The sequence below is a fragment of the Moschus berezovskii genome, chromosome X, assembly GCF_049115385.1.
Source record: "Moschus berezovskii isolate FMDL1 chromosome X, NW_MosBer_1.0, whole genome shotgun sequence".
Classification (NCBI taxonomy): Eukaryota; Metazoa; Chordata; class Mammalia; order Artiodactyla; family Moschidae; genus Moschus; species Moschus berezovskii.
Window position 1 is genome coordinate 137,778,453 of NC_142488.1, and position 72,089 is coordinate 137,850,541.

Genomic DNA, 72,089 nt, shown 5'->3' on the forward strand with positions numbered 1-72,089 from the left:
CGTATATATAAATATATACATATATATAAATATATACATATATATAAATATATATGTGTGTGTACAGATATGTGTGTTGGGGTTATGCTGAGTAGGTCAGTAGGGTTGACTCTGTGACCCTATGGACTATAACCCACCTGGCTCCTCTGCCCATAAAATTCTCCAGGCAAGAATACTTGAGTGGGTTGCCATTCCCTTCTCCAGGGGATCTTCCCAACCCAGGGATCAAACTCGCATGTCTTACAGCTCCTGCATTGGCAGGCAGGTTCTTTACCACTTGCACCACCTGGTAAATCTGGTAAATTGAGAAAATGTCAAATTGGAAAATAGAATGCACAAGGAAAGCTTTATTAATGGCATTTACAAGGCTTTCATTTCTAATCAGTGTCACTTTCTCAATCACAGGCAATAGAAGGTACTGTTATTTTAATCTTTTTTTTTAATTGCCTGTCATAAAGAAGTTTCAGGTCTTAAGCTTTTTAAAAATTAATGTATTTATTTTGATTGGAGGCTAATTATTTTACAATATTGTAGTAGTTTTAACTAAAGAGTATGTTCTGTGCTTAGTCCCTCAGGTTTATGGTAGTAATGTATTTTTTCTCTATCAATTTCCTTGATACATTATTTTTATAAAATACAGTACACCCATTTAAAGTATACACAGTGATGAAACTTGTCAAATACACCTGCATAATCACTACCACAATCAAGATATAGAGCATTTCTATCAGCTAAAAAGCTCCCTCCTGGGTCTTTGTGGTCAATTCCATCTCTTGACCCATGACCCAGGCAACCAATCATCTGGTGTTTTGTCACTATCAGTTCAGTTCAGTCACTCAGTCGTGTCCTACTCTTAGAGACCCCATGAATCACATCACGCCAGGCCTCCCTGTCCATCACCAACTCCCGGAGTTCACTCAAACTCATGCCCATTGAATCGGTGATGCCATCCAGCCATCTCATTCTCTGTCGTCCCTTTCTCCTCCCACCCCCAATCCTTCCCAGCATCAGAGTCTTTTCCAGTGAGTCAACTCGTTCCATGAGGTGGCCAAAGTATTGCAGTTTCAGCTTTAGCATCAGTCCTTCCAATGAACACCCAGGATTGATCTACTCTAGAATGGACTGATTGGATCTCCCTGTAGTCCAAGGGACTCTCAAGAGTTTTCTCCAGCACCACAGTTCAAAAGCATCAATTCTTTGATGCTCAGCTTTCTTCACAGTCCAACTCTCACATCCATACATGACCACTGGAGAAACCATAGCCTTGACTAGACAGACCTTTGTTGGCAAAGTAATGTCTCTGCTTTTTAATATACTATCTAGGTTGGTCAAAACTTTCCTTCCAAGGAGTAAGCATCTTTGTCACTATAGATTAACTTTTTCCTTTTAGAATTTTGTATAAATAGTCATACTGCATGTCAAGTTCTGTGACTGGCTTTCTGCATTTAGCCTAACATTTTTGAGATTCATTCGTACTGTTATATCAGTAGTTTCTTCTACTGTATTCTATGATTTGCATTCACAAGTTGTTTTTCTATTCACCTATTGATGGTTCTTGGTTTGTTTCCTTTTATTAGTTGTTATGAGTAAAACTGGCATGAACATTCATTTACAAGGCTCTGTATGGACATACATTTCATGCCTCTTTTTGGTTCACAGGGAAGTAAGTATAATCTTCTAAGAAAATGCTAGACTTATTTAAGAGTGGTTACACAATTTTATGCCCCAAGCAATAAGGTATGAGAATCCTCATCACTCTGTGTCTTCATTAATAACTAAACTTTTAATTTTAACCATTCTAGTGGGTATGTAGTGGATCCCATCATAGTTTTTAATGAATTTCTCTCATGACAAATGAACATCTTTTCATATGCTTTCCAGCCATTCCTGCATATTTTTAATGAAATATCTGCTTAAATAATTACTATTTTAATTTGACTCCTTGCCTGCTTATTATTGAATTCTGTTAGTTATATGTTCTGTATATCAACATGTTGTTAGATATGTTTTACTTTTGTTTAATATAAAATAGTCATCTACTCTAAGGTAGAGTTTTAGTTTTTGATTTTTATACTTAGGTATCTCATCCATTTGCAGTTGAGTTTTGTGTGCATTGTGAAGTATAAGGGTCAAGATACATTTTTAATAGGAATCTCAAGTTGTTCCAGCACCATTTATTGAAAAGGCTAGCATTTCCCACTGGCAGCTTGGTTGAAAGTCAATTGAAAATGTATATGTGGATTTATTTCTAAACTTTCTATTTTCTACATTTGAACTACTAATCCATTATTATACCAATAGTATACCATCTTAATGACTGGAGCTTAACAGTAATTCTTGCATTCAGGCAGAATAGTACTCCAATTTGGTCCTCCCTTTGAAATGTCATTTAGGCAATTCTGGGTCCTTCAAATTTTAATATTCATTTTAGAATCAACTTGCACATTTCTACAAAATATTCTTTTTCAGGACATTGTAACAATCCATGTAAAATAATCTACAAAGCTCTAGTCTCTTTAGGAACACCTTAGGTGATGTGAAAGGTCAATGGCTGCTGAGTATTTTTCTAACTGAGAAACACTTATGATGGCTTTAATTTCTGCCAAGTATTTTACAATGATGGCTTTAATCTCTGCTAAGTATTTTACAAGAGTCTTGAAATTATAACTAGGAGATTGGAAGTAAATGTTTTTTAAACAGTCAAGTCCGTGTGTGTGTTTATACATTGCATACATGGACAAGGAGAGAAAGTGACTCTCTTATCATTGCAGAGTATATGTGGATATATTAATGAAAGACCAATACTGTGGAATTTGCACCATAGAAAATACACTAATGATGGACATTCAAGATTAGTAACACTTAATGGTAAGGTAAACTGTTATGCCTTTTGGTCAAATCTGCATTTCTACATGAGACATCGAGTTCAATTTTTTCTGTGCTTCATCCTTCAGGAAAAATCACCTTAACTTAGTGACAAATTCTTCTTGAAGAAATCCTAAAATTAAGGGATACTATCATATTAATATTTTGTTTCACATGTTCTGACTTTATTCAATTTAGGATCAAGAGGATTTCTTAGATTTTAGGTTTAAGTATCCACAGTTACACGTCTTTATTCTCTCTCGTATAGGCCCCTTCCACTGACAAATTAGTCAAGGAAATTCAAATTTATCCTTTTGATGGTTCAGTTTCTGTCTGGATGTGCCATAATATCCTATTAGATACCAGTAGTGCTGTGACAAGGAAGATGAAGAGGTTGTGCTCTGTGCTTTGAATACTGCTTCTTTTTTTTTAATTGAGAATGTGACTGTTCGATGGACTTCTGAAACCTGAAAAACTGCTTCTAAAATCCTCTGCTTGCCCATTCTGTCTGATACAGGATAGATGCACACATGTAGGATCTGAGACAAAAGACTTAGCACTGTCACAGAGGAAACTGACATTTCTGTAACAATCACCATATTGAAATGTATCCATGTAAAAATTTAAGTGATGCTTCTGTAACCCTATCCATCATGTCATTCTTCTTTGTAAATAACTGTTTCTTCCTGCTTTGAGAATTGCATCCTCCTTAATCTTAGTTCTGCAAATCTCAGAGATACATTTTATAATGACAAACACAACTTTATTTCTGCTTTTGAAAAAGCACTACATTTTCTTTTTTATGAAGAAGGATCAATTCACAATTAAACATCAAGCTGATCATTTTAACTCTCAGTTCAGTTCAGTTTAGTTGCTCAGTTGTGTCTGACTCTTTACAACCCCATGGACTGCAGCAGGCCAGGCTTCCCTGTCCATCACTGACTCCCAGAGCTTATGCAAACTCATATCCATCGAGTCAGTGATGCCATCCAACCATCTCATCCTCTGTTGTCTCCTTCTCCTCCCGCCTTCAGTCTTTCCCAGCATCAGGGTCTTTTCCAGTGAGTCAGTTCTTCTCATCAGCTGGCCAAAGTTTTGGAGTTTCAGCTTCAGCTTCAGTCCTTCCAATGAATATTCAGGACTGATTTCCTTTAGGATGGACTGGTTGGATCTCCTTGTTGTCCAACGGACTCTCAAGAGTCTTCTCTAACACCGCAGTTCAAAAGCATCAATTCTTTGGCGCTCAGCTTTCTTTAACTCTAGAAGAAGCTTTTTCCTGCATTATTTAATTTAAATCATTTAAATTTTTATTGACATATAGTCAATTTACAATATTGTGTTAGCTTTAAGTATACAGTACGTGATTTGGTATGTGTGTATATATATATATATATTATATATAGATATGTGTATATATATGTATATATATATATATGTATAGATCCTTGTTGGTTATCAATTTTATACATCAATCAGTCCTTTTAGTGAACCAGGCCCCTCCGTTGTCATTCTTTAGTGGAAGAGTTTGTTCCTATGGGATGATGTTAAGTTCTACACAGCAAATGGAGCTCAAGAACAAAGTTGCTCTTGTGAGGACCAAGGCTCAGACCCTACTATACTTTGTAAAATTGGCCATTGACTAATTAGAGTACATGTTGAGACCATCGCAATCTCAGAGGTCTGTGCCCTATTTAGTGAGGAACTATAGAGATAACTGGGGATATTCACCTGGGAGAAACCTGCAGATAACATGATGATGGTCTTTACAAACTGCATGTACACCCACGTGGGAGAATGACTTGGAAGTAAAAGGAGTTGATTTTCAGAGACAAGGAAAAGATTTTTTTTATATATATAATAATTAGAATTGCAGAAGGGGCTTCTTATGAGGTGATGAGTTAGGATGCCATTATTATGGAATTTGTAGTCAGATAAAGAACAGGTATTGTATCCAGGTCCCATCACTTGCTAACTTTGTGACTTTAGACAACTTACTTAAAATATATGAGCTTCAGACTCCTTATCTGTAAAATGGCCTGCTAGAGTTGTATTAGGAAAACTATATGAGAATGTCCATGTGAAGCACCTAGAAAAGAGCTTGGCTGGTGGGACCTTCTTCCCTCTCTGTCACTGCAGGATCTTCAACTGAGTTGAAATCTCCCATGGGGAACTGAGGCAGTAAACTGGACCAGATGATATCTAAGTTCTCTTCCAACTCTATGATCCTGCCTAATGCATTTTAATTTGTGTTTGACTAGTTTTGTTCTCAAATCAGACAGGAAGATATAATAATATGGTGTATATTTCTGTGTAAAATATTCACCTCAAAATATTTAATATTTATTAAATGGGTAACTATAGAGTGTCACACAAATATACTCACAAACTCAGATGATTAATAACACTAAAATCCGATTGCATTTCCTCTGTATATCTATTTTAATAATTTATGCTTGACTTATGAGTTTAGAATGAATGCCAGATTCCATCTGTATTCAGCACTTGCAGACAATTTCCAGCTTCAGGAAGTCATAAAGTATAAGGCATGCAGTATGAGGTCTGCTCAATTGTCCATCTGACAGTTCAGACAGCAGCAAAAAGATTTGGTCTGTGAAGAAATGCAAGTTGCCCTTATAAGGTTAGAAACCAAGTTTGACTCTTATTCAGCTATTTTACATCTTACATCAGTGAATTGATCTAAACTTTTGCTGATCCTTTTTACAGTTTTAGTCTATAAAACATTTTTCATGACCAATATCTCCAATGCAAAGTTGTACTTTCCTTTTCTATCTACAAAATGGCCGATATTAACGTGTGGATTTTGGTGGAAAAGACCCCTACATTTTTCTTTTTCATCTAAACCAATCCTTATAGATTTCTGTCTGACTTTCCAAACTGAAGATTCCAAGCCATTTCCAAAATCAGGCTATGACTTCTGCATCTACATGCAACATTATGCTGTGTGGCTAGTCCATGAGTTTTTCAAGATTTTCTCTCTTTTTTTGGCCTCTGGATTTCGTGACACTAGTGTTTTTGTGGCTTGTTTGGCTACCCCCTACTTCCAATCACTTACTGAACATCTCTGCTGGGATGCCCTATAGGAACCTCAACAATCACATTCAGCATGCCCAAGCTGAATTCAACATCTTTCTGATCTGCCTAAATTTGTTCTCTCTCTGTATTCCTTTTCCATTTCCACAGAATCCTAGGAATCATCCGTATGGCCCCTCCACAAACTTACCCACAGAGTTATCATTTCTGCTTCTCTTCATTTCTTTCTATAGATTCAAGTCACCATCCAGCATCACTTCACATTTTGTGTAAGATCTGGTAACAATGAACTTGATTATTTCTTTCCATCTCAGATCTGCTATTGATATCATATAGTGAATTTTTCTTTTCTGTTATTGTACTTCTCTTAACCATGTCTTCTTTGCACCAAGTGTTATTTTTCTTAATTTCTTTTTTATAACTTGGCTTTAATTTTATCTTTGTTGTTGGTTCATGATTTCTTATATTTTTTTAATGGCTGTTGTCCCTTTCCTTTAACTCTTTGGAAAGTATTCCAAAAATACTTAAAGATAATTCTGAGATTCTCCTATTAGTTGCACCTTATTGGCAGTGAACGTATTTGATGACTATGATGGCAATCTTTCCTAGAGTATTCTTTTTGTCCTTTGGAATTTTTATTTTCAAATACATATTCAGTAGCTTTTATTCTGCCCCTCATTCCTCTGTTTAACCATCCCTATGTAAGCAGTTTTGTGGTGGCCTCCTCCTGGCTCTGACAACCCAGGAGTCATGGTTCTCCCATCTCAGAGAGACGATATGGAATTGGCAGGTACTGTCACTAAAACAGTTAGATATTTGGCCCCATTTTAGACCCTAGGATGTCTATGTTTCCTCCAATTACATTTGTATATAAGCTTTATAAAAAGCAGGGAATTAGGCAGTGACTAATTCAGCCTCCTTTTGTACGAAGTATACTATGCCAGGGACCCTGATTTTGTTCAGTGAACTTTACTGGGAATTCTAGCAGCATATTCAGTGTTTTCCTTCCTGTTTCCCTCTACACACTTAACTCACAGCTTCCTTGATCTGCTTGAGAACCTATAGCTCAGCAGGGCCAGGATTTCAAGACTTCATATGCATTTATAGTGTTTCTGGTTTACAGATTTTTCAGTGTGCTTTTCTAAGTTCTGTGTATTTTTTTTTCAAATCTAACTTGAACTTGGACTGCAATCATAAATTGGTCATGCCACAGCAGTTTCAAATCTGACCTCTTCTCTCCACATCCATCACTACATCATATCTCACTATTGCTGCTGTGCCAGCCTCCTAACTGCTTTCCCTGTGTGTACATATCTTCTGTTCCCACATTACTGCCAATATCTACTTGGAGTATTCTTGCAAAAACACAATGTTTTGCTTCTTAAACCTAATTCTAAAAAAAATCCAAGCACGGACTACAATTCCTTCATTTTCTTGCCTCGATTCTTCACCATCTTATGTTAGTTTCACTTCTACTGAAACCTTCCTCTACATTCATAAAATGTCTGTTGCCCTCACTGAAACTTTGTTGCACAATTCTTCCAAAATTCCTTTACCCCTATGACAGTATGTTGATATGAAATACCCACCCAGTTCCCCTCAATGGGAAAGATGCCTCATCCTATGCTCAAATAGTACTGATTTTGGAAAATTTTCTCTAAACTCCTCAAGCAAAGTTCAGTATTCCTTTCTCTCCATTCATGGTATTTTTAATGGCTTTAACATGATATTTGGCACACTGATTTCTGATCGCATTTACATATTTGCCTCTTTAACATTTTTGCAAGGCAATTTTTTTTTTAATATGATGGAAAATTTTAAATGGACAACAAATTTCTTTCATCAAAACATTGATCAGGAAGTAAGTAATTATTTACCTCTGGTTTACCTAGAAACCATTATAAATCAAAACATGGTGGAAAAGGTTATTCCTAACATGTGGAATGATGTTATAATTTATGGATACATGCATGATCAAGAGCTTGGCATCCGATAGTCAGAGCAATGTTTATCATTATGTCCTGAAAGAAAAACTGTGTGTTTCAGATAGTAAAATCACACATCAAGGTTTATTAAACAGGTATCAGCATATAGCTAACTTGACTATACAAGGAGTCCCAGTTCACTTCAGCTGCTCAGTCGTGTCAGATTCTTTGCGAACCCATGAATCACAGCACGCCAGGACTCCCTGTCCATCACCAACTCCCGGAGTTCACTCAAACTCATGTCCATCGAGTCGGTGATGCCATCCAGCCATCTCATTCTCTGTCTTCCCCTTCTCCTCCTGCCCCCAATCCCTCGCAGAATCAGAGTCTTTTCCAGTGAGTCAACTTGTCGCATGAGGTGGTCAAAGTATTGGAGTTTCAGCTTTAGCATCAGTCCTTCCAATGAACACTGAGGAATGATCTCCTTTAGAATGGACTAGTTGGATACCTTTGTTGTCCAAGGGACTCTCAAGAGTCTTTTCCAACACCACAGTTCAAAAGCATCAATTCTTCAGTGATCAGCTTTCTTCACAGTCCAACTCTCACATCCATACATGACCACTGGAAAAACCATAGCCTTGACTAGACGGACCTTTGTTGGCAAAGTAATGTCTTTGCTTTTTAATATACTATCTCGGTTGGTCATAACTTTCCTTCCAAGGAGTAAGCGTCTTTTAATTTCATGGCTGGAATCAGCATTCGCAGTGATTTTGGAGCCCCCAAAACTAAAGTCTGACACTGTTTCCACTGTTTCCATCTATTTCCCATGAAGTGATGGGACCAGATGCCATGATCTTAGTTTTCTGAATGTTGAGCTTCAAGCCAACTTTTTCACTCTCCTCATTCACTTTCAGCAAGAGGCTTTTTAGTTCCTCTTCACTTTCTGCCAAAAGGGTGGTGTCATCTGCATATCTGAGGTGATTGACATTTCTCCCGGCAATCTTGATTCCAGCTTGTTCTTCTTCCAGCCCATCATTCCTCATGATGTACTCTGCATATAAGTTAAATAAGCAAGTTGACAATATACAGCCTTGACATACTCCCTTTCCTATTTGGATCCAGTGTCTGTTGTTCCATGTCCAGTTCTAACTGTTGCTTCCTGACCTGCATACAGGTTTCTCAAGAGGCAGGTCAGGTGGTCTGGGATTCCCATCTCTTCCAGAATTTTCCACAGTTTATTTTGATCCACACAGTCAAAGGCTTTGGCATAGTCAATAAAGCAGAAATAGATGTTTTTCTGGAACTCTCTTGCTTTTTCCATGATCCAGCGGATATTAGCAATTTGATCTCTGGTTCCTCTGTCCTTTCTAAATCCAGCTTGAACATCTGGAAGTTCAAGGTTCACGTATTGCTGAAGCCTGGCTTGGAGAATTTTGAGCATGACTTTATTACTGTGTGAGATGAGTGCAATTGTGTGGGAGTTTGAGCGTTCTTTGGCATTGCCTTTCTTTGGGATTGGAATGAAAACTGACATTTTCCAGTCCTGTGACCACTGCTGAGTTTTCCTAATTTGCTGGAATATTGAGTGCAGCACTTTCACAGCATCATCTTTCAGGATTTGAAATAAGTCAACTGGAAATCCATCACCTCCACTAGCTTTGTTCATAGTGATGCTTTCTAAGGCCCACTTGATTTCACATTCCAAGATATATGGCTCTAGGTCATTGATCATACCATCGTGATTCTCTTGGTCGTGAAAATCTTTTTTGTACAGTTCTTCTGTGTATTCTTGCCACCTCTTCTTAATATCTTCTGCTTCTGTTAGGTCCGTAGCATTCTGTCCTTTATCAAGCCCATCTGTGCATGAAATATTCCCTTGCTATCACTAATTTTCTTGAAGAGATCTCTTGTCTTTCCCATTCTTATGTTTTCTTCTATTTCTTTGCATTGATCGCTAAGGAAGGCTTTCTTATCTCTCCTTGGTATTCTTTGGAACTCTGCAATCAAATGCTTATATCTTTCCTTTTCTCCTTTGCTTTTCGCTTCTCTTCTTTTCACAGCTATTTCTAAGGCCACCCCAAACAGCCATTTTGCTTTTTTGCATTTCTTTTCCATGGGGATGGTCTTGGTCCCTGTCTCTTGTATAATGTTACGAACCTCCATCCAGAGTTCATTAGGCACTCTATCTATCAGATCTAATCCCTTAAATCTATTTCTCACTTCCACTGTATAATCATAAGGGATTTGATTTAGGTCATATCTGAATGGTCTAGCGCTTTTCCCTACTTTCTTCAACTTCAGTCTGAATTTGGCAATAAGGAGTTCATGATCTGTGCCACAGTCAGCTCCTGGTATTGTTTTTGCAAACCTTATAGAACTTCTCCATTTTTGCCTGCAGAGAATATAATCAATCTGATTTCGGTGTTGACCATCTGGTGATGTCCATGTGTAGAGTCTTCTCTTCTGTTGTTGAAAGAGAGTGCTTGGTATGACCAGTGCGTTCTCTTGGCAAAACTCTATTAGCCTTTGCCCTCATTCATTCCGTGCTACAAGGTCAAATTTTCCTCCTACTGCAGATAACTTTTGACATCCTACTTTTCCTTTCCAGTTGCCTTAGAAGAAAAGAACATCTTTTTTGGGATTTAGTTCTAAAAGGTCTTATAGGTCTTCATAGAACCATTCAAGTTTGCTTCTTCAGTGTTACTGGTTGGGGCATAGGTTAATATTGAATGGTTTGCCTTGGAAACAAACAGAGATCATTCTGTCGTTTTTGAGATTGCATCCAAGTACTGCATTTTGGACTCTTTTGTTGACCATGATGGCTACTCCATTTCTTCTAAGGGATTCCTGCCCATAGTAGTAGATAGAATGGTCATCTGAGCTAAATTCACCCATTCCAGTCCATTTTAGTTCACTGATTCCTAGAAAGTCGACGTTCACTCTTGCCATCTCCTGTTTGACCACTTCTAATTTTCCTTGATTCATGGACCTAACATTCCAGGTTCCTATGCAGTATTGCTCTTTACAGCATCGAACCTTGCTTCTATCATCAGTCACATCCACAACTGCGTATTGTTTTTGCTTTGACTGCATCCCTTCATTCTTTCTGGGTTTATTTCTCCACTGATCTCCAATAGCACAGCCTTGTCTAACTCAATGAAACTAAGCCATGCCATGTGGGACCACCCAAGATGGGCGGGTCATGGTAGAGAGGTCTGACAGAATGTGGTCCACTGGAGAAGGGAATGGCAAACCACTTCAGTACAATTACCTTGAGAACCCCATGAACAGTATCAAAAGGCAAAATGATAGGATACTGAATGAGGAATTCCCCAGGTCAGTAGGTGCCCAGTATGCATCTGGTCCCATCACTTCATGGGAAATAGATAAGGAAACATTGGAAACAGTGTCAGACTTTTTTGTGGGGGCTCCAAAATCACTGCAGATGCTGAATGCAGCCATGAAATCAAAATTCCACTTACTACTTGGAAGGAAAGTTATGACCAACCTCAGTTCAGTTCAGTTCAGTTCAGTCACTCAGTCATGTCCGACTCTCCGCGACCCCATGAATCACAGCACAACAGGCCTCCCTGTCCATCACCAACTCCCAGAGTTCACTCAAACTCATGTCCACAGAGTCGGTGATGCCATCCAGCCATCTCATTCTCTATCGTCCCCTTCTCCTCCCGCCCCCAACCTTTCCTAGCATCAGAGTCTTTTCCAGTGAGTCAACTCGTCTCATGAGGTGGTCAAAGTATTGCAGTTTCAGCTACAGCATCAGTCCTTCCAATGAACACCCAGGATTGTTCTCCTTTAGAATGGACTGGGTGGATCTTCTTGCAGTCCAAGGGACTCTCAAGAGTCTTCTCCAACACCACAGTTCAAAAGCATCAAATCTTTGGCGATCAGCTTTCTTCACAGTCCAACTCTCACATCCATACATGACCACAGGAAAAACCATAGCCTTGAGTAGACGGACCTTTGTTGCCAAAGTAATGTCTCTGCTTTTTAGTATACTATCAAGGTTGGTCATAACTTTCCTTCCAAGGAGTAAGCGTCTTTTAATTTCATGGCTGCAATCAGCATCTGCAGTGATTTTGGAGCCCAAAAAAATAAAGTCTGACACTGTTTCCACTGTTTTTCCATCTATTTCCCATGAAATGATGGGACCAAATGCCATGATCTTTGTTTTCTGAATGTTGAACTTCAAGCCAGCCTTTTCACTACCTCTTTCCCTTTCATCAAGAGGCTTTTGAGTTCCTCTTCACTTTCTGCCATAAGGGTAGTGTCATCTGCATATCTGAGGTTATTGATATTTCTCCCGGCAATCTTGATTCCAGCTTGTGCTTCTTCCAGCCCAGCATTCCTCACGATGTACTCTGCATATAAGTTAAATAAGCAAGGTGACAATATACAGCCTTGGCGTACTCCTTTTCCTATTTGAAACCAGTCTGTTGTTCCATGTACAGTTCTGACTGTTGCTTCCTGATCTGCTTACAGGTTTCTCAAGAGACAGGTCAGGTGGTCTGGGATTCCCTTCTCTTTCAGAATGTTCCACAGTTTGTTGTGATCCACACAGTCAAAGGCTTTGGCATAGTCAATGAAGCAGAAATAGTTGTTTTTCTGGAACTCTCTTGCTTTCTCCATGATCCAGCGGATGTTGGCAATTTGATCTCTGGTGTCTCTGCCTTTTCTAAAACCTGCTTGAACATATGGGAGTTCACGGTTCACATATTGCTGAAGCCTGGCTTGGAGAATTTTGAGCATGATTTTACTAGCGTGTGAGATGAGTGCAATTGTGCAGTAGTTTGAGCATTCTTTGGCATTCCTTTTCTTTGGGATTGGAATGAAGACTGACCTTTTCCAGTCCTGTGGCCACTGCTGAGTTTTCCAAATTTGCTGGCAAGCATATAAAAAAGCAGAGACATTACTTTGCCATGATAAGTCCGTCTTGTCAGGCGATGGTTTTTCCAATGGTCATGTATGGATGTGAGTTGGACTGTGAAGAAAGCTGATCGCCGAAGAATTGATGCTTTTGAACTGTGGTGCTGGCGAAGACTCTTGAGATTCCCTTGGACTGCAAGGAGGTCCATTCAGTCCATTCTATAGGAGATCAGTCCTGGGTGTTCTATGGAAGGACTGATGCAAAAGCTGAAACTCCAATACTTTGGCCACCTCATGCGAAGAGTTGACTCACTGGAAAAGACTCTGATGCTGGGAGGGATTGGGGGCGGGAGGAGAAGGGGACGACAGAGAATGAGATGGCTGTATGGCATCACCGACTCGATGGACATGAGTTTGAATGTATTCCGGGAGTTGGTGAGGGACAGGGTGGCCTGGCGTGCTGCGATACCTGCGGTCGCAAAGAGTCAGACACGACTGAGCGACTGAACTGAACTGAACTTAATATACTATAGTTTTCTTGTGTATCTTACTTGTCTCCTTTCCCCACTAGAATAAAAATTCATAGAGGTAGAAAATTGAATCTGGTGTTTTATTTGCTCGGCAATCCTCACTTGCATTGAATTTCCTTGAGACATATCCAAGTATTGAGCGTTTGGATCAGAATTCTATCCTGGACCACAACTCCACTGTGTTGAATGTCCTGACTAGACCCTGTTTCCTTCATCCTAATTTTTCCATCCATCTAATGATCTGTTTCTCCACCCAACCATACTTTATCTAGCAACTATTTAGTAATGTTTACTGGGGTGAACAGATCCAGAGAAGCTCAGTGTTTTTAGGACACAACATATAGACAGATGTTTACTAGTTCTTGGGGATATCAAGATAAATAAGTAATAGAAATTTGAATAAAATGGACACAATTCTCATACTCAATACACAAGTCTAGAGGAGAAAACAACATTTATAGTTCAATGTGGCAAGTGCTGATGATAAATATAGAGTGTTATGGGAGCACAAAGACAGGTCCCCTAATCCAGTCTGGAGGTACAAGACATTTCAGAAGTAGGGTATCTTGAAATTAGGGTAGGGATAGATTTTGCAAGAAAAAGAAGAAATATATAAAGACTTAAAATTAAGAGAATGTATTCAGGAAAGACTGCTGACACATTTGCTATGGGTTTCAGTTCAGCCACTCGTCGTGTTCAACTTTTCGTGACCCCATGGACTGCTGCACGCCAGGCTTCTCTGTCCATCACCAACTCCCGGAGCTTGCTCAAACTCATGTCCATCGAGTCGATGATGCCATCCAACATCTCATCCTCTGTTGTCCCCTTCTCCTCCTGACATCAGTCTTTCCCAGCATCAGGGTCTTTTCCAATGAGTCAGTTCTTCTCATCAGGTGGCCAAAATATATGGGTTCGGGGTGTGTAAAAAAAAATCAAAAATATGGACAATTAAAACTAAACCAAGCAGATACTATGAGTGGAGCTCTACTGCAATGGCTTGGAAGACAGTTGCTGTGCTCATTTATTCAGGTTTGTTTCAATAGTTTTCTATGAACTTTTCCAAATGAGTTTATATTTAGGGCTTATTTAACATCTAAGGTCATGATAACATTTTGTCCTTATCTCAAAGCAGAAAGTACCTAGAGAATAACTTACTCTTTAGATTTGAAACTTAAATTTAATTTGTGCTTTTCATATATTTACTTAGTTAAAATGTTGTTTAATAAAAGTTATTCTGTGTCTCCAGAAGATTTATTAGCTGATGGTAACATTTTTAGAAAAGACTCACTGATTTTGTAGGATCATGAATGAATGAGTCAAGGATTTTCATCTTCTCCTGATCCTACCACTGTCTCATTTCAGACCTATCCTTATTTTTTTTTCATTTTTTTAAAATTGTTATTGGAGGCTGATTATTTTACAATATTATATTGGTTGGTTTTGCCATATATTGACATGAATCCGCCCCAGGTGTACATGAGTTCCCCCTCCCGAATCCCATACCACCTCCCTCTTCCCCTTATGCTCCCTCTGGGTCATCCCCGCATACCAGCCCCAAGCATCCTGTAACATGAATCGACCCTGAACTGGGGATTTGTTTCAATATGATAATATACATGTTTCAATGCCATTCTCCCAAACCATCCCACCCTCAGCCTCTCCCGCAGATTCCCAAAGACTGTTCTATACGTCTGTGTCTCTTTTGCTGTCTCATATACACGGTTATCATTTCCATTTTTCTAAATTCCATATATATGCATTAGTAAACTGTATTGGTGGTTTTCTTTCTGGCTTACTTCACTCTGTATAATAGGCTCTACTTTCATCCACCTCATTAGAACTGGTTCAAATGCATTCTTTTTAATGTCTGAGTAATACTCCATTGTGTATATATACCAAAGATTTCTTATCCATTCGTCTGCAGATGGACATCTAGGTTGCTTCCATGTGCTGGCTATTATAAACAGTGCTGCAATGAACATTGGAGTACATGTTTCTCTTTCAATTCTGGTTTCCTCGGGGTGTATGCCCAGGACTGTGATTGCTGGATCATATGGCAGTTCTGTTTCCAGTTTCTTGAGGATCTCCACACTGTTCTCCATAGTGGCTGTACTAGTTTGCATTCCCACCAACAGTGTAAGAGGGTTCCCTTCTCTCCACACCCTCTCCAGCATTTATTGCATGTAGACTTTTGGATAGCAGCCATTCTGACTGGTGTGAAATGGTGTCTCATGGTGGTTTTGCTTTGCATTTCTCTGATTATGAGTGATGTTGAGCATTTTTTCATGTGTTTGTTAGCTATCTTTATGTCTTCATTGGAGAAATGTCTGTTTAGTTCTTTGGCCCATTTTTGATTGGGTCATATATTTTTCTGGAATTGAGCTGCAGGAGCTGCTTGTATATTTTGGAGATTAATCCATTATCAGTTGCTACATTTGTTATTTTCTCCCATTCTGAAGGCTGTCTTTACACCTTGCCTATAGTTTCCTTTGCTGTGCAGAAGCTTTTGATTTTAATTAGGTCCCATTTGTTTATTTTTGCTTTTATTTCCAATATCCTGGGAGGTGGGTCTTGGAAGATCCTGCTGTGATATATATCGGAGAGTGTTTTGCCTACGTTCTCCTATAGGTGTTTTACAGTTTCTGGTCTTACATTTATCTCTCTGATCCATTTTGAGTTTATTTTGGTGTATGGTGTTAGGAAGTGTTCTAGTTTCATTCTTTTACAAGTGGCTGACCAGTTTTCCCAGTACCACTTGTTAAAGAGACTCTTTTCTCCATTTTATATTCTTGACTCCTTTGTCAAAATAAGGTGTCCATAGGTGCATGGGTTTATCTCTGGGCTTCCTATTTTGTTCCATTAATCTATATTTTTGTCTTTATGCCAGTACCATACTGTCTTGATGACTGTGGCTTTGTAGTAGAGCCTGAAGTCCGGCAGGTTAATTCCCCCAGTTCCATTTTTCTTCCTCAAGATTGCTTTGGCTATCCGAGGTTTTTGTATTTCCATACAAATTGTGAGATTATTTGTTCTAGTTCTGTGAAAAATATCATTGGTAGCTTGATAGGGATGGCATTGAATGTATAAATTAATTTGAGTAGTATAATCATTTTTGCAATATTTATTCTTCCAATCCATGAACACGGTATATTTCTCCATCTATTAGTGTCCTCTTTGATTACTTTCACTAGTGTTTTATAGTTTTCTACGTACAAGTCTTTTGTTTCCTTAAGTAGATATATTCCTAAGTATTTGATTCTTTTCGTTGCAACAGTAAATGGAATACTTTCCTTAATTTCTCTTTCTATTTTCTCATTATTAGTGTATAGGAATACAAGGGATTTCTGTGTGTTGATTTTATATCCTGCACCTTTACTCTATTCATTGATTAGCTCTAGTAGTTTTCTGGTAGAGTCTTTAGGGTTTTCTGTGTAGAGGATCATGTCATCAGCGAACAGTGAATTTTTTACTTCTTCTTTTCCAATTTGTATTCCTTTTATGTCTTTTTCTGCTCTGATTGCTGTAGCGAAAATTTCCAGAACTATGTTTAATAGTAGTGGTGAGAGTGGGCACCCTTGTCTTGTTCCTGACTTTAGGGGAAATACGTTCTGTTTTTCACCATTGAGGATAATGTTTGCTGTGTGTTTGTCATATATAGCTTTTATTATGTTGAGATATGTCCCTTCTATTCCCACTTTCTGGAGGGTTTTTATCATAAATGGATGTTGAATTTTGTCGAAAGCTTTCTCTGTATCTATTGAAATAATCATATGATTTTTATTTTTCAGTTTGTTAATGTGGTGTATTACATTGATTGATTTGCGGATATTGAAGAATCCTTGCATTCCTGGGATAAAGCCCACTTGGTCATCATGTATGATCTTCTTTATGTGTTGTTGGATTCTGATTGCTAGAATTTTGTTAAGGAGTTTTGCATCTATGTTCATCAGTGATATAGGCCTGTAGTTTTATTTTCTGTGGGATCTTTACCAGGTTTTGGGATTAGAGTGGTGGTGGCCTCATAGAATGAGTTTGCAAGTTTCCCTTCCTCAGCAAGTTTCTGGAAGAGTTTGAGTAGAATAGGTGTTAGCTCTTCTCTAAATTTTGTTAGAATTCAGCTGTGAAGCCGTCTGGACCTAGGCTTTTGTTTGCTGGAAGACTTCTGATTACAGTCTCTAGTTCCATGCTTGTGATGGGTCTGTTCAGATTTTCTATTTCTTCCTGGTTCAGTTTTGGAAAGTTGTACTTTTATAGGGATTTGTCCATTTCTTCCAAGTTATTCATTTTATTGCCATATAATTGCTGATAGTATTCTCTAATAATCCTTTGTATTTCTGTGTTGTCGGTTGTGATCTCTCCATTTTCATTTTTAATTTTATTGATTTGGTTCTTCTCCCTTTGTTTCTTGATGATTCTGGCTAGTAGTTTGTCAATTTTATTTACCTTCTCAAAGAACCAGCTTTTGGCTTTGTTGATTTTTGCTATGGTCTCTTTTCTTTCTTTTGCATTTATCTCTGCCCTAATTTTTATGATTTCTTTCCTTCTACTAACCCTGGGATTCTTCATTTCTTCCTTTTCTAGTTTCTTCAGATGTAGAGTTAGGTTATTTAGTTGACTTTTTTCTTGTATCTTGAGGTGTGCCTGAATTGCTATGAACTTCCCCCTTAGCACTGCTTTACAGTGTCCCAGAGGTTCTCGGTTGTTGTGTTTTCATTTTCATTCATTTCAATGCATATTTTGATTTCTCTTTTGATTTCTTCTATGATTTGTTCATTATTCAGCAGGGTCTTGTTCAGCCTCCATATGTTCATATTTTTAATGATTTTTTTCCCTTAATTGAGATCTAATCTTACTGAATTTTGGTCAGAAAAGATGCTTGGAAAGATTTCAATTTTTTTGAATTTACCAAGTCTAGATTTATGGCCCAAGATGTGATCAATCCTGGAAAAGGTTCCGTGTGCACTTGAGAAAAAGGTGAAATTCGTTGTTTTGGGTTGAAATGTCCTATAGATATCTATTAGGTCTAACAGGTTTATTGTATCATTTAAAGTTTGTGTTTCCTTGTTAGTTTTCTGTTTAGTTGATCTATCCATAGATTTAAGTGGGGTATTAAATTCTCCCACTATTATTGCATTGTTGTTAATTTCCCCTTCATACTTGTTATTAATTGTCTTACATATTGCAGTGCTCCTATGTTGGGTGCATAAATATTTATAATTTTTTTTATCTTCTTCTTGGATTGATCCTTTGTTCATTATGTAGTTTCCTTCTTTGTCTCTTTTCACAGCGTTTGTTTTAAAGTCTATTTTCTCTGATATGAGTATTGCTACTCCTGCTTTCTGTTCGTCTCTATTGACATGGAATAACTTTTTCCAGCCCTTCACTTTCAGTCTGTATGTGTTCCTCATTTTGTGGTGGGTCTCTTGTAGACAGCATATATGGGTGTCTTGTTTTTGTATCCATTCAGCCAGCCTTTGTCTTTTGGTTGGGGCATTCAACCCATTTACGTTTAAGGTAATTATTGGTATGTATGATCTCGTTGCAATTTTCTTTATTGCTTTGGGTTAGAGTTTATGCACCCTTTCTGTGTTTCCTGTCTAGAGAAGATCCTTTAGCATTTGTTGGAGAGCTGGTTTGGTGATGCTGAATTCTCTCAGCTTTTGCTTGTCTGTGAAGCTTTTGATTTCTCCTACATTTTTGAATGAGATCCTTGCTGGGTACAGTAATCTGGGCTGTAGGTTATTTTCTTTCATCACTTTAAGTATGTCTTGCCATTCCCTCCTGGCCTGAAGAGTTTCTGTTGAAAGATCAGCTGTTATCCTTATGGGAATCCCCTTGTTTGTTATTTGCTGCTTTTCCCTTGCTGCTTTTAATGTTTGTTCTTTGTTAATTCGATTAATTTGTGTCTTGGAGTATTTTGCCTTGGGTTTATCCTGTTGGGGACTCTCTGGGTTTCTTGGACTTGGGTGATTATTTCTTTCCCCATTTTAGGGGTTTTCAACTGTTTTCTCCTCAAGTATTCTCTCATGGTCTTTCTTTTTGTCTTCTTTTTCTGGGACTCCTATGATTCGAATGTGGGGCATTTAACATTGTCTGAGAGGTCTCTAACATTGTTCTCATTTCTTTTAATTCGTTTTACTTTTTTCCTCTCTGTTTCATTTATTTCTACAATTCTATCTTCTAGCTCACTTATCCTGTCTTCTGCCTCTGTTATTCTACTGTTTGTTCCCTGCAGAGTGTTTCTGATCTCAACTATTGCATTATTCATTGCATATTGACTCTGTTTTATTTCCTCTAAGTCCTTATTAAACCTTTCTTCCACCTTCTCAATCCTTTTCTCCAGGTTATTTATCTGTAACTCCATTTTGCTTTCAAGATTTTGAATCATCTTCACCATCAAAATTCGAAATTTTTATCAGGTAGATTCCCTATATCTTCCTCTTTTGTTTGTGTTGGTGGGCATTTATCTTCTTCCTTTACTTGCTGGGTATTTCTCTGCCTCTTCGTCTTGCTTATATTGCTTTGCGTGGGGTGGCCTTTCCCTCTTCTGGCAGTTTTTGGAGTTCTCTTTATTATATAGTTTCCTCACTGTGTGTGGGGTTGGACGGGTGGCTTTTCAAGTTTCCCTGGTTAGGGAAGCTTGTGTCGGTGTTCTGGTGGGTGGAGCTGGAATTCTTCTCTCTGGAGTGCAATGAAGTGTCCATTAATGAGTTATGAGATTTCAGTAGGTTTGGAGTGACTTTGGGCAGACTGTATATTGAAGCTCAGGGCTGTTTTCCTGTGTTGGTGGAGAATTTGCATGGTATGTCTTGCTCTGGAACTTGTTGACCCTTGGGTGGTATTTGGTTTTAGTGTAGGTATGGAGGCGTTTGATGAGCTCCTATCGATTAATGTTCCCTGGAGTCAGGAGTTCTCTGCTGTTCTCAGGATTCGGTCAGCCCTATCTTTAAACCTTCTTATTTTGTAAGGTCAAAATCTTTTTTCTTACGAAGAGAACAAAATTTTTTAGACGTGTTTGCTCTGTTGATATAGGTATCAGTGATTTATTCAGAAAGGCGGAAATGTAGGTGGCTCATGAATAGAAGTGACTTACAGAGTATGAGCTAAGTTATAACCTATAAAACTGAGCCAGTAATAAAAAAAAATTCTCCAAAAATTCAAACAGTCCTAGTAGATTGTTATAGTCTGGCAAACAGGTAAATTAGATATTTCTGGAATTTCTGGAATTTCTAATTGTTTGGCAGTTCTCACATCTGAGATATTAAACCATAGTCAAAAGTCTCTGAGTACTGGGTTGGGGACAAAGTATAAGGCTCAGTCTTGAAATCACAACAAAGGAGTAGCAAAGACCAAACAAAATTTCAATATTAAAGGATGAGGAAAAGCTGGGAACAAAGAAATCTGATGAGAGCAGTGGTTTGGTAACAACATGGATATATACTAATATCTTCTAAAGAAACCAAATTCAAAGATGATTTATCAGGAAGGAATATTAGAGAGCAAAATAAGAAATTAGTAATGGCAACTGGACAACCAATTCCCAGGTCTGCTAATTTCTGATTCTGGTGCAGTATATTAGTCAGGATTCTCCAGAAAGGGAAACAAATAGGTTGTGTGTGTGCCCATGTTTGTATACACATATATGAGTGTTTGTGTAGAGAAAGGAGATTGAAAAAAATTGATTCGCGTGTTGGTAGAATCTTCAGTTCAGTTCAGTCGCTCAGTCGTGTCCTACACTCCACGACCCCATGAATCACAGCACGCCAAGCATCCCTTTCCATCACCAACTCCCGGAGTTCACACAAATTCAAGTCCACAGAGTCAGTGATGCCATCCAGCCATCTCATTCTTGGTCGTCCCCTTCTCCGCCCGCCCCCAAACTTTCGCAGCATCAGAGTCTTTTCCAGTGAGTCAACTCGTCACATGAGGTGGCCAAAGTATTGCAGTTTCAGCTTTAGCATCAGTCCTTCCAATGAACACCCAGGATTGATCTCCTTTAGGATGGACTGGTTGGAACTCCATCTGGTACAAGGGACTCTCAAGAGTCTTCTCCAACACCACAGTTCAAAAGCATCAATTCTTCGGCGATCAGCTTTCTTCACAGTCCAACTCTCACATCCATACATGACCACGGGAAAAACCATAGCCTTGACTAGACGGACCTTTGTTGGCAAAGTAATGTCTCTGCTTTTTAATATATTATCAAGGTTGGTCATAACTTTCCTTCCAAGGAGTAAGCGTCTTTTAATTTCATGGCTGCAATCAGCATCTGCAGTGATTTTGGAGCCCCAAAAAATAAAGCTGACACTGTTTCCACTGTTTTTCCATCTATTTCCCATGAAGTGATGGGATCAGATGCCATGATCTTTGTTTTCTGAATGTTGAGCTTCAACCCATCCTTTTCACTCTCCTCTTTCACTTTCATCAAGAGGCTTTTGAGTTCCTCTTCACTTTCTGCCATAAGGGTAGTGTCATCAGCGTATCTGAGGTTATTGATATTTCTCCCGGCAATCTTGATTCCAGCTTGTGCTTCTTCCAGCCCAGTGTTCCTCATGATATACTCTGCATATAAGTTAAATAAGCAGGGTGACAATATACAGCCTTGACACACTCCTTTTCCTATTTGGAACCAGTCTCTTGTTCCATGTACAGTTCTGACTGTTGCTTCCTGACCTGCATACAGGTTTCTCAAGAGGCAGGTCAGGTGGTCTGGGATTCCCATCTCTTTCAGAATTTTCCACAGTTTATTGTGATCCACACAGTCAAAGGCTTTGGCATCGTCAATGAAGCAGAAATAGATGTTTTTCTTGAACTCTCTTGCTTTCTCCATGATCCAGCGGATGTTGGCAATTTGATCTCTGGTGTCTCTGCCTTTTCTAAAACCTGCTTGAACATCTGGGAGTTCACGGTTCACATATTGCTGAAGTCTCGCTTGGAGGATTTTGAGCATGACTTTACTAGCGTGTGAGATGAGTGCAATTGTGAGGTAGTTTGAGCATTCTTTGGCATTGCCTTTCTTTCGGATTGGAATGAAGACTGACCTTTTCCACTTCTGTGGCCACTGCTGACTTTTCCGGCATATTGAGTGCAGCACTTTCACAGCATCATCTTTCAAGTTAAAAACTTTAGAATTCATCAAATTAATTTTAAGTAAGTACTTTACTTTTCTAGTTGATGTAGACTTATTATCAACAGGCAGAATAGGAATCATTTTGCAAAAACTATAGTATCACTTTAGTCCTAATCAACCACTAGGATACTCTCTATCTCAGTGTATTTTCTGACTGTGGGTTTCCATGTGAATTTAATCAAACACCGGGGCCATTTTATCTTCTAGTGCATTAAGTGTAATACTTGAAGAAGAGTCACAGGATTCCAGCTTCCACATTCAGGATACTCTCAAACAGAAAAGAAAATCTGACCAGCAAGTATTAGTTAATCCCTGAACTTGTCCCATTGTAGGAGACTGTAGATGATGGTGTTGTGCACAGCTGTTTTACATACAGTCCTTTATCCTGTTTCTACTGCCCAGGCATATTTTTATATTCTTTCATCTCTTTCAACCAAATGTGGTGTCATGTTGGAGCTCCCTTGCTTCCTATCTGCGTCTTTTCCTCATTTGTTTGAACTAAGGGCAAGTAAAAGTGTTACATGCTCAGTCATGTCCAACTCTTTGTGACCCTCTCGACTGTAGCCTGCCAGGCTTCTCTCTGTCCATGGAATTCTCCAGGCAAGAGTACCAGAGTGGGTTGCCATTTCCTTCTCCAGGGGATCTTCCTAACCCCGGGATTGAACCCAGGTCTCCTGCATTGCAAGCAGATTCTTTTACCATTTCAACCAACAGGGAAGCCCCCTAACAACTATTATTACCTTATTTTCACATAGGGAAATTGAGGCTTATGCAGCTTAAATCACTTCTCCAGTGTCACAGACCATCAAGTGATTAAGGAGGAATTTGAAGACAGGTCTAAATAACCTGAAAGCCTTATCCCTTTAACAAATATTAATGCTTAAACTAGTTATTCCACCCTCTCTCCTGTTCCTGCTATCAGGTCTTAAAGCTTCAACCCAGGTTGTAATCCTCTGCCTTCCCATGATCTTCCTCTCCCCACTTGTTGATGATCAACATTCAGAAGAATGCTTCTTAAAAAATTGGACTAGGAGTCAAGAATGGGAATGTGTAGTGCCCAGAGGAAGAAGAGGAATGTAGAAGGATTTTCTTCAGTTCTAATATGTTTCCAAGCTGAGGAAAGGGTACCAGGAGAGTGGGGAGAGATTGAAGATACAGGAAAGAGTAAGTTACTTCTTCCTTTGAAAATTATAAATCTGTGGTTCTGGAAATGACTGGAGAGTCCTTGTTATAGCTGTTTCAATATGAAACCAGCTGCAAGCCCACTAGCATGGCATTTTGGTGAAGCAAGTTTATAAGAAAAAAATATAGAAAGCAAGCTATTTAATGATGGCTTGTTTGAGATGATGCCAACATTAACTTAATAGCAATTTTAAACGGTAAAAAAGTGAAAGATTTTAAGGATTTTTAGAACTATTATTGTACTTACTACAATATATTGCTTTGCCAAAAATATTCTTGAAACTGAGCAATTTAGGAAGCTATTTTGGAAACTAATTGCAAGAATTTTCCACTAAAAGTTTCATTTTCTTTTTTCCATTAAAGTCTCAAGTAAATATGTAGCCATATATAGAAAATTGTCAGAGGACATATCTCACAGTATATAATAAAACTTAGATGAGACTTTGGCACACAAGGTGAATTCAATTCCATTATTGAGGATTCTTTCGTTTCCATCTTAAAAGTAAGATCTCAAAACTCATTCATTTTGTAAATAATATCCAACTGATAGGTACAAGGAGAAGGCAATGGCACCCTACTCCAGTACTCTTGCCTGGGAAATCCCATGGACGGAGGAGCCTGGTAGGCTACAGTCCATGTGGTTGCTGAGAGTCAGACACGACTGAGCGACTTCACTTTCACTTTTCACTTTCATGCATTGGAGAAGGAAATGGTAACCCACTCCAGTGTTCTTTCCTGGAGAATTCCAGGGACAGGAGCCTGGTGGGATGCTGTCTCTGGGGTCGCACAGAGTCGGACACGAGTGACGCGACTTAGCACCAGCAGCAGCAGCAGATAGATACAAAGCTGCCCATTCACTAGAATAACAGATATGATATATATCTATATATCTATATCTATCTATATATATATATTTTTTTTTTTGGTCTTTCAAATCAGTCAAATAGCTGGCTAACCTTTTAGCCTCCTTTTTCTTTATTGAATGAAGCAAATCCAACAGCCATTCATGTGATACAGAGTGTCAGAAGCTACTATCAGGAACTATTACCTTTCCATATTTTTTGCTCACTCCTCATCTTCACCTAGCTAGCAGTTCACAATTGCATTTTCTTGCAAGCTAATAGTCCTGTCACACTCAAGGACTAGATTTTCTGGGGAAAATATAAAGTAGCTTTAGATTATCTTTCAGGAAAAATAGAGAATATGTACTTAAGTACAGTATTTTGCATACAATTTCAAGGCAATAAAAATCCAACTGCAGTTTATCTATTAGTCTTCTAGAAGTCAATTAAGAATTCTTATTACAGAAGGTTCTTCTGACTCTGTAACCCCTTTTGTGTTGACAATCCAGAATGAGAAAACAGAGGAAAAAGAGGAAGGCCATTATCAATGATAAAATAATGTACCTCTCATAACTGAAGGATACAAGTGCCTAGATTAAAAGGAGGAATTAATATCAAGCAAAAGGAAGGAAAATGATTGAAACTAGAAAACATCATCAAGAAATTTCAAGATACTAAAAACAAAGGTAAAAACACAGAAGCTTACTCTAGCAGTCAGGATGCTTTGAACTGGTGGAGAAAAATTCTCACTGAAAATTACTTAAATAATAAGCCTTACTAAATTAAAGATTGTATATAAGTAGAGTAGGTTCCAATAATAGTATCAGAAGGTCAGTTGAGGTCATCAGGGACCCCAGTTCCATCTGCCCCTTCCTTATTCCTCTGGATCTCCCTAAATTTGTTTTCCTTAATGTTCACAAGATAGTTGACAGTAGCAATGAAGGCTACAAATTTTATAGTTCAAATTCAGAAGAAGAATGAGAACCCTCTCTACCAAATGTACTCTATGTTCTTTCCTTCATTTTGATGATGTAATTAATGTCACATGCCCATTTACGGGCATATACTGGCCAATAGGGAATACCATTTGCTGATTGTTTTAAACTAATCAAGATATTCTTATGAAACTGGGGATTGGATAAATACCTGAAAAAATTTTGGGTGAATAGATGTTGGATGGGCAACAACATCTAATGCAATTACAGATGAAAAAAGAAGTAACATTAGAACATGAGGAATCTTCACAGTTTTGGATTTCTCAACAGGAACCATGGAATATAAAACAGAGTAAACTTTCAAGACGGTTAAAAAATTATTTCTGGCTATTATAAACAGTGTTGCAATAAACATTGGAGTACATGTGTCTCTTTCAATTCTGGTTTCCTCAGTGTGTATGCCCAGGAGTTGGATTGCTGGGTTGTATGGCCGTTCTATTTCCAGTTTTTTAAGGAATTTCCACACTGTTATGGAAGCAACCTAGATGTCCATCAGCAGACGAATGGATAAGAAAGCTGTGGTACATATACACAATGGAGTATTACTCAGCCATTAAAAAGAATACATCTGAATCAGTTCTAATGAGGTGGATGAAACTGGAACCTATTACACTGAATGAAGTAAGCCAGAAAGAAAAACACCGATACAGTATGCTAACGCATATATATGGAATTTAGAAAGATGGTAACAATAACCCTGTACACGAGACAGCAAAAGAGACAGAGATGTATAGAACAGTCTTTTGGACTCTGTGGGAGAGTGCGAGGGTGGGATGATTTGGGAGAATGGCATTGAAACATGTATATTATCATATGTGAAGCGAATTGCAGTCCGGGTTCAATGGGCTGGTTCACTGGGATGACCCAGAGGGATGATATGGGGAGGGAGATGGGAGGGGGGTTCAAGATGGGGAACACGTGTACACCCGTTGTGGACTCATGTCAATGTATAGCAAAACCAATACAATATTGTTAAGTAATTAGCCTCAAATTAAAATAAATAAATTAAAATATAAAATTTTAAAAAATTATTTCTTATGTTAAATTCTATTCTCATTGTATCCTGGTTGGAAAAAAATACATGTTTTTAATATTTGAAATTTGAGAAGTTTATCTCCTAGGTATAATTTTCAGAAAGTGTTTGAAGAATTAACTCTACCAAATAAAGGATATATCAAGGATGAGCAAGAAATGGGATTCAAGAAACAGTGAATTCCTATCAAAACTCCAAAGGCATTTTTCTAGAACTAGAACAAAAAATTTGAAAATCTGTATGGAAACACAAAAGACTCCAAGTAGTCAAAATAATCTTGAGAAAGAAGAGCTGGAGGGATTGTGCTCCCTGACTTCAGATTACACTACAAAGCTAAGTAATCAAAATAGCATGATACTGGTACAAAAACAGACAAGTAGAGCATGGAACAGAATAGACAGCCCAGAGATAAACCCATGTACCTATGTAGTCAATTAATCTGTGACAAAGGAGCTAAGACTATACAGTGGAGAAAAGACAGTCTCTTCAGTAAGTTGTGTTGGGAAAACTGGACAGCTACATGTAAAATAATGAAATTAGAACACTCCCCAACACTGTACACAAAAGTAAACTCAAAATGCATTAAAGACCTGAATTTACGACCTAATACTATAAAACTCTTAGAGGAAAACAGGAAGAATGCTCTGACGTAAATCACAACAATATATTTTTCCATCTACTTCCTAGAGTAATGGAAATAAAAATAAATGGGTCACTGGAAAAGACTCTGATGCTTGGAAAGGTAGGGGGCGGGAGGAGAAGGGGACGGCGGAGAATGAGATGGCTGGATGGCATCACCGACTCTGTGGACATGAGTTTGAGTGTACTCCGAGAGTTGGTGATGGACAGGGAGGCCTGGCGTGCTGTGATTCATGGGATCGCGGAGAGCTGGACACGACTGAGCGACTGAACTGAACTGAACTGAACTGAATCAAACCTAAAAGTTTTGCACGACAAAGTGAAAATGAAAGTCACTCATTCATGTCCATCTCTTTGTAACCCCATTACCACACAGTCCATGGAATTTTCAAGGCCAGAGTAATGGAGTGGGTAGCCTTTCCCTTCTCCAAGGGATCTTCCCAACACAGGGATCAAACCCAGGTCCCCCGCATTCCAGGCAGATTCTTTACCAGCTGAGCCACAAGGAAAGACAAAGAATACTGGAGTGGGTAGCCTATCCCTTCTCCAGCTGATCTTCCTGAACCAGGAATTAAACTGGGGTCTCCTGCCTCTTGAGAAACCTGTATGCAGGTCAGGAAGCAACAGTTAGAACTGGACATGGAACAACAGACTGGTTCTAAACAGGAAAAGGAGTACGTCAAGGTTGTATATTGTCACCCTGCTTATTTAACTTATGTGCAGAGTACATCATGAGGAACGCTGGGCCGGAAGAACCACAAGCTGGAATCAAGATTGCTGGGAGAAATATCAATAACCTCAGATATGCAGATAACACCACCCTTATGGCAGAAAGTGAAGAGGAACTAAAAAGCCTCTTGCTGAAAGTGAATGAGGAGAGTGAAAAGGTTGGCTTGAAGCTCAACATTCAGAAAACAAAGATCATGGCATCTGTCCCATCACTTCATGGGATAGATGGGGAAACAGTGGCAACAGTGTCAGACTTTATTTTGGGGGGCTCCAAAATCACTGCGAATGCTGATTGCAGCCATGAAATTAAAAGACGCTTACTCCTTGGAAGGAAAGTTATGACCAACCTAGATAGCATATTAAAAAGCGGAGACATTACTTAGCCAACCAATGTCCGTCTAGTCAAGGCTATGGTTTTTCCCATGGTCATGTATGGATGTGAGAGTTGGACTGTGAAGAAAGCTGATCGCCGAAGAATCGATGCTTTTGAACTGTGGTGCCGATGAAGATTCTTGAGAGTCCTTTGGACTGCAAGGAGATCCAACCAGTCCATTCTAAAGGAGATCAGTCCTGGGTGTTCATTGGAAGAACTGTTGCTAAAGCTGAAACTCCAATACTTTGGCCACCTCATGTGTAGAGTTGACTCACTGGAAAAGACTCTGATGCTGGGAGGGATTGGGGGCGGGAGGATACGGGGACGACAGAGAATGACATGGCTGGATGGCATCACTGGATCGATGGACATGAGTTTGAGTGAACTCCGGGAGTTGATGATGGACAGGGAGGCCTGGTGTGCTGTTATTCATGGGGTCACAGTCAGACACGACTGAGCGACTGAACTGAACTTAACTGAACTCCTGCACTGCAGGTGGATTCTTTACCAACTGAGCTAACTGGGAAGCCTAAAGGAAACCATAAACAAAACAAAAAGGCAACCCATAGAATGGGAGAAAATTTTAGCAAGTGATGTGGCTGACAATGGATTAATTTCTAAAATTTACAAACAGCTCATCCAGCTCAACAACATCGAAAAAAAAAAAAAATGGGCAGAAGGCCTAAATAGACATATCTGCAAAGAAGACTTACAAATGTCCAAGAGGCACATGAAAATATGCTAAACACTGACAATTATTATAGAAATGCAAATCAAAGCTATGAGATATCACCTCATACCAGTTAGAATAGGCATCATCAAAACCTATAAACAATAAATGCTGGAAAGCATGTGGAGAGAAGGGAATCCTCCTACAATGTTGATGGGAATGTAAATTGGTACAGCCACTATGGAGAACAATATGAAGGTTCCTTACCGTTTGATCCAAAAATCCCACTACTGGGTATATACCTAGAGAATCAGAGGGATGGGATGGGATGGGGAGGGAGGTGGGAGGGGGGTTCAAGATGGGGGACACATGTACACAAGGGGCAGATTCATGTCAATGTATGGCAAGACCAGTACAATAATGTAAAGTAATTCAGTTCAGTTCAGTTTAGTCGCTCAGTCGTGTTCGACTCTCCGCGACCCCATGAATCACAGCACGCCAGGCCTCCCTGTCCATCACCAACTCCCAGAGTTCACTCAAGCTCATGTCCACAGAGTTGGTGATGCCATCCAGCCATCTCATTCTCTGTCGTCCCCTTCTCCTCCCTCCTCCAACCTTTCCCAGCATCAGAGTCTTTTCCAGTGAGTCAACTCGTTGCATGAGGTGGCCAAAGTATTGCAGTTTCAGCTACAGCATCAGTCCTTCCTATGAACACCCAGGATTGAGCTCCTTTAGAATGGACTGGTTGGATCTCCTTGCAGTCCAAGGGACTCTCAAGAGTCTTCTCCAACACCACAGTTCAAAAGTATCAATTCTTCGGCGATCAGCTTTCTTCACAGTCCAACTCTCACATCCATACATGACCACGGGAAAAACCATAGCCTTGACTAGACGGACCTTTGTTGGCAAAGTAATGTCTCTGCTTTTTAATATATTATCAAGGTTGGTCATAACTTTCCTTCCAAGGAGTAAGCCTCTTTTAATTTCATGGCTGCAATTAGCATCTGCAGTGATTTTGATTAGCCTCCAATTAAAATAAATAAATTAAAGAAAAAGAAAAAAAAGACACATACACCCCAATGTTCATTTCAGCACTGTTTACACTAGCCAAAACATGGAACCAGCCTAAATGCACATCGATAGATGAATGGATTAAGAAGACATGGTACATATATACACTGGAATATTCAGTTCAGTTCAGTTCATTCGCTCAGTCGTGTCCGACTGTTTGAGACCCCATGAATCACAGCACGCCAGGCCTCCCTGTCCATCACCAACTCCAGGAATTCACCCAAACTCATGTCCATAGAGTCGGTGATGCCATCCAGCCATCTCATTCTCTGTCGTCCCCTTCTCCTCCTGCCCCCAATCCCTCCCAGCATCAGAGACTTTTCCAGTGAGTCAACTCTTCCCGTGAGGTGGCCAAAGTATTGGAGTTTCAGCTTTAGAATCAGTCCTTCCAATGAACACCCAGGATTGATCTCCTTTAGAATGGACTGGTTGGATCTCCTTGCAGTCCAAGGGACTCTCAAGAGTCTTCTCCAGTATTACTCAGCCCTTAAAAAGAGTGAAATAATACCATATGCAGCAACACGGATGAACCTTGAGATAATCATACTAAGTGAAGTAGGCCAGACAAAGACCAATATCATATGATAATGTTTACATGCAGAATCTAAATGTATGATACAAATAAACTTATTTACCAAACAGAAACAGGCTCACAGACATAGAAAAAAATTTTTTGCTACCAAACGGGAAAGGCAGAGGGAAGGATAAATTAGGAGATTGGGATTAACATATTCACACTATATATGAAATAGATAACTAACGAGGACTTACTGTATATACCACAGGGAACTCTACACAATACTCCATAATAACCTAAATGGGAAAATAATTGGAAAAAGAATATATATATATATGGTTTCCCTGGTGGCACTTGTGGTAAGAAAGACACAGGTTCAATCTGTGTCTGCCAATGCAGGATATGTAAGAGATGCAGTTTTGGTCCCAGGATCAGGAAGATTCCCTGGAGCAGGAAATGGCAACCCACTCCAGTATTTTTGCCTGGAGAATCCCCTGGGCAGAGGAGAATCCCCTGGAAAGAGGAACTCTTTCCACAGGGTTGCAAAGAGTCAGACACAACTGAAGTGACTTACTACACACATGTATATGTATAACTGAATCACTTTGCTAATATTAGTTTTTATCCCAAGCTATAATAATAGTTTATACCCTAAACTAACACTCCAGTATAAAATAATTTTTTACAAAAGGAGACAGAGCAGATTGTCTAAAGGAGTTACCTGGAAGTACACAAGAATGGATTAAAGAGAAAATTCATTACCTATGACCTAACATGCAGCATGGCAGACACACAGTCAAAGACTTGGAGGCAGGAACCTATCTAATGGAGGTTTCTGGAATATCAGTATAGTTAGGAATACTTAGAGGTAACTCTAATGCATTTTTCCATTTATACAAGTTTCTAGGAGAGACCATGAATCATCACAGGGAGTCAGTCACTTTTATTAGTATGTTACAATAGCTGGTTTTCCAAAATGCCACAAGTATCTCTTCTTTATCTTATTGTGAAAGATGGGGTCCCAGTTGGTCAACATTGTATTCTTCTTAGGATTCAAATATCCCTGGACATATCTGGAAGACTGGCAAGGCCAGCCCACAGGGTCATTTTCAGGATAGACTTAGTCACTTCCTGGGAAAGAAAACTCACTTTGAAGAGGACGTCAGGCCCACAAGACTTACTTATTTAGTCCTTGGTCGTCAAAGAGAGGGATGCTTCTAAGCACTGCTACTGCTGCTGCTAGCTCGCTTCAGTTGTGTCCGACTCTGTGCGACACCATAGATTGCAGCCCACCAGGATCCCCCATCCCTGGGATTCTCCACGCAAGAACACTGGAGTGGGTTGCCATTTCATTCTCCAATTCCTTCTAACCACTGTTTAATTCTATTTCTCGTTTGTGTTTCCCAGATTTACACAGGTTTTATATAGCCAACTTTATAGTGAGAGAGGAGGGCTGCAATTAAATTTAGAAAACTTGCGTAACTTAAATCTTGGTAATGTGTTATGGTGCAAGGTGTAACTGCTATGGGATACTGTGATTCAAGATGAAGAGAAAATACTTTATCTACAGAGTGGCTATCAAACATGAGACAGAGGCATGGACAGAAATCAGTTTTGCTTTTATTGTGCTAGACAACATTATGAAGCCATCAAAAGCTAAATAATGCCCTCACATTTTAAGGCACTTTCTGAAACATGTAATATGTGTTTCTTAAGTTTACATAATTAAATCATTATTCTATGCCATAGTGTTTCAACATCCTGTGGACTCCTGGCATCCAGAGATATATATTACTGTGGATCTGCAAGTTTTCTCTAATAAATTTTTTTCTGTGGTTTTCCATTTTCATGATCTAAAACAGTATAATTACATTCTGGATCAACTAGATAAAATACTCTGGAAGCAAGCCCTGTCACACAATTTTGTTAGTTGTATCATATTTTAATTGTGGATTCATGGAAAAAGTATTAAAATAATGCACTTGAGCCAAGAATAAACCAAATCATGTGACACAGTCTAAATTAAAATTTCACAGGAGTTCAAATGGAGAAAAGTAGTAAACAATTACTTTGCCACAAGACACAAAGTGATATTGACATGTTGAATACACAGAAGAATATGTACAGTAGCAGTAATCATTACTACATTCATATTGGGGGGAATGATCTATTCGATAGAAAAAAAATCATCTTTCATATAAAATTAATATTGTACATTTGAATTTTATTAGCTACATGAATATGATTTTATTGAATTTGCTAATATGTTTCACTTTTATAGCATCTGGCCCCATCACTTCATGGGAAATAGATGGGGAAACAATGGCAGACTTTATTTTTTTGGGCTCCAAAATCACTACAGATGCTGATTTCAGCCATGAAATTAAAAGATGCTTACTCCTTGGAAGGAAAGTTATGACCAACCTAGATAGCATATTAAAAAGCAGAGACATTACTTTGCGAACCAAGGTCCGTCTAGTCAAGGCTATGGCTTTTCCAATGGTCATGTATGGATGTGAGAGTTGGACTGTGAAGAAAGCTGATCGCCAAAGAATTGATGCTTTTGAACTGTGGTGTTTGAGAAGACTCTTGAGAGTCCCTTGGACTGCAAGGAGATCCAACCAGTCCATTCTAAAGGAGATCGGTCCTGGGTGTTCATTGGAAGGACTGATACTAAAGCTGAAACTCCAATACTTTGGCCACCTCATGTGAAGAGTTGACTCACTGGAAAAGACTCTGATGCTGGGAGGGATTGGGGGCGGGAGGAGAAGGGGACGACAGAGAATGAGATGGCTGGATGGCATCACCGACTCGATGGACATGAGCTTGAGTGAACTCTGGGAGTTGGTGATGGACAGGGAGGCCTGGCGTGCTGTGATTCATGGGGTCGCAAAGAGTTGGATATGACTGAGCGACTGAACTGACTGACTCTCTCCACAGGGTCTGTCTCAAGGGATCCTCTGGGGCTTTTTTACATCTGGTGAAAATTGTGGAAAAACCTTTTTATTAAATACATGGACTCACTATTCCTGCTCTATTAGAGCCACTCCAGGTTTGTATTGGGAATCTGTGCAAAACTATTTTATTTCCAGAGTTCCCTAGGGGAAAATTTTTTTTAAAAATCATAAACTTTCACCTTTTTCCCTATCTCTTAAAAATTATTATTATACTGCTTTGTCCACTTCTATTCAGTAACCTATTCCACTTAAAGGACCACTTCAGTGACCTCTTCCTTAAAGGTCCCATAAAGGAAATGTTCCCATCTGCATTGAACACTATTTCAATGATGTATACACTATATCTAACAGAGTCCCATCCTTTTTGGCACCTTTCATGTTTTCCCCAGCATTGGAGAGTCTTTTTTTCTCATTTTTGTGCAACAGGAACTTACCTTATATCATATTATATCTTCTTAACATTAGCACAGGTAAATCTTTATGCTCAGATACAATATTTGTTCTTCACATATAGAGGAAAGTTTTCATATATTGAAAATCTCTGTCTCTCAAAAACATCATGGTTAAAAGAATATTAACTCCATTTACACTAAAGTTTTAACCTCTAGCTGAACAGTGGTTTCTTTTTTTCAAAGTAGTCTCCATTATCCACCAGAAACAATGAATTCATTGAAGTCAGTAGGTAAGGAAACTCAAGACTACGGGAATTTTAGAAATTGCAGAATTTGCAAAGTGTTTTAAAGTATTAACAAAGTTGCATTACTAAAACTTAAAAGTCTATTCACATTCTTTTCCTCAGTGTACCCAGAAAAGCATCCATGTACACATGTACAAAGTAAATATACAAGGATATTTATTGTGATAACTAAATATTAGAATAGCCAAAATATCCATGAACTGGTAACTAAGTAATGTGTTATATCCACAGAATGCACCAAACGTAGTAATATGAAAGAATAATGTTAGTATATATGTAGTTATAGGTAAGATGAGTGTTAAAAGACATTTTCATAAAATGCATAGTCTGCATGGAAATGTTTTTCTCTCAGATTTTCAGTTTCTCTAGTAAATATTTTTATAATATTTACATTTTTTATTAATTCAGAAAAATGTTTTTATATTTACAAAGGAGTATCAGAGTATATCTCAAACCAGTAGTTAGTATGACACTTACTGAGGAAATGCTAGTGGCATTCTTATTAAATCCAGGAAAAGAGTGATAAGCATATAATTACTACTATATGTATTTCAGAATAAATTAAACAAAATATGACATGCAACAGAGTTCAAAGTTGAATTCTTAGAAGGACAGAAAAGAAACTATCATCATCTATAATCGATATGTTTGCTTATAATAATAAATAGAATTCACAGATTAGCTGTTAAAACTAAAAGAGATCAATAAAGTAGTTAGTTGTAAAAGAAAAGTATAAAAATCAATGGCTTCACTGAAAAGAGCAATATGCAATTTCAAAACAGATAAACCACTCAGAATATCAATGGCATATATAAACTATTGAGTAAAATCAAGAGAAAGTGTGAAAGTTTTAGAAAATAAAATATTTTGGAGAGAAATATGAGTACATAAAGATAAAACCATAAAATATTCTATGTTACTAGATGAGAATTTGTAAGCTTGAAAAGAGGTCAGTTAACAAACTGATGTACTTTTGGATTGTCTCCAAATTAATTTAGAGATTAAATGTACCTCTAAATATAATTAGAGTGATGTATATGGACATGTGAAAAATAAACTAACCTCAAGAGCAAGTCAGTAATTCTTCGATATGGTAAACAAGGTTTTATGAACTTGGTCCTACCTAACTTAATTCACCTCCCTTCCCTCAGGCACAAAGATGTTCATTACAAACTAATAAATTCCAACTTATCCAAAGCAATGGAGTGCTTAATATATACATCAGAAACACTAATAATTAATTTTTGTGGATAGGTAGTTCTATGGTAAGCCTTGCTTTACATGCAGTATCTTATTTGATCTATACAATAAATGTAAAAAGGATACTATTACTTATCTTTCTTTTTGAGATTAGGAAATAAATTAGCAAAGTTGCACAATTGGCTCTACTAGTAAGCATAGAAGCTAGAATTTAGAGAGCATAACATTAAATATGGCTTTTAATGGTCATTGCAGAAAATTGTATACAGACATATGATTAGCTATTATTCAATCTTTAATCTTTAAGAACTAAAGAGCCTCTTGATGAAAGTGAAAGAAGAGAGTGAAAAATATGGCTTAAAGCTCAACATTCAGAAAACTAAGATCATGGCATCCAGTCCCATCACTTCATGGCAAATAGATGGGGAAACAGTGGAAAAAGCGGCTGACTTTATTTTTCTGGGCTCCAAAATCACCGCAGATGGTGATTGTAGCCATGAAATTAAAAGACACTTACTCCTTGGGAGGAAAGTTATGATCAACCTAGATAGCATGTTAAAAAGCAGAGACATTACTTTGCCAACAAGGGTCCATCTAGTCAAGGCTATGGTTTTTCCAGTGGTCATGTGTGGATGTGAGAGTTGGACTATAAAGAAAGCTGAACGCAGAAGAATTGATGTTTTTGAACTGTGGTGTTGGAGAAGACTCTTGAGAGTCCCTTGGACTGCGAGGAGATCCAACCAGTCCATCCTAAAGGAGATCAGTACTGGGTGTTCATTGCAAGGACTGATGTTGAAGCTGAAACTCCAATACTTTGGTCACCTGATGTGAAGAGCTGACTCATTGGAAAAGACCCTGATGCTGGGAAAAGTTTGAGGGCAGGAGGAGAAGGGGACGACAGAGAATGAGATGGTTGGATGGCATCACCTACTCAATGGACATGGGTTTGGGTGGACTCCGGGAGTTGGTGATGGACAGGGAGGCCTTTCATGCTGTGATTCATGGGGTCGCAAACAGTCGGACACAACTGAGCGACTGAACTGAACTGAATCTTTATGAAATATTTATATTGTGTGAAAATGCTAATAATGTTGAGTAAATATACCAAAAGTCAAAAAATTATACGTAATTCTTACCTTTACCATATATTTATCATAGCAGTAGTAAATGCTAGTGTTCACTATTTTTTTTAACATTAAGAAATTTTATTGTGTTATGCACTTAAAGTTAACAAAACCCAACAATGTAGCAAATTGACTACATTAATCTCTCCCAATTTATTTTTTTAATTAATTAATTAATTTTAATTGAAGGCTAATTACTTTACAATATTATAGTGGTTTTTGCCATACATTGACATGAATCAGCCATGGGTGTACATGTGTTCCCCATCCTGAACCCCCCTCCCACCTCCCTCCCCATCCCATCCCTCAGGGTCATCACAGCGCACCAGCCCCTGTTTCATGCATCGAACCTGGACTGGCAATCTGTTTCACATATGGTAATATACATATACATCACATTTTCCAAAAACTTTTTTGTACTGGGGTATAGCCAACTCACAAACAATGTGATAGTTTCAGGTGAACTGCAAAGGAACTCGGACTTACATATACATGTATCCATTTTCCCCTAAACTCCCTACCAGTCCAGGCTGCCACATAACATTGAGCAGAGTTCCATGTGCTATAAGGTAGATTCCTTGTTGGTTATTCATTTTCTTTTTTTTTTCTTTTTTTTATTTTTTCAAAAACAATTTTAGAAATCTTTACTTAAAAACAACCTTATCTTAAAATGGAGTAACTTTGGTTTTACGAGCAGCAAGCAAAGTACAGAAGCAAAAATGCATTACAGGAGCACTAAGTTCTAGGTCACAGCGTCTAATCTGAAATCATACCCATAATAACATTTTTCAGGATATCTGGGAAATAGTTATTTCCCAGGATGTCTGAACCATAGCTACTCTATTTTGACTTTTAATTGTAAAAAAACAAAAAAATTAAATAGCCAAAGCAGATTTCACCATTAATGACGTCAGTGTTTTTCTAGGTATGAGAAGATGCAAGAATTGGAACTCATAAAACCTTTTTCTGAAAAGATCTAACTATCTGAAAGCCTGTTCTGCCAGTTTTTTTTTTTTTTCTTAACACAGAGTGCCTCATTCCTGATTTTCACCCAGAACTTCTTTCACAGGGTGTTGAAGGTCAGCAGCTTGCAATGGTCATGATGCAATCTTTGTAGAGGCAGCTGGCAAGTACCAACTTCCAGTCAGCAGGGTCCCTTCATAGCCACATGTCTGACCATGTGACACCATTTCATGGCCATTGTGTCCTGTGGTGCTGGGAAGGCTCATTCCCAGGTCTAGGGAAGTGATGGGCCACTCAGTGTGCTAAAATTGAACCAGACCTTGCAAGAAGCAAAAGTCTCTGGACCACTGTCTTACTAGCCTCCTGGTCCAGGAAAATATTTCCTCTTGTTGCTTTTTCCCATACCCAGAGTCACCTTATTACAATTATTGATCTCATATGGAACTGTCAGTTCAGCATTATATCACAGGCTCAGTGAAACAAGTGACATAGAAAATAATATAGCCATAGCTAGCAGTTATTAGTAAAATAAGAATTATAAGTCAAGAACTTTCATTAGATAAAGCCTGGTATACCCCAAGTCACCTGACTTCATTCATTAAATGATTATAGTCTGGTGTTAATCTCCTGGTTGTACATTATGGAGCATCCGACCTTTATCTGAAGATTGGTTACTGAGATAAGCCTTAGAAACTAACCTAGAGTGTCCTTTTTAATAACTTAATTAAATCTTTTAGCAGTCTCACGTAATAAGGAACTGTCTCAGCAGTGAGTCTTAGTAAACACTAGACATTAACAAAGCTAGAAACTTAATTTAACAATTTACAAAACTTAATATTCTGTGATTTTTCATTATAGAGGCCCTGTAGCCAGGGAGGCTTTAACCCATCAAATAAAAAATGAGGTTTGTCAGGGAGCTGGGAAAAGCCAAGCAGCCATCTTGGATTTCCCATAGCCCTGACTCTGATTTCCAGCTATTGTTTTTAATTTTCCAATTTAGAAGCAGACTGTTGCCATGGTTTAAGGACATTAGGATGGCACAAGTCTAACAGAGTTTTTGTATAAGCAGAACACCCTAAGTTTGTTTCTGAAGCTTATCTCAGTGATCTATCTTTGGATGAAGATCAGATGCCTCGTGACCTGCAACCAGGAATAAAATACAAAAAAAAAAAGGACATAATTTAAAGGACTGTCTCCAACCTGGATGGAAGGACATTTTTCAGAAGAAACTACACTACACCAGGATGAGAAGACGACGACATCAGAGGTAGACAGCTTGCCCAAGATGCTGGACCTGATTCATATGATCATTTATAGTGTTCACTATTAATATGAATAACAGGGGAAAAACCCATATCCCCAAATTAGCTGTATCATGTATGAAAAAAAATTATAAAATATAAAGTCAGTTCAGTTCAGTTCCGGAGAAGGCAATGGCAAGCCACTCCAGTACTCTTGCCTAGAAAATCCCATGGATGGAGGAGCCTGGTAGGCTGCAGTCCGTGCGGTCGCTAAGGGTCAGACACGACTGAGCGACTTCACTTTCACATATTGGAGAAGGAAATGGCAACCCACTCCAGTGTTCTTGCCTGGAGAATCCCAGGGACGGGGGAGCCTGGTGGGCTTCTGTCTATGGGGTCACCCAGAGTCGGACACGACTGAAGTGACTTAGCAGCAGCAGCAGCAGTTCATTTCAGTCGCTCAGTCATGTCCGACTCTTAGTGACCCCAAGAACCACAGCACGCCAGGCCTCCCTGTCCATCACCAACTCCCGGAGTTCACATAAACTCATGTCCATTTAGTTGGTGATGCCATCCAGCCACCTCATTCTCTGTCATCCCCTTCTCCTCCTACCCCCAATCACTCCCAGCATCAGACTCTTTTCCAGTGAGTCAACTCGTCGCATGAGGTGGCCAAAGTATTGGAGTTTCAGCTTTACCATAAGTCCTTCCAATGAACACCCAGGATTGATCTCCTCTACAATGGACTGGTTAGATTTCCTTGCAGTCCAAGGGACTCTCAAGAGTCTTCTCCAGCACCACAGTTCAAAAGCATCAATTCTTCGGAGATCAGCTTTCTTCATAGTCCAACTCTCACATCCATACATGACCGCAGGAAAAACCATAGCCTTGACTAGACGGAACTTGGTTGGCAAAGTAATGTCTCTGCTTTTTAATATGCTATCTAGGCTGGTCGTAACGTTCCTTCCAAGGAGTAAGCGTCTTTTAATTTCATGGCTGCAATCAGCATCCGCAGTGATTTTGGAGCCCAAAAAAATAAAGTCAGACACTGTTTCGACGGTTTCCCCATCTATTTCACAAGAAGTGATGGGACCAGATGCCATGATCTTCGTTTTCTGAACGTTAAGCTTCAAGACAACGTTTTCACTCTCCTCTTTCACTTTCATCAATAGGCCTTTGAGTTCCTCTTCACTTTCTGCCATAAGGGTGGTGTCATCTGCATATCTGAGGTTATTGATATTTCTCCCACCAATCTTGATTCCAGCTTGTGCTTCTTCCAGCCCAGCGTTCCTCATGATGTACTCTGCATATAAGTTAAATAAGCAGGGTGACAGTATACAACCTTGACGTACTCCTTTTCCTATTTGGAACCAGTCTCTTGTTCCATGTCCAGTTCTAACTGTTGCTTCCTGACCTGCATGCAGGTTTCTCAAGAGGCAGGTCAGGGGGTCTGGGATTCCTATATCTTTCAGAATTTTCCACAGTTTATTGTGATTCACACAGTCAAAGGCCTTGGCATAGTCAATGAAGGAGAAATAGATGTTTTTTTCTGGAACTCTCTTGCTTTCTCCATGATCCAGCGGATGTTGGCAATTTGATCTCTGGTGCCTCTGCCTTTTCTAAAACCTGCTTGAACATCTGGAAGTTCACAATTCACATATTGCTGAAGCCTAGCTTGGAGAATTTTGAGCATGACTTTACTAGCGTGTGAGATGAGTGCAATTGTGCGGTAATTTGAGCATTCTTTGGCATTTCCTTTCTTTGGGGTTGGAATAAAGACTGGTCTTTTCCAGTCCTGTGGCCATTGCTGAGTTTTCCAAATTTGCTGGCATATTGAGTGCAGCACTTTCACAGAATCATCTTTCAGGATTTGAAATAGCTCAATTGGAATTCCATCACCTACACTAGCTTTGTTTGTAGTGATGCTCTCTAAGGCCCACTTGACTTCACATTCCACGATGTCTGGTTCCAGGTGAGTGATCACGCCGTCATGATTATCTTCATCGTGAAGATCTTTTTTGTACAGTTTTTCTGTGTATTCTTGCTACCTCTTCTTAATATCTTCTTCTTTTGTTAGGTCCATACCATTTCTGTCCTTTATAGAGCCCATCTATGCATGAAATGTTTCCTTGATATCTCTAATTTTCTTGAAGAGATCTCTTGTTTTTCCTAATCTGTTGTTTTCCTCTATTTCTTCGCATTAATCACTGAGGAAGGCTTTCTTATCTCTCTTTGCTATTCTTTGGAACTCTGCATTCAGATGCTTATATCTTTCCTTTTCTCCTTTGCGTTTCACTTCTCTTCTTTTCACAGCTATTTGGAAGGCCTCCTCAGATAGCCATTTTGCTTTTGTGCATTTCTTTTCCATGGGGATGGTCTTGGTCCCTGTCCCCTCTACAATGTCACGAACCTCCGTCGAGAGTTCATCAGGCACTCTATCAGACCCTTAAATCTAGACCCCTAAATATATTTCTTACTTTCACTGTATAATCATAAGGGATTTGATTTAGGTCATATCTGAATGGTCTAGTGGTTTTCCCTACTTTCAACTTCAGTCTGAATTTGGCAATAAGGAGTTCGTGATCTGAGCCACAGTCAGCTCCTGGTCTTGTTTTTGCTAACTGTATACAGCTTCTCCATCTTTGGTTGCAAAGAATATAATCAATCTGATTTCGGTGTTGACCATCTGGTGATGTCCATGTGTAGAGTCTTCTCTTGTGTTGTTGGAAGAGGGTGTTTGCTATGACCAGTGCGTTCTCTTGGCAAAACTCTATAGCATTTGCCCTGCTTCATTCCGTGCTCCAAGGCCAAATTTGCCTGTTACTCGAGGTGTTTCTTGACTTCCTATTTTTGCATTCCAGTCCCCTATGATGAAAAGGACATCTTTTTGGGGTGTTAGTTCTAAAAGGTCTTGTAGGTCTTCATAGAACCGTTCAACTTCGGCTTCTTCAGCTTTCCTGGTTGGGGCATAGACTTGGATTACTGTAATATTGAATGGTTTGCCTTGGAAACGAACAGAAATCATTCTGTCATTTTTAAGATTGCATCCAAGTACTGCATTTCGGACTCTTTTATTGACCATGATGGCTACTCCATTTCTTCTAAGGGATTCCTGCCCACAGTAGTAGATATAATGGTCATCTGAGTTAAATTCACCCATTCCAGTCCATTTTAGTTCACTGATTCCTAGAATGTCTATGTTCACTCTTGTCATCTCCTGTTTGACCACTTCCAATTTGCCTTGATTCATGGACCTAACATTCCAGGTTCCTATGCAATATTGCTCTTTACAGCATCGGACCTTGCTTCTAGCATCAGTCACATCCACAACTGGGTATTTGTTTTGCTTTGGCTCCATCCCTTCATTCTTTCTGGATTTATTTCTCCACTGATCTCCAGTAGCATACTGGGCACCTACCGACCTAGGGAATTCCTCATTCACTATCCTATCAAAAATATAAAGTAGTAATTTTAAAAAATATAGGATGCCAGAGTTCCTGATTTTATATATGAAATGCTAAGTAATGCAGGCATTGCCTTTCTGCAATAAAAACTAGAAAACCAGACAAAAATATGCTCAGGAGTACAATATTTAAGACATGGCACAATTTAAGACATAGCACAATTGCAGGACTGAGAAAGTGAAAACAAGAGGATTCCTAGAGCTGGCGCAGCTTATCTCCTAAAGGAAGCTCAAGATCATAGTGCCAAAGAGGGAAACCAACAGTCCTGGTGCTTGACTGAGTTGAGACCGCTATCCGAGATTGAGGAATCCAAGATGGCTATAATTTGTAAGTAGAATATTGTAGGTAGAGAGTAATGAGCTGAACAGAGAGAAACTTCACCAGGCTAGAGGGAGCAACACCAGAAAAGAGTCGGCCAAATAACTGACTGTATAGTGCAGTTATTACCATTATAGGAACAGCCCATCATATTACAGTGAATCAGATTCTATGCCTTGGACATAAACATTTGTCCTTTCTGCTGCTCAGATAGGTTTTATTAGTAAAGTGAGGATAAAACTGTCTCTCTTAAAGATTGGTAAAGTGTGAGCATTTTTTTCCTTCCAGTATTTTCATACAATTTTTGAAGGTTATACTCCATTTACAGTTATTGGAAAATGTTGATTATATTTCCCATGTTGCACAATACATCCTTGTAACCTGACTTACACCTAATATTTTGTACCTTACCCTCATCTTGCTTCTTCCCTCTCCCCACTTGTTACCACTAGTTCTCTACTAAACCTGTGAGTCTGCTTCTTTTTTTTTTTTTTAGTATTCACTAGTTTGTTGTATTTTTAGATTCCATATATAAGTGATATCACACAGTATTTGTCTTTCTCTAACTAATTTCACTTAGCATAATACCCTCCCAGCCTATCTATGTTGCTGCAAATGGCAAAATTTAACTTTTCTATGGCTTTATCCAGTCATCTGTTGATGGACACTAAAGTTGCTTTCGTAGCTTGGCATTTATAAATAATGCTGCTATGAACATTGGGGTGCATGTATCTTTTTTGAATTAGTGTTCTTTTTTCAGATATATACTCAGGAATGGAATTTCTGAGTTATACGATAGTTCTATTTTTAGTTTTATAAGAAAGCTCCTTATTGTTTTACACAGTGGCTGCACCAGTGTACATTTCCACCAACAGTGTACAAGGGTTCCCTTTTCTCCATAAGCTTGCCAGGATTTGTTATTTGTGTTCTTTTTGATCATAGCACTTCTGACAGGTGAGGTAGTATCTCATTATGTTTTTGATTTGCATTTCCTTGACAGTAGAGATATTGAACATCTTTTTATACACCTGTTTGCTGTCTTCATTTCCTCTTTGGAAAAATGTCAATTCAGTTCTTCCGACCATTTTTCAATCAGGTTGTTTGAGTTGTATGAGCTGTTTATATATGTTGGATTTTAATCCCTAATCAGTAATATCATTTGCAAATATTTTCTCTGACTTAGTAGGTTGTCTTTTTGTTTTGTCAATGGTTTCCTTTGCTGTACAAAAGCTTTTGAGTTTAATTACATCTCATTTGTTTATTTTTGCTTTTATTTCCTTTACTTTAGGAAACAGATCCAAAAAAATATATTACCACGATTTATGTTGAAGAGTGTTCTCCCTGTTTTTCTCTTAGAGTTTTATAGTATTCAATCTTCATTTCGTTCACTTTCCCATTTTCAGTTTATTTTTTATATGGTATTAGAAAATGTCCTAATTTCATTCTTTTACATGTAGTTGTCCAGTTTTCCTAGCACTGCTTATTGAAGAAACTGCCTTTTCTCGATTGTATATTCTTCTTCTTTTGTGGTAGATTCACTTACAGTGAATGCATGGGTTTATTTATGAGCTCTCTTCTGTTCCATTTTTCTATGTGTCTTTTTTAGCCAAACCCATGGTGCTTTCCCCTGGAGAAGGGAAAGGCTACCCACTCCAGTATTCTGGCCTGGAGAATTCCTTGAACTGTATAGTCCATAGGGTCACAAAGAGTCAGACATGACTGAGTGACTTTCACTTCACGTCACTTCATGGTGCTTAGATTACTGTAGCCTTGTAGTACCTTCCCAAAGTTAGGAAACATAATTCCTTGAGCTCTGTTCTTCCTTCTTGAGATCACTTTGTATACAGTCCTCTTCTTCTCTTCTTCTTGGGGAGAAGAAGAGGCTGCTGGACACACAAACTTAAAGTTTCAGAGTGCCTTTATGTATAGATTAATATCTGCCTATTTCCTGAAATTTCTGTGGGTGTCCACTGGAGTATCTTGTGCCATGGTGAGGGGCTGTGAGGAACTACAAGGCTGTTTTCAGGGGTGAATAAAATGAAGGCACCCCTTACTCCAGGTCCCTGAGCCCTCAATGACCTCAGAAGACCCCAGTGGCTACTGCGGCTTCAGGCAACACAGAAGGATGGAAACCTGGGACATAGGAATCCTCAGACCTCATCAGGACCCTCACATTATACTGAACCAGAAAATGCCTGGCGATATTGCCCTCCTGACTCCAAGGTAACAGAGACACAGTTTAGCCTGTTCTAGGAGAAGGGGGGATATTTGAAAAGGATATATGGTTGGAATTTTAAGTCAGACTAGATTCTGGTAGTTCTGTCAAAAGTTAAACATAGAAATGCTGCATGACATAGCATGCTACTCCTAGAAATATACCCAAGAGAAAAAAAATGACTATACAATATGTATATGAATATCCATAGCAGCATTATCCATAATAGCCAGAAAGTGGAAAGAACTCAACTCTCCAGCAGTTGGTGAACAGATCAATACCTGTGGTCCATTCTGTCATGCAATGGAATATAATCCAGCCTGAAAAAGGAATGAAGTACTGACACATGCTACAATATTGATGAACCTGGAAAAAACATCATGCTAAATTAAAGAAGCACATACTATATAATTCATTTTATATGAAATGGTCCTAAAAGACAAATGCATACAGACAGAAAATAATGTGCGTTTACCTAGGATTGAGATTATGGAGAGAGGTAGATAGATAACTGATAAAAGGTATGTAGTCTCATTTTAGGATGGTGAAATGTTTTTATGTTAACTGTAATGATTGTTGTAAAACTCTGTATTACTGTTCAGTTGCTCAGTCATAATCACCTCTTCGCAAGCCCATGGAATGCAGCACTGCAGGCTTCCCTGTCCTTCACTATCTCCCAGAGTTTACACAAACTCTTGTCCATCGAGTTGGTGATGTCATCCAACCATCTCATCCTCCGACATCCCCTTCTCCTCCTGCCTTCACTCTTTCCCAGCATCAGTGTCTGTTCCAATGACTCAGCTCTGCACGTCTGGTGGCCAAAGAATTGCAGCTTCCATTTCATTATCAAACCTTCCAATGAATATCACAGCTGACTTCCTTTAGGATTGAGTGGTTTGATCTCCTTGCAGTCCAAGGGACTCTCAAGAGTTTTTCCACACATCACAGTTCAAAAGCATCAATTCTTCAGCGCTCAGCCTTCTTTATGGTTCAGTGCTAGCATCCATACGTGAATAGTGGAAAAACCATAGCTTTGACTAGACAGACCTTTGTCAGCAGAGTCATGTCTCTGCTTTTTAATATGCTCTCTAGGTTTATCATAGCATTTCTTCCAAGGAGCAAGCATCTTTTAATTTCGTGGCTGCAGTCACTATCTGCAGTGATTTTGGAGCCCAAGAAAAGAAAGTCTGTTACTGTTTCCATTGTTTCCCCATCTATTTTTCCATGAAATGATGGGACCAGATGCCATAATCTTAGTTTTTTGAATGTCTAGTTTTAAGCCGGCTTTTTCACTCTCCTCTTTCACTTTTATCAAGAGGTTCTTTAGTTCCTCTTTGCTTTCTGTCATAAGGGTGGTGTCATCTGAATATCTGAGGTTATTGATATTTCTCCCAGCAATCTTTATTCCAGCTTGGGATTCATCCACCCAAGCATTTCACATAATGTACTATGCATATAAGTTAAACAAGCAGGGTGACAATATACAGCCTTGACATACTCCTTTCCCAATTTTGAGCCAGTTTGTTGTTCCATATCCAGTTTTTTTTCCATATCCAATTTTAACTGTTACTTCTTGATAGCATACAGGTTTCTCAGGAGGCAGGTATGGTGGTCTGGTGTTCTCATATCTTGAAATATTTTCCACAGTGTTTTGTGATCCACACCATCAAAGGTTTTAGTACAGTCAATGAAGCAGAATTATATGCTTATCTGAAATTCTCTTGCTTTTTCAATGATCCAACGGATGATGGCAGTTTGATCTCTGGTTCCTCTGCCTTTTCTAAATCCAGCTTGAACATCTGGAAGTTCTCAGATCATGTACTTTTGAAGCCTAGTTTGAAGGGTTTTGAGCATTACTTTGCTAGCATATGAAATCAGTACAATTGTGCAGTAGTTTGAACATTCTTTGGCATTGCCTATCTTTGGGATTTGAATGAAAACTGACCTTTTCCAGTCCTGTGGCCACTGCTGACTTTTCCAAATTTCCTGGAGTATTGAGTGTGGCTCTTAAAAAGAATCATCTTTCAGGATCTGAAATAGCTCAGCTACCATTCCATCACCTCCACTAGTTTTGTTCATAGTGATGCTTTCTAAGGCCTACTTGACTTCACACTCCAGGAAGTCTGTGTATATACATATGAAAAACCATCAACTGGTACACTTTACATGGATGAATTTTATGGCATATAAATTACATCTCTATAGGTTGTTAGAAAACATGAAATTGAAATGATAATCATAATAAATGATTGGCAAATTATGAGAAAAGACTAGTATATTGAGCACTGCTTTTCTTATTGGGTTATCTGATTGAATGTAAACTCCAGGAAGGTGAGGACTTTGTTTGGTTCACCTCTGTATTCACTGTGCCTGATACATAACGGGTGAACAGTAAATTCATACTGAATTACTAATAAATAAGAGAATGAGATGGCTGGATGGCATCACCGACTCTGTGGACATGAGTTTGAGTGAACTCCGGGAGTTGGTGATGGACAGGGAGGCCTGGCGTGCTGTGGTTCATGGGGTCTCAAGGAGTCGGACACGACTGAGCGACTGAACTGATCTGAACTGAACTGAAGACTATTGAAAATAAAACACTTTGATGGCTAGCATTGGATTCAGTGAATATTCTCTAACTAGCAAAAGCAAGTATCATCAAAAGTTTCTTCAATTAAATTGAATGGACAGACTGCCATAAAATCCATGAGTTTTCAGTTTGGGAATACCTTAAGAAAATCCCACGGATGGAGGAACCTGGTAGGCTACAGTCCATGTGGTCGCAAAGAGTCAAACATGACTGAGTGACTTCACTTTCACTTAGTACTGCAGGGTGAAGATGATTATGTTGCGGGGACTAAAAAAAAAAAAAATACATATCATAACAATACATATAGTATATGTGGTTTATGTTAGATGCATACATTTTACATATGTATACGGTTATATATTTATATATGTAGATATATAATATAGGAAAACTGTTTTGGCTTGCCATCTTCTGCCTTCAGGGACCAAATTATCTATAAAAGCTTGGAGAGGCCACATCACAGAAAAGAAAAAGGATTTCAGTCAATCAAGGACAGATTTCAAATGTGTAAAATAAGTGAGATAATTGTATATTTTGTTGTTTTTAAGTAAATATACCATGAAATTATGTACAGAAAAAAAAAAACAAACTTCCACTTGTTTTTAAGACCTCACTTTCTTTTTTTCTGTCACACTACTGCATGTAGTTTTCACCAAAGCTGCTTATGATTGACTTGAAGTCAAGTCCCATCTTTTTTTTTTTCTTCATCTCCATCTCCCTTCCTGCCTCCCTCTCTCTCCCTCTGCCCCCTTGCAATGTAGTCTGGGAGTACAGCCGTGAATTCTGCACAACAGGCTGACGTCACCACCAATAGCAAGACTGAATGGTGGCGACTGATGGGTCTCTCCTGATATCAAGTAATATTCAAGTACTGCCAGTTGAGCACTGCCAATATTCTTTTCCTGGCAAAAGCCTTAAGTTTAGTTACATAAGGACAGAAACCATTTAGATGAAAATTAATGAGATTTTGCTGTATTTACAGTCAATCCCAGTAGTAACAGCTGAATCCATCACAGAGCCTGCGTCAGCCACCAGGATGAACACAATAAACAACGTGTCTTATCTCTCCAGTTAGAATCTCCAATGTGAAATCTCATCAATAAGAATAGGCACAGCCCTGGATATGCTGCATTTTCACTGCTCTGTCTCTTTGAGGCCTGGCCTTGCTCTTTGCTGCTTCTGTAAACCCTCAGGTTTTCCTTCCCACAGGAGAGTCAGGAAATAGCCAGCAACAACTGACTCGAGCTCAGCTCTCCAGCATTCAGAAATCAAACACATGAGTATTCAAAATTGGCAAAACAAAACCAGTATTATATTCATATACAGTTATATTTAAAAAATAATTAATACCTTCATCACTAATGTTGTCATTTTCCTTTAACAAATGAGCCCAATAGCTCAACGAAGTACTAATATTAGTTTGTTATAGTGTAAAATTATGATGTAAACAAGTTTTTATTATGAATTCTACCCATATGGATATAATCAAATTTAAGAACTCAGTTCTTCTCTTTAGGCATAATGGACAGCATACATTTTTGATATTAAATCAATGAAAAATATTTTTCTCAAAACAGTCCAATATGGGGGTATTCATGAAACAAGATTGGTCATAAGGCTACAGAATGGTTTATGGGGGGGGGTTATTGAGCTAGTTACTCTACAGTATATGTTTCATAATTTTCACAAAAAAGAATTTAAGAATAAAACATTATCCATGTGAAATACAAATGTAGACATATACTTATGAAGAAATAACAGCATGTACTAAGTACATAATTTTAGATTTAGGTGAAATTGAAATAATATATAGCAGGTTACAATAACAGTTAACAATAGTCATTTGTTTGAACTAAGCCTAACCTTCTGTTGCTTATCCAAAAGGAATCATTCTCTTCATTCTCTAAATTTGGAGAATACTTTTTCTCTTTCAAGGTTTAAAGTTGGTGCAAACTTAGTGGCTCAGATGGAAAAGAATCTCCCTGTAATGTGGGAGACCTGGGTTCAATCCCTGGGTCCAGAAGATCTCCTGGAGAAGGAAATGGAAACCCACTCCAGTATTCTTGCCTGGAGAATTCCATGGAGAGAGGAGTCTGGTGGGCTACAATTCATGGGGTCGCAAAGAGTCGGACATGACTGAGGACTATCCTTACATTATTGCTTTCACTTTCATACTTGGGCAGTATTTTCATATAGTAAGATTCTGTTCTTGACAACTCTTTATAAAGAAGAGCTTTGTTTGATCAAAATTATATATATATATATACACCTATGTTTTATATAAAGAGATAAGAGACACCACCAGACCCAACTGGATTTCCCATATAGATAACCCAGAAATATCAAGAATTAACACCCTTGGGGTGGGAACTGCCAAGAGGAGCTACCCCACGTCCGAGGTCAGGGGCAGTGGCCAAGAGGAGCAACCCCACGTCCAAGGAGTGGCGGCTGTGCAGGCACAGGAGGGTCGAAAGGAGCTACTCTAAGTTAAAGGTCAGGATGGGGGGCCATGAGGAGATACCCCTCGTCCAAGGTAAGAAGCAGCGGCTGTGCTTTGCTGAAGCAGCCATGAAGAGATACCCCACGTCCAAGGTAAAAGAAACCCAAGTAAGATGGTAGGTGTTGCAAGAGGGCATCAGAGGGCAGACACACTGAAACATTAATCACAGAAAACTAGCCAATCTGATCACACGGACCACAGTCTGTCTAACTCAGTGAAACTAATCCATGCCGTGTGGGGCCACGCAAGACGGACAGGTCATGGTGGAGAGGTCTGACAGAATGTGGTCCACTGGAAAAGGGAATGGCAAGCCACTTCAGTATTCTTGCCTTGAGAACACCATGAACAGTATGAAAAGGCAAAATGATAGGATACTGAAAGAGGAACTCCCCAGGTCGGTAGGTGCCCAATATGCTACTGGAGATCAGTGGAGAAATAACTCCAGAAAGAATGAAGGGATGGAGCCAAAGCAAAAACATTACACAGTTGTGGATGTGACTAGTGATAGAAGCAAAGTCTGATGCTGTAAAGAGCAATACTGCATAGGAGCCTGGAATGTTAGGTCCATGAATCAAGGCAAGTTGGAAGTGGGCAAGCAGGAGATGGCAAGAGTGAACGTCGACATTCTAGGAATCAGCGAACTAAAATGGACTGGAATGGGTGAATTTAACTCAGATAACCATTCTGTCTACTACTGTGGGCAGGAATCCCTTAGAAGAAGTGGAGTAGCCATCATCGTCAACAAAAGAGTCCAAAATGCAGTACTTGGATGCAATCTCAAAAACGACAGAATGATCTCTGTTCGTTTCCAAGGCAAACCAGTCAATATCACATAATCCAAGTCTATGCTAAGATGGAGAAGCTCTATACAGTCAGCAAAAACAAGACCGGGAGCTGACTGTGACTCAGATCATGAACTCCTTATTGCCAAGTTCAGACTTAAATTGAAGAAAGTAGGGAAAACCACTAGACCATGCATGTATGACCTAAATCAAATCCCTTATGAATATACAATGGACATGAGAAATAGATTTAAGGCTGATAGACGGAGTGCCTGAAGAACGGAGGTTCGGGACATTGTATAGGAGACAGGGATCAAGACCATATCCCTGCTAAAGAAATACAAAAAAGCAAAATGGCTGTCTGGGGAGGCCTTACAAATAGCTGTGAAAAGAAGAGAAGTGAAAAGCAAAGGAGAAAAGGAAAGATATAAGCATCTGAATGCAGAGTTCCAAAGAATAGCAATGAGAGATAGAAAGCCTTCCTCAGCAATCAATGCAAAGAAATAGAGGAAAACAACAGAATAGGAAAAACAAGAGATCGCTTCAAGAAAATTAGAGATACCAAGGGAACATTTCATGCAAAAATGGGCTCGATAAAGGACAGAAATGGTATGGACCTAACAGAAGAAGAAGATATTAAGAAGAGTTGGTAGGAATACACAGAAGAACTGTACAAAAAAGAGCTTCAAGACCTAGATAATCACAGTGGTGTGGTCATTCACCTAGAGCGAGACATCCTAGAATGTGAAGTCAAGTGGGCCTTAGAAAGCATCACTGAGAACAAAGCTAGTGGAGGTGATGGAATTCCAGATGAGCTATTTCAAATCCTGAAAGATAATGCTGTGAAAATGCTGCACTCAATATGCCAGCAAATTTGGAAAACTCAGCAGTGGCCACAGGACTGGAAAAGGTCAGTTTTCATTCCAATCCCAAAGAAAGGCAATGCCAAAGAATGCTCAAACTGCTGCACAACTGCACTCATCTCACACACTAGTAAAGTAATGCTTAAAATTCTCCAAGCCAGGTTTCAGCAATATATGAAGAATGAAATTCCAGATGTTAAAGTTGGTTTTAGAAAAGGCAGAGACACCAGAGATCAAATTGCCAACATCCGCTGGATCATCAAAAAAGCAAGAGAGTTCCAGAAAAACATCTATTTCTGCCAAAGCCTTTTACTATGTGGATCACAATAAACTGTGGAAAACTCTGAAAGAGATGGGAATCCCAGACCACCTGACCTGCCTCTTGAGAAACCTATATGCAGGTCAGGAAGCAACAGTTAGAACTGGACATGGAACAACAAACTGGTTACAAATAGGAAAAGGAGTATGTCAAGGCTGTATATTGTCACCCTGCTTATTTAACTTATACCCAGAGTGCATCATGAGAAATGCTGGGCTGGAGGATGCACAAGCTGGAATCAAGATTACCTGGAGAAATATCAATCACCTCAGATATTCAGATGATACCACTATTATGGCAGAAAGTGAAGAGGAACTAAAATGCCTCTTGATGAAAGTGAAAGAGGAGAATGAAAAAATTGGCTTAAAGCTCAACATTCAAAAACTATGATAATGGCATCCGGTCTCATCACTTCATAGGAAATAGATGGGGAAACAGTGGAAACAGTGTCAGACTTTATTTTTGGGGGGCTCCAAAATTACTGCAGATGGTGATTGCAGCCATGAAATTAAAAGATGTTTACTCCTTGGAAGAAAAGTTATGACCAAACCTAGATAGCATATTAAAAAGCAGAGACATTACTTTGCCAACCAAGGTCCATCTAGTCAAAGCTATTGTTTTTCCAGTGGTCATGTATGGATGTGAATGTTGTACTGTGAAGAAAGCTGAGCAAACAAGAATTGATGGTTTTGAACTATGGTGTTTGAGAAGACTCTTGAGAGTCCCTTGGTGTGCAAGGAGGTCCAACCAGTCCATCCTAAATTAGATCAGTCCTGGGTGTTCATTGGAAGGACTGATGCTAAAGGTGAAACTACAATACTTTGGCCACCTCATGCGAAGAGTGGACTCCTTGTTAAAGATCCTGATGCTGGGAAGGATTGGGGGCAGGAGGGGTAGGGGACAACAGAGGATGAGATCACTGGATGTCATCACTGACTCGATGGACATGAGTTTGAGTAGACTCCGGGAGTTGGTGATGGACAGGGAGGACTGACGTGCTGCGATTTTTAGGGTTGCAAAGAGTCGGACACGTCTGAGCGACTGAACTGAACTGATGTTTTATATTATCAAATAGTGCTAGAATCTGTCTAACAACATCGTTTCCTATCCCACAACTTCTCAGGCTACAATCCCACACACCAGACCTGAGAAACTTTTACTCATTTTGGTGTTTTATCTGGTATTCATCTCACTGTTGTTCTAAATGATTTACTTGTACATTTTCTACTGCCTTATTGTGAAAGACAATATTTAGCTCCCTTAATGCTTCTAACCCTCATTAATCACCTACATCTTTGCCAGGATAAAATCAAATTTCTAGTTATCATTTGTGAATTGCTTACTCCCCATTTCATGTTTCATTTTTCCTTTTTTGAAGCTGATTACCTTCAGTCCGTTTGCTTTGTGTTAATCACTGTAGTTAGATTTTTTTCTGTTATTTGCAGATAAAAGCATTTTTCTTTTTTTAAAAATGTATTTTAATTTGGTGTTTTATTTTATTTTTTATTGGAGGAAATTAATTTACATTAATATATTGGTTGTTTGTGCCATACATTGACACGAATCCGCCCCAGGTATACATGTGTTCCCCCTCTTGAAACTCCCTCCCACCTCCCTCTTCCCCATATCCTCCAGCCAGGTCATCTCAGTGCATCAGCCCCAAGCATCCTGTATCATGAGTCAAACCTAGACTGGTGATTCATTTCACATATGATAATATACATGCTACAATGCCATTCTCCCAAATCATCCCACCTTCAATCTCTCCCACAGAGTCCCAAAGACTGTTCTATACACCTATGTCTCTTTTGCTGTCTTGTATACAAGGGTAAGGTTATCATCTTTCTAAATTCCATATATATGCATTAGTATACTGTATTTATGTTTTTCTTTCAAATTGACTTCACTCTGTATAATAGGCTCCAATTTCATCCACCTCATTAGAACTGACTCAAAAGCATTCTTTTTGATAGCTGAAAAATACTCCATTGTGTATATGTACCAAAGCTTTCTTATCCATTCATCTGCAGATGAACATCTAGGTTGCTTCCATGTCCTCGCTATTATAAACAGTGCTGCAATGAACATTGGAGTACATGTGTTTCTTTCAATTCTGGTTTCCTTGGTGTGTATGCCCAGGAGTGCGATTGCTGGATCATATGGCAGTTCTATTTCCAGTTTTTGAGGAATCTCCACACTGTTCTCCATAGTGGCGGTAATAGTTTGCATTCCCACCAACAGTGTAAGAGGGTTCCCTTTTCTCCACACCCTCTCCAGCATTTATTGCTTGTAGACTTTTGGATAGCAGCCATTCTGACTGGTGTGAAATGGTACATCATTGTGCTTTTGATTTGCATTTCTCTGATTATGAGGGATGTTGAACATATATTCGTGTGTTTGTTAGCCATCTTTATGTCTTCTTTGGAGAAATGTCTGTTTAGTTCTTTGGCCCATTTTTTGATTGGGTCGTTTATTTTTCTGAAGTTGAGCTACAGGAGCTGCTTGTATATTTTGGAGGTAAATTCTTGTCAGTTGTTTCATTTGCTATTAATTTCTCCCATTCTTAAGGCTGCCTTTTCACCTTGCTTATAGTTTCCTTTGCTGTGCAGAAGTTTTTGATTTTAATTAGATCCCATTTGTTTATTTTTGCTTTTATTTCCAATATTCTGGGAGGTGGGTCTTGGAGGATCCTGCTGTGATTTACGTCGGAGTGTTTTGCCTACGTTCTCCTCTAGGAGTTTTATAGTTTCTGGTCTTACATTTAGCTCTCTAATCCATTTTTAGTTTATTTTGGTGTGTGGTGTTAGTAAGTGTTCTAGTTTCATTCTTTTACAAATGGCTGACCAGTTTTCCCAGCATAACTTGTTGAAGAGACTGTCAATTCTCCATTTTATATTCTTGCCTCCTTTGTCGAAGATAAGGTGTCCATAGGTGCGTGGGTTTATCTCTGGGCTTTCTATTTTGTTCCATTGATCTATATTTCTGTCTTTATGCCAGTACCATACTGTCTTGATGACTGTGGCTTTGTAGTAGAGCCTGAAGTCCGGCAGGTTGATTCCCCCAGTTCCATTCTTCTTCCTCAAGATTGCTTTGGCTATTCGAGATTTTTTGTATTTCCATACAAATTGTGGGATTATTTGTTCTAGTTCTGTGAAAAATATCGTTGGTAACTTGAAAGGGATTGCATTGAATGTATAAATTACTTTGGGTAGCATACTCATTTTTACAATATGTATTCTTCCAATCCACGAACATGGTATACTTCTCCATCTATTAGTGTCCTCTTTGATTACTTTCACTAGTGTTTTATAGTTTTCTATGTATAAGTCTTTTGTTTCCTTAAGTAGATATATTCCTAAGTATTTAATTCTTTTCGTTGCAAAAGTGAATGGAATAGTTTCCTTAATTTCTCTTTCTACCTTCTCATTATTAGTGTATAGGAATGCAAGGGATTTCTGTGTATTGACTTTATATCCTGGAACTTTACTGTATTCATTGATTAGCTCTAGTAGTTTTCTGGTAGAGTCTTTAGGGTTTTCTGTGTAGAGAATCATGTCATCAGCGAATAGTGAAAGTTTTACTTCTTCTTTTCCAATTTCTATTCCTTTTATGTCTTTTTCTGCTCTGATTGCTGTAGCAAAAACTTCCAGAACTATGTTTAATAGTAGTGGTGAGAGTGGGCACCCCTGTCTTTTTCCCGACTTTAGGGGAAATGCTTTCAGTTTTACACCACTGAGGATAATGTTTGCTGTGGTTTTGTTATATATAGCTTTTATTATGTTGAGATATGTTCCTTCTATTCCCACTTTCTGGAGGGTTTATATCATAAATGGATGTTGAATTTCGTCAAAGGCTTTCTCTGCATCTATTGAGATAATCACATGATATTTATTTTACAGTTTGTTAATGTGGTGTATTACATTGATTAATTTGCGGATATTGATGAATCCTTGCATTCCTGGGATAAAGCCCACTTGGTCATGATGTATGATCTTCTCAATGTGTTTTTGGATTCTGATTGCTAGCATTTTGTTAAGGAGTTTTGCATGTATGTTCATCAGTGATATTAGCCTGTAGTTTTCTTTTTTTGTGGGATCTTTACTAGGTTTTGGATTTAGGGTGATGGTGGACTCATAGAATGAGTTTGGAAGTTTCCCTTCCTCAGCAATTTTCTGGAAGAGTTTGAGTAGAATAAGTGTTAGCTCTTCTCTAAATTTTTGGTAGAATTTAGCTGTGAAGTCGTCTGGACCTGGACTTTTGTTTGCTGTAAGATTTCTAATTACAGCCTCTAATTCCGTGCTTGTGATGGGTTTGTTATTATTTTCTATTTCTTCCTGGCTCAGTTTTGGAAGGTTGTACTTTTCTAAGAATTTGTCCATTTCTTCCAAGTTATTCATTTTATTGACATATAATTGCTGATAGTATTCTATAATAATCTTTGTATTTCTATGTTGTGGGTTGTGATCTCTCCATTTTCATTTCTAATTTTATTGATTTGGTTCTTCTCCCTTTGTTTCTTAATGAGCCTGGCTAATGGTTTGTAAATTTTATTTACCTTCTCAAAGAACCAGCTTTTGGCTTTGTTGATTTTTGCTATGGTTTCTTTTGTTTCTTTTGCATTTATCTCTGCCCTAATTTTTATGATTTCTTTCCTTCTACTAACCCTGGGGTTCTTCATTTCTTCCTTTTCTAGTTTCTTTAGATGTAGAGTTATGTTATTTAGTTGAGTTTTTCTTGTTTCTTGAGGTGTGCCTGTATTGGTATGAACTTTCCCCTTAACACTGCTTTTACAGTGACCCAGAGAGACGCCAGCAACTGCAGTGCAGACGCGAGAGATGCCGGCCGCTCTGGTGCAGACGCGAGAGATGCCGGCCCCAGTGGCGCAGACATGAGAGACGCTGGCCCCCTTGGTGCATATGCGAGAAAAGCCGGCCCTGGGGCAACCGACCATGCAAAGAGCCGAGGCCAAGAGGAGCTGCCCCACATCAAATAGGCGGTGGCTGCACAAGCCCAGGAGGGCCGAGTGGAGCTACTCCATGTTCAAAGTCAGGAGGGGTGGCCTTGAGGAGCTACCACTCATACAAGGTAAAGTGCAGCGGCTGCGCTTTTCTTGGAGCAGCTGTGAAGAGATAGCCCACGCCCAAGGTAAGAGAAACCCAAATAAGACGGTAGGTATTGGAGGGCGCATCAGAGGGCAGACACACTAAAATCATAATCACAGGAAACTAGTCGATTTGATCACATGGAACACAGCTGAATGTGGTCCACTGGAGAAGGTAATGGCAAACAACTTCAGTATACTTGCCTTGAGAACCCCATGAACAGTATCAAAGGGCAAAATGATAGGATACTGAATGAGAAATTCCCCAGGCCGGTAGGTGCCCAGTATGCTACTGGAGATCAGTGGAGAAATAAATCTAGAAGGAATGAAGGGATAGAGCAAAAGTAAAACCAATACCCAGTTGTGGATGATAGAAACAAGGTCCAGTGCTGAAAAGAACAATATTGCATAGGAACCTAGAATGTTAGGTCCATGAATCAAGGCAAATTGGAAGTGGCCAAACAGGAGATGGAAACAGTAAACATAGAAATTCTAGGAATCAGTGAACTAAAATGGACTAAAATGCGTTAATATAACTCAGATGAGCGTTATATTTACTACTGTGGGCAGGAATCCCTAAGAAGAAATGGAGTAGCTCAACAAAAGAGTCTGAAATGCAGTACTTGGATGCAATCTTAAACACGACAGAATATTTTCTGTTCGTTTCCAAGGCAAACCATTCAATATTACAGTAATCCAAGTCTATGCTCCAACCAGGAAAGCTGAAGAAGCCGAAGTTGAATGGTTCTATGAAGACCTACAAGACCGTTTAAAACTAACACTCAAAAAAGGTGTCCTTTTAATTACAGGGGACTGGAATGCAAAAGTAGGAAGTCAAGAAACACCTGCAGTAACAGGCAGATTGGGCCTTGGAGCACGGAATGCAGCAGGGCAAAGGCTAATAGAGTATTGTCAAGAGAATGTACTGGTCATAGCAAACACCCTCTTCCAACAACACAAGAGAGAACTCTACACATGGACATCACCAGATGGTCAACACCGAAATCAGATTGATTATATTATTTGCAGTCAAAGAAGGAGAAGCTCTATACAGTTAGCAAAAACAAGACCAGGAGCTCACTGTGGCTCAGATCATGAACTCCTTATTGCCAAATTCAGACTTAAATTGAAGAAAGTAGGGAAAACCACTAGACCATTCAGATATGACCTAAATCAAATCCCTTATGATTATACAGTGGAAGTGAGAAATAGATTTAAGGGTCTAGATCTGATAGATAGAGTGCCTGATGAACTCTGGACGGAGGTTCGTGACATTGTACAGGAGACAGGGACCAAGACCATCCCCATGGAAAAGAAATGCACAAAAGCAAAATGGCTGTCTGAGGAGGCCTTACAAATAGCTGTGAAAAGAAGAGAAGTGAAACGCAAAGGAGAAAAGGAAAGATATAAGCATCTGAATGCAGAGTTCCAAAGAATAGCAAAGAGAGATAAGAAACCCTTCCTCAGTGATCAATGCAAAGAAATAGAGGAAAACAACAGAATAGGAAAAACAAGAGATCTCTTCAAGAAAATTAGAGATTCCAAGGGAATATTTCATGAAAAGATGGGCTCAATAAAGGACAGAAGTGTTATGGACCTAACGGAAGCAGAAGATATTAAGAAGAGGTGCCAAGAATACACTGAAGAACTATGCAAAAAAGGTCTTCACGACTAAAATAGTCACGACAACGAGATCACTGACCTAGAGCCAGACATCTTGGAATGTGAAGAAAAGTGGGCCTTAGAAAGCATCACTACGAACAAAGCTAGTGGAGGTGATGGAATTCCAGTTGAGCTATTTCAAGTCTTGCAAGATGATGCTGTGAAAGTGCTGCACTCAATATGCCAGCAAATTTGGAAAACTCAGCATTGGCCAGAGGACTGGAAAAGGTCAGTCTTCATTCCAATCCCAAAGAAAGGCAATGCCAAAGATTGCTCAAACTACCACACAATTGCACTCATCTCACACGCTAGTAAAGTCATTCTCAAAATTCTCCAAGCCAGGCTTCAGCAATATGTGAACCGTGAACTCCCAGATGTTCAAGCAGATTTTAGAAAAGGCAGAGACACCAGAGATCAAATTGCCAACATCCGCTGGATCATGGAGAAAGCAAGAGAGTTCCAGAAAAACATCTATTTTTGCTTCATTGACTGTGCAAAAGCCTTTGACTGTGTGGATCACAATCAACTGTGGAAAATTCTGAAAGAGATGGGAATCCCAGACCACCTGACCTGCCTCTTGAGAAACCTGTAAGCAGGTCAGGAAGCAACAGTCAGAACTGTACATGGAACAACAGACTGGTTCCAAATAGGAAAAGGAGTACGTCAAGGCTGTATATTGCCACCCTTCTTATTTAACTTATGTTCAGAGTACATCATGAGGAAAGCTGGGCTGGAAGAAGCACAAGCTGGGATCAAGATTGCTGGGAGAATATCAATAACCTCAGATATGCAGATGACACCACCTTTATGGCAGAAAGTGAAGAGGAACGAAAACGCCTCTTGATGAATGTGAAAGAGGAGAGTGAAAAATTTGGCTTGAAACTCAACTTTCAGAAAACAAAGATCATGGCATCTGGTCCCATCATTTCATGGGAAATAGAGGAAAAACAGTGGAAACAGTGTCAGACTTTATTTTTTTGGGCTCCAAAATCACTGCAGATGCTGATTGCAGCCAGGAAATTAAAAGACGCTTACTCCTTGGAAGGAAATTTATGACCAACATAGATAGTATATTAAAAAGCCGAGACATTACTTTGCCAACAAAGATCCGTCTAGTGAAGGCTATGGTTTTTCCCGTGGTCATGTATGGATGTGAGAGTTGGACTGTGAAGAAAGCTGATCGCCGAAGAATTGATGCTTTTGAACTGTGGTGTTGGAGAAGACTCTTGAGAGTCCCTTGGACTGCGAGGATATCCAGCCAGTCCATTTTAAAGGAGATCAATCCTGGATGTTCATTAGAAGGACTGATGCTAAAGCTGAAGCTGCAATACTTTGGCCACCTCATGTTATGAGTTGACTCACTGGAAAATACTCTGATACTGGGAAAGGTTGGGGGCGGGAGGAGAAGCGGACAAAAGAAAATGAGATGGCTTGATGGCATCGCCAAATCTATGGACATGAGTTTGAGTGAACTCCCGGAGTTGGTGATGGACAGGGAGGCCTGGGTGCTGTGATTCATGGGGTCGCAGAGAGTCAGACACAACTGAGCAACTGAGCTGAACTGAGAGGTTTTGGGTTGTTGTGTTTTCATTTTCATTCATTTCTATGCATATTTTGATTTCTCTTTTAATTTCTTCTATGATTTGTTCATCATTCAGCAGCGTGTTTTTCAGCCTACATATGTTGGCCTTTTTAATAGTTTTTCTCCTATAATTGAGATCTAATCTTACTGCATTGTGGTCAGAAAAGATGCTTGGAATTATTTCAATTTTTTTGAATCTACCAAGGCTAGATTTATGGCTCATGATGTGGTTTGTCCTGGAAAAGGTTCCATGTGTACCTGAGAAAAAGGTGAAATTCATTGTTTTGGGGTGAGATGGTGATCTATTAGGTCTAACTGCTCTATTGTATCATTTAAAGTTTGTGATTCCTTGTTAGTTTTCTGTTTACTTAATCTATCCATAGGTGTGAGTGGGGTATTAAAGACTCCCAGTATTATTGTGTTATTGTTAAATTCCCCTTTCATTTTTGTTAGTAATTGTCTTATATATTGAGGTGCTCCTATGTTGGGTGCATAAATATATATAATTGTTTTTTCTTCATCTTGGATTGATCCTTTAATCATTATGTAGTTTCCTTGTCTCTTTTCACAGCCTTTGTTTTAAAGTCTATTTTATCTGATGTGAGTATTGCTTCTCCTGCTTTATTTTGGTCTCTATTTGCTTGGAATGTCTTTTTCCAGCCCTTCACGTTCAGTCTGTAATTGTCCCTTGTTTTGAGGTAGGTCACTTGTAGAATACATATATGGGGGTCTTTTTTTTTTTTTTTATCCATTCGGCCAGCCTTTGTCTTTTGGTTGGGGCATTTAACCCATTTATGTTTAAGGTGATTATTGATAAGTATGATCTCGTTGCCATTTTCTTTATTGTTCTGGATCGAGTTTATACACCGTTTCTGTGTTTCCTGTCTAGAGAAGATCCTTTAGTATTTGTTGGAGAGCGGGTTTGGTGATGTTGAATTCTCTCAGTTTTTGCTTGTCTGTAAAGCTTTTTATTTCTCCTTCATATTTGAATGAGATCCTTGCTGGGTACAGTAATCTGGGCTGTTCAGTTCAGTTCAGTTCAGTCACACAGTCGTGTCCGACTCTCCGCGACCCCGTGAATCACAGCACGCCAGGCCTACCTGTCCATAACCAACTCCCAGAGTTCACTCAAACTCATGTACACAGAGTCGGTGATGCCATCCAGCCATCTCATTCTCGGTCGTCCCCTTCTCCTCCTGCCCCCAACCTTTCCCAGCATCAGGGTCTTTAACAATGAGTAAACTTGTCGCATGAGGTGGCCAAAGTATTGCAGCTTCAGCTTTAGCATCAGTCCTTCCAATGAACACCCAGGATTGATCTCCTTTAGAATAGACTGGTTGGATCTCCTTGCAGTACAAGGGACTCTCAAGAGTCTTCTCCAACACCACAGTTCAAAAGCATTCTTCGGCGATCAGCTTTCTTCACAGTCCAACTCTCACATCCATACATGACCACGGAAAAAAACAAAGCCTTAACCATATGGACCTTTGTTGGCAAAGTAATGTCTCTGCTTTTTAATATACTATCAAAGTTGGTCATAACTTTCCTTCTAAGGACTAAGCGCCTTTAAATTTCATGGCTGCAATCAGCATCTGCAGTGATTTTGGAGCCCAAAAAATCAAGTCTGACACTGTTTCCACTATTTCTCCATCTATTTCCCATGAAGTGATGGGACCAGATGCCATGATCTTTGTTTTCTGAATGTTGAGCTTCAAACCAACCTTTTCACTCTTCTCTTTCACTTTAATCAAGAGGCTTTTGAGTTCCTCTTCACTTTTTGCCCTAAGGGTAGTGTCATCTGCATATCTGAGGTTATTGATATTTCTCCCAGCAATCTTGATCCCAGCTTGTGCTTCTTCCAGCCCAGCGTTCCTCATGATGTACTCTGCATATAAGTTAAATAAGCAAGGTGACAATATACAGCCTTGACGTACTCCTTTTCCTGTTTGGAACCAGTCTGTTGTTCCATGTACAGTTCTGACAGTTGCTTCCTGACCTGAATACAGGTTTCTCAAGAGGCAGGTCAGGTGGTCTGGGATTCCCATCGCTTTCAGAATTTTCCACAGTTGATTGTGATCCACACAGTCAAAGGCTTTGGCATAGTCAGTGAAGCAGAAATAGATGTTTTTCTGGAACTCTCTTGTTTTCTTGTTTTCTCCATGATCCAGCGGATGTTGGCAATTTGATCTCTGGTGCCTCTGCTTTTTCTAAAATCTGCTTGAACATCTGGGAGTTCACGGTTTACATATTGCTGAAGCCTAGCTTGGAGAATTTTGAGCATGACTTTACTAGCGTGTGAGCTGAGTGCAATTTTGCGGTAGTTTGATCATTCTTTGGCATTGCCTTTCTTTGGGATTGGAATGAAGACTGACCTCTTCCAGTCCTATGGCCACTGTTGAGTTTTCCAAATTTGCTGGCATATTGAGTGCAGCAGTTTCACAGCATCATCTTTCAAGATTTGAAATAGCTCAATTGGAATTCCATCACCTCCACTACCTTTGTTTCTAGTGATGCTTTCAAAGGCCCACTTTTCTTCACATTCCAAGATGTCTGGCTCTAGGTTAGGGATCACATTATCGTGACTATCCTGGTCGTGAAGATCTTTTATGTATAGTTCTTCTGTTTGCCACCTCTTCTTAATATCTTCTGCTTCTGTTAGGTCCATACCATTTCTGTCCTTTATCGAGCCCATCTTTGCATGAAATATTCCCTTGGAATCTCTAATTTTCTTGAAGAGATCTCTTGTTTTTCCTATTCTGTTGTTTTCACTATTTCTTTGCATTGATCACTGAGGAAGGCTTTCTTATCTCTCCTTGCTATTCTTTGGAACTCTGCATTCAGATGCTTATATCTTTCCTTTTCTCCTTTGCGTTTCACTTCTCTTCTTTTCACAGCTATTTGTAAGGCCTCCTCAGACAGCCATTTTGCTTTTGTGCATTTCTTTTCCATGGGGATGGTCTTGGTCCCTGTCTCCTGTACAATGTCACAAACCTCCGTCCAGAGTTCATCAGGCACTCTATCTATCAGATCTAGTCCCTTAAATCTATTTCTCACTTCCACTGTATAATCATAAGAGATTTGATTTAGGTCATATCTGAATGGTCTAGTGGTTTTCCCTACTTTCTTCAATTTAAGTCTGAATTTGGCAATAAGGAGTTCATGATCTGAGCCACAGTGAGTTCCTTGTCTTGTTTTTGCTAACTGTATAGAGCTTCTCCTTCTTTGGCTGCAAAGAATATAATCAATCTGATTTCGGTGTTGACCATCTGGTGGTGTCCATGTGTAGAGTCTTCTCTTGTGTTGTTGGAGGAGGGTGTTTGCTATGACCAATATCTTCTCTTGACAAAACTCTGTTAGCCTTTGCCCTGCTTCATTCCGTGCTCCAAGGCCAAATTTGCCTGTTACTGCAGGTGTTTCTTGACTTCCTACTTTTGCATTCCAGTCCCCTATAATGAAAAGGACATCTTTTTTGTGTGTTGTTTCTAAAAGTTGTAGGTTACTTTATTTCATCACTTTAAGTATGTCTTGCCATTGCCACCTGGCCTGAAGAGTTTCTATTGAAAGATGAGCTGTTATCCTTATGGGGATCCCCTTGAGTGTTATTTGTTAGTTTTCCCTTGCTGCTTTTAATATTTGTTCTTTGTGTTTGATATTTGTTAATTTGATTAATATATACCTTGTGGTATTTCGCCTTGGGTTTATCCTGTTAGGTACTCTCTGGGTTTCTTGGACTTGGGTGAGTATTTCTTTCCCCATTTTTGGGAAATTTTCAACTATTATCTCAAGTATTCTTTCATGGTCTCTCTTTTTGTCTTCTTCTGGGACTCCTATGATTAGAATGTTGGGGCATTTAACATTCTCCCAGATGTCTCTAATATTGTCCTCACTTCTTTTAATTCGTTTTTCTTTTTTCTTCTCTGTTTCATTTATTTCTACAATTCTATCTTCGAGCTCGCTCTTCCTGTCTTCTGCCTCCTTTATTCTACAGTTTGTTCCGTCCAGAGTGTTTCTGATCTCATCTATTGCATTATTCATTGTATATTGACTCTTTTTTATTTCCTCTAATTCCTTAGTAAACATTTCTTGCATCTTCTCAATCCTTTTCTCCCACTTTATTTATCAGTAACTCCATTTTGCTTTCCAGATTTTGCATCATTTTCACAATTAAAATTCGAAATTCTTTATCAGGTAGGTTCCCTTTGTCTTCCTCTTTTGTTTGTGTTGGTGGGCATTTATCCCGTTCCTTTACTTGCTGGGTATTTCTCTGCCTCTTCATCTTGTTTATATTGCTGTGCTTGTGGAGGCCTTTCTGTCCTCTGGCAGTTTGTGGAGTTATCTTTATTATGTAGTTACCTCATTGTGTGTAGGGTTGGATGGGTGACTTATCAAAGTTCCCACGTTAGGGAAGCTTGTGTCTTTGTTCTCATGGGTGGAGCTGGATTTCTTCTCTCTGGAGTGCAATGAAGTGTCCAGTAATGAGTTTGAGATGTCAGTGGTTTGGTGTGGCTTTGGGCAGCCTGTATGTTGAAGCTCAGGGCTATTCTCCTGTGTTGCTGGAGAATTTGCGTGGTATGTCTCTTCCATGTTGGCTCAGAGGTTAAAGCATCTGCCTCCAATGCGGGAGACCCAGGTTCGATCCCTGGGTCGGGAAGATCCCCTGGAGAAGGAAACGGTAACCCACTCCAGTATTCTTGCCTGGAGAATCCCATGGACGGAGAAGCCTGGTAGGCTACAGTCCACAGGGTCACATAGAGTCGGACACGACTGAGCGACGGAACGGAACGGAAACTTGTTGAGCCTTGGGTGGTGCCTGGTTTCAGTGTATGTATTTGATGAGCACCTATCAATTAATGTTCCCTGGAACAGGAGATCTCTGGTGTTCTCAGGATTTGGCCTTAAGCCTCTGCCTCTTGTTTTCAGTCTTAATCTTTCAGTAGTCTCAAGACTTCTCCCTCTGTTACTTCCAAGGCAGTTCCTACTGTTGTAAAAACTCTTTTGTTTGCTGGTCTCTTCAGTGTCTAATTCCCGTCCTGACACCAGGGGGCGGTGGTGGACAACGGCTCACCTGTTCAGTTGTGCTGTGGGGAGGGAGGAACGCTGCTAACAAATATCACTGGCATCTGTGGGGAGTGCTCACAGTGTCTCAACTACTCTGGGAATGCTCCCACTCGCGGCGTGTGTGCTTTCCCTGTTTATGCTGCTCAGGCTCTGGTTTGCTCTGCCAGGAGCTGTCCGCGGCTGGCGCTGGGTTGCATGCACTTCCCAGGTCTGAGAATCTGAGGTTCAGGTCCTTGGGTACTCCACAAAGGCGCAGACTTGGCTGGGCCTGAGTTTTGTGCCTTCCCCGGTCCGAGCAGCTCAGGTGACCAGGCGTTTGGCAAGAACGGTTGCTGAGACTTATAGCCTCCCTGGTCCCTGCTGCTCGGTTTTCTTGGTGTACAACTGGCGCACTTTCTCAGGCCAATATCGACCAGCCTGTACCCAAAAAGTCTTGGTTAGCAAGGAAGCCTGCCTGCAGCTTGGCACAGGAAGCGTCTCTGAGGCTGCGGCTGCCCCTTCCAGCACTGGCCTCCCTCCCTGCCTGTCCCAGTGGGGGCTGGGGGATGGGCCACCCGTAGCTGGCTCTCTCTGCTCAGTCCTCTGTTCTGTGAGCAGGGCTGGCAGAGTCTTAGGTTGGGGCTTTTCACTGCACAGTCTGCTTAGCTGCCTCCTGTTTGCGCCCTCAACTTGCCCTCGGGGCGTTCATGCAGGGTCCTCTCTTTAAGTGCTGCTGCTGCACCTCCCTTTGCAGCCCCCGCCTGCTAGTGGGGGTTGCGGGCGTCTGTGCTGCTTCTCTGCTGAGAGTTTCCTCTGGGCACTTAGTATGTGGATTTTAATTATTTATGTCTTTTTTCTCTCAGTTATGTGGCCCTCTGAGGTTCCAAGGCTATCCACAGACTCAGCCATGTTTCCAGGTATTTGGAAACCTCTCTCTTTTTTTTTTTTTTTTAGGCCTCCCTTCCTGGGATGGAGCTCCATCCCTCCCTCTTTTGTCTCTCTTTTTATCTTTAATACTATTTCCTACCTCCTTTCGAAGACTATGGGCTGCTTTTCTGGGTGCCTGATGTCCTCTGCTGGTATTCAGAAGTCGTTTTGTGGGATTTACTCAGCGTTCAAATGTTCTTTTGCTGATTTTGTGGGGGAGAAAGTGGTTTCCCCATCCTATTCCTCCACCATCTTCCCCAATCCGCCAATTTATATTTTTAAAATTGAGATATAGTTTCCTGTTCTTTCCAAGTAGTCAGTCAATTCAGTCACTCAGTCATGTCCAAGTCTTTGCGACCCCGTTGAATACAGCACGCCAAGTTTCCCTGTCCATCACCAACTCCCGGAGCTTGCTCAAACTCATGTCCATCACGTTGGTGATGTCGTCCAACCATCTCATCCTCTGTCATCCCCTTCTCCTTCTGCCCGCAATCTTTCCCAGCATCAGGGTCTTTTCAAATTAGTCAGTTCTTCACATCAGCTTCAGCATCAGTCCTTCCAATGAATATCCAGGACTAATTTCCTTTAGGATTGACTGGTTGGATCTCCTGACAATCCAAGGGACTCTGATGAGTCTTCTCCAACACCACAGTTCAAAAGCATCAATTCTTCAGCCCTCAGCTTTCTTTATAGTCCAACTCTCACATTCATACATGAGTACTGGTAAAACTATAGCTTTGACTAGACGGACCTTTGTTGGCAAAGTAATGTGTCTGCTTTTTAATATGCTGCCTAGGTTTAATATACTCTCCAATTAGATGCAGCCCCATTTGGCCTACTCTTGCTTTTGACCTTAGTTTCCTGCTATTTTATAACTCCATACCAGGTGTGTGTATGTTAGTCACTCAGTCGTATCTGACTTTTTGCGACCCCATGGACTGTAGCCTGCCAGGCTCCTCTGTCCATGGAATTCTCCAAGCCAGAATACTGGACTGGATTGTCAAGCCCTCCTCCAGGAGATCTAACCTGGGTGTCCTACATTGCAGGCAGATTCTTTACCATCTGTGCCACCAGGGAAACCAAATACCAGGAGTGTTTCTAAACACTTTGACAAGTGTTTAGAAAAATAATGAAGCATGTTGTACTCAATCTACCTTTCTTCCTCTTCAAAATGACCTGTCCAGAGAAAACAGTTTCCCAAACCTCCTTCAGGGTACACTTTGCTTTCCTAAGGTGCAGGAATTCCTCATCCAAGGTTTCTTTGGGTGGGTGGGCATGCTTGCCTGAGAGTTAGTTAGGAGGGCTATTTTGCTCTTCACTAAGTTGTATCTTCCCCATTTACAAGTAATCATATGGTATTCTGGCTTCCAATCTGCTGGTCTATTTATTGGCCTCACTCAGGTACATCAGTAATGTCTGTGATTATTTATTATTCCATAAAATGTATTCCCTTCAGAACCAGGTAATGCAGTGTAACTATACTTCCTCTTTTATACAACTTTCCATTTTTCGTGGAGGTAAGAATTTCTGTCTTCATTTTTTTCTTAATACACATATGCTTTTTACTGTTTCTTTCAGTTCAATTCAGTCGCTCAGTTGTGTGTCGTATACCACATCTTCTTCATCTATTCATCTATCAATGAACAGTTATATTGCTTCCATGTCTTGCCTATTGTAAATGAACATATGCTATATATGAACATTGGAGGTGCATATATCTCTTCAAATTAGTTTTCATCTTTTCCAGATATATGCCCAGAGTGGGATTGTTGGATCACATGGTAGCTCCAATTTTAGTTTGGTAAGGAAACTTCATACTGTTTTCCATAGTGTCTGCACCAATTTAAATTTCCACCAACAGTGTGGGAGGGTTCTCACTTCCCCAAACTGTGTCCAGCATTCATTATTTATAGACGTTCTGATGGTGGACGTTCTTATCAATGTGAACTGATACCTCACTGTAGTTTTAATTTGGAATTCTAATAATTAGTGATACTGAGCACCTCTTTATGTACCTGTTGGGCATCTGCATATCTTCTTTGGAGAAATGTGTACTTAGGTCTTCCACCCATTTTTTGATTGGGTTCTCTGTTTTTTTCATATTGGGCTCTAAGAACTATAATTTATATATTTTGAATATGAACCCCTGGTCAGTCACATCATTTGCAAATATTTTCTCCCATTCTGTAGGCTGTCTTTTTTTTTTTTTGTAATCTTCTTTGCTGTACAAAGGCTTTTAAGTTTAATCATGTCCCATTTGTTTATTTTTGCTTCTATTTTCATTAGCTGAGAGACTGATTCCAATCCCAAGGAAAGGCAATTCCAAAGAATGCTCAAACTACCGCACAATTGCACTCATCTCACACACTAGTAAAGTCATGCTCAAAATTCTCCAAGCCAGGCTTCAGCAATATGTGAACCGTGAACTCCTAGATGTTCAAGCAGGTTTTAGAAAAGGCAGAGGCACCAGAGATCAAATTGCCAACATCCGCTGGATCATGGAGAAAGCAAGAGAGTTCCAGAAAAACACCTATTTCTTCTTCATTGACTATGCCAAAGCCTTTGACTGTTTGGATCACAATCAACTGTGGAAAATTCTGAAAGAGATGGGAATCCCAGACCACCTGACCTGCCTCTTGAGAAACCTGTATGCAGGTCAGGAAGCAACAGTTAGAACTGGACATAGAACAACAGACTGGTTCCAAATAGGAAAAGGAGTACGTCAAGGCTGTATATTGTCACCCTGCTTATTTTACTTATGTGCAGAGTACATCATGAGGAACACTAGGCTGGAAGAAGCACAAGCTGGAATCAAGATTGCTGGGAGAAATATTAATAACCTCAGATATACAGATGACACCACCCTTATGGCAGAAAGTGAAGAGGAACTAAAAAACCTCTTGATGAAAGTGAAAGAGGAGAGTGAACAGGTTGCTTGAAGCTCAACATTCAGAAAACAAAGATCATGGCATCTGGTTCCATCACTTCATGGGAAATAGATGTGGAAACAGTGTCAGACTTTACTTTTTTGGTCTCCAAAATCACTGCGGATGCTGATTGCAGCCATGAAATTAAAAGAGGCTTACTCCTTGGAAGGAAAGTTATGACCAACCTAGAGAGTATATTAAAAAGCAGAGACAATACTTTGCCGACAATGGTCCGTCTATTCAAGGCTATGGTTTTTCCAGTGGTCATGTATGGATGTGAGAGTTGGACTGTGAAGAAAGCTGATCACCAAAGAATTGATGCTTTTGAACTGTGATGTTGGAGAAGACTCTTGAGAGTCCCTTGGACTGCAAGGAGATCCAACCAGCCCATTCAAAAGGAGATCAGTCCTGGGTGTTCAATGGAAGGACTGATGCTAAAGTTGAAACTCCAATACTTTGGGCACCTCATGCGAAGTGTTGACTAACTGGAAAAGACTCTGATGCTGGGAGGGATTGGTGGCAGGAGGAGAAGGGGACGACAGAGAATGAGATGGCTGGATGGCATCACCGACTAGATGGACATGATTTTGAATGAACTCCGGGAGTTGGTGATGGACAGAGGGGCCTGGCGTGCTATGATTCATGGGGTTGCAAATAGCCGGACATGACTGAGAGACTGAACTGAACTGAAGAGACTGATGCAAATATATATATATATATATATATCAATATATATATTGCTGCGATTTATGTCAAAGAGTGTTCTTCCAATGTTTTCCACTAGGAGTTTTATATTAATAGCATTGAAACTTCCATAAATGGAGAAATTGACAGAATTACAATAATGTTGGGGGCTCTAACATTCCATTTATTTCAATGGACAGATTCAGACAGAAAAACAGTAGGAAAACACAGCATTTAAATGACACATTAGACCACATGGACTTTGAATATATGAAATACTTCATCCAAAAGCAATAGAATACACATTCTTAACAAGTGCACATGGAACATTCTCCAGGATATACCACATTCTAGGCCACAAAACAAGCCTTGGTAACTTTGAAAAAATTGAAATTATATCAAGCATCTTTTCCTATCCAAACAACTTTATTTGCCTCCACATTTGTGCATTGTGTCATATCATGTTTTTGCTGATGTGTCACCCATGAATGCTTTTTACCTGTACCATAGCAGAATCCTATTCAGACCTCAAAATTAGTTCACGGCATTCTGTCATATCTTGCTATCTTATGTTTCCATATCACTTTCTATACCTTCATTATTGCTCTGATCATAGCTATCCTTAACCCACAAATGGCTCTCTTTACATCTATTCATGTGTTTTCCCCATGCCTAATATAGTGTCTCACATGGCACAAGCATGAAAAATGGGTTGGAGTATATTTCCACACAGGAAAAGAGAAATAAATATTACTATAATAATGGACTAGTTTGAGATGCCATAAATGCTTGCCTCCAGCCACCACTATAATAATGTTTTGCTTACATATCACTTTCTTCACTTTAATCTTTGTGTCATATTAAAAGCAAGTTTTTAAAAGAATTCTGGGAATTGATGTGATTGTAATAGGAGAAATTCCAAGGATTTTATTGAAATAAGAGGTATCACCAGAAACGGATCAGATGTTAAACACTAAGAACATGTACCTTGGGCATATCATTTTAGTTCTGGTAAAATATGGACAAGGGAGTAATTTTTCAAAATCGCATATGGGATTCACATGCACAAAGCACATTATTTTCCCACATGCGCCTGAATTACTGGGGGAAGGGACAACCCTGCTTGTATGTTCCATACACACATCAAAATGAGGCCACAGGGACACATGAGAAGTGCTCAATGGCTTTGTAGCACTTTGTAATTCTTTCCTTAACAAATAATGTCATTCTCAGCATGAAAATATCAATGTCATATGCAGTAAGGATTGAGATTCAGCAATATGTTCAAATAAAATATGATGTAAGAATTCTAATATTTACCAAAAAAAAAAAGAGTAAATTAGAAGATACTAGCTTAATGACAGTTCACCTTATTGTGAAAGACTATTGGGTTAGGAAAGAGGCAGGCATGATTTTTAGAATGCTCTCTCAGCCACTTTCTAGCAATACTATTTTGGGCAAATTATATTACCCTTTTGCACTCATATTTTTTTTTCTTTTCTTAAATAGAGGTAGAGACAGCTACTTCAAAATGTTATTCTATTAATGGAAATAATGTATACTTTGCTTAGCACATAGATGTTTAATATTATATATGCAGTATTAGTGATATTTTAGCTTGTGAATTTTAAAGATAATCTTATACACTAATAAGTTATTTTAATTATTCTGAAAAGTATGTATTGCATAAGCCTAAATAAAGCTAGTCTAACATTTAAAGATAATATATTTTATAATACAATAAATAGATACAAGGTTCATATGGCAAACTGTAAACATATCTTAAACACTTCACCCCTTGCTTTACCCATTCCCTTTACCATGTATGAAATTTTTAATATACTTTCATGCTTCATATGGCTCCTTTACCACACCTTGACTCTAGCCTTGGCCACATAAACTTTCTTGGTAAACAGAATGAATTACCAGTTGATGATATAGCAGTTCCAAACTTAGGCTTCATGCATATTTCTGCAAATTCTCTTATATCTCTTTAAGCACCCTGAGAAAGACATGTCCAGGTGAGAAAGTCAATTCCTAGGCAGGTTGATAAAAGTCCGGGGGTCCCCAAAGAGAGGGGGGTCTGCAATTCTCAAGGAGGCGGAAAGGACAAATGTTTTTATCCCTTTGCATTCCTTGGGATTATATAACAATAATGTATCATGCTTAAGGACAGTTTCTAGAAAAAAAAAAAAACCTTCTGGCTAACCCTGTTATCTTAAAATGTAAATTATGGGAATGGGTCTAGTAAGGTCTTTACAACCTCCAGACATACGTTTGATTCACTGTAATAACTAATTAAAAGTATATAGCTCCATTGCTAACACTAGTGAAGGTGTACTCTTTCTGCCCCCTTCTGATGTCTATGTCAGAAGCTTCCTCTATCCCTTTTATACTTTACTAAAACTCTATTACACAAAAGCTCTGAGCAATCAAGCCATGTCTCTGGCCCTGGATTGAATTCTTCTCGTCCAGAGGCCAAGAATCCCTTCGTCTTTCG